Genomic DNA, 71,907 nt, shown 5'->3' with positions numbered 1-71,907 from the left:
GGTGGCTCAGAAGGTACTGCATTCAAAGTCAGCAGGGCAGGAGTAGGTGACAGCTGGATCTTGGATTTTATGTCCCTCCCAGATGTTGGCAGGCATCCTTGCTGTCTTTTCTCTGAAGCTGCATTGCCTTGGCTCAAACAGTTGCAGTACTGACAAATGCAACTGCACAGTGTGCTTGTGGATTCAGCGCTGCAAAACAGGAGAGGGCATGGCTGTGACTCGGAGACTGTCAGTGTTGAGGGCAAGAATCCTAAATACCCCATACATCTTTTAACTGTAACTCTCCACTGAGCACCATTGAGACAGATGGATGTATCTGTAAGCTCACGGTCAATAGCAGCCTGTGGATGTTGTTTGTGTTTGGCCTCATTTATTTAAATGGAAGATTGAGTTAAACTCAGTTTATAAATTATGTGACTGTATAAAAGTTATTAACACATTAATTATGTCTGAAATGTAGGTGTGTTTAGTCTTTTTTTTGCGGTGTAATTTTTTTATTACATATATTCTTCATTTACATTTCAAATGCTATCCCCAAAGTCCCCTATACCCTCCCTCCGCCCTGCTCCCCACCCAACTCACCCACTCTCCTGCTTCCTGGCCCTGGCATTCCCCTGCACTGGGGCATATGATCTTCGCAAGACCAAGGGCCTCTCCTCCTATTGCTGGCCAACTAGGCCATCCTCTGCTACCTATGTAGCTAGAGACACAGCTCTGGGGGGGGGGTACTGATTAGTTTATATTGTTGTTCTACCTATAGGGTTGCAGACCCCTTCAGCTCCTTGAGTACTTTCTCTAGCTCCTTCATTAGGGGCCCTGTGTTCCATCCAATAGCTGACTGTGAGCATCCACTTATGTATTTGCCAGGCACTGGCATAGCCTCACAAGAGAGAGCTATATCAGGGTCCTGTCAGCAAAATCTTTCTGGCATATGCTGTAGTGTCTGGGTTTGGTGGTTGTATATGGGATGGATTCCCGTGTGGGGCAATCTCTGGATGGTCCTTCCTTCCGTCTCAGCTCTGAACTTTGTCTCTGTAACTCCTTCCATGGGTATAGAGAAGACAGGACGTAGGGAGGGTGTGGCCTCTGTCTCGCGCTGGAGAGAAGCAGCTTCCACATCGTGTGAGGGATGAGGCAGAGAGTGGTGCAAGGCCTTGGGAGAGATTTCTCAAGCTGGCATTAAACTCTGGGTTTCTTGTCAACTCTCAGAGTCTGATTTTTTTTTTTTAAGTCGTTGTCAGATTCTATGGAAACACTAAGAAAAAAAAAAAAAGGATGCTAGATTAAAGGACGGGAAGATAGGTGTTAGATCTGTGATCATGTGGGCATAAAACGAGCCGCTGGAGACCATTTTCACTCAGGCTTTACATAATAGGTGTTTATTGGTGTAAACAAGGTTGGACTCTGTTAATTTAGGCTGATTAGTAACAGTTACAGCGTAAATGAATGGTGTGTAGGGTAATGTGTAGACAAGCTTTTAGCAAGCAGTTGTGAATGGCTAGCTGAGCACACAGCCTCTCATTCATTCAAAGTCTTTGGTCAATTGTACTCTCTCCCCAAAAGCATCTTACCTGAAAGGAAAGCTTTGTTTACATAGTTTGGTTATTTCTAGGACAAGTTGTATGTGTTCCAGTGTCTAAGAAACAGTTGGGTTTTAAAATGTTTGGGGCTTTGACGGTAGTTTGATGATAGAGAGTACCTGTGTCTGTAATGCTTGCAGCTTGGGCTCAGTCCTCAGCACTGGGGACCAAACTTGACCATATCTGAATGTGTGCACCACAACACAGCAGACAGTGTTTTGTTTCAGCTAGGCTTCTTGGTGTTTATTCAGTAGATACTTACTACTTATGGAGTCCTTTTGATATTCTAGTCTCTGCAAGATATTAGGCCACCGGTGAGGAGGAGGCGGCCAGAGTCGATGCCTCGGTGCATTTAATAGACAAGTGTGGAGAGCTCTCCCCCTCACTCCTGGAGACCCCAGTGTTCTGAAGAACTCGGACTCCATAAAGTTCCTGTGATGTTTTTTTTTTTTTTTTTTTTTTTTTTTGGTGGTGGTGGTGGTGGTGGGGTTCCGAGACAGGGTTTCTCTGTATAGCCCTGGCTGTCCTGGAACTCACTTTGTAGTCCAGGCTGGCCTCGAACTCAGAAATCCACCTGCCTCTGCCTCCTGAGTGCTGGGATTAAAGGCGTGCGCCACCACCGCCCGGCCCTGTGATGGTTTTTAATATGGAATTGTTTAAGCTCATAGACAAGAATGAAGTAAGGCCAGCCGAGAGAGCCTTATTGCCCTCTGTCACGGGACAAATTAGAGCCCACAAGAGACCATGCGAGGTCTGGTGAGCGTAACAAAGCCGCAGAATTTAGTAGGCCCCAGATCTTAGCACATCCGACGCCATGAAAAGCCGTTTAGAACATAAAGCAGCCGCACCTGCTGAAACGAAACAAAGACCTAATCCATCGAAGTCCATAGTTCGGGAAAGGCTCTAAATGTACTAGCCTTGCTTCTTAGCTTCTGTAGTTCAGCTTCTGGAATATGCCAGCCCAGAATATAGTCTTGTTGCTTGGAGTGGTGGCGCATGCCTTTAATCCCAACACTCGGGAGGCAGAGGCAGGCGGATTTCTGAGTTCGTGGCCAGCCTGGTCTACAAAGTGAGTTCCAGGACAGCCAGGGCTATACAGAGAAACCCTGTCTCGAAAAACCAAAAAAAAAAAAAAAAAAAAAAAAAAGAAAAAAAGTTTTTGTGCTTAAAAGCTCACCCCAAGAAAGGCCCGGGGCTATACTGGGATCCCAAACACCAGATGGCTATTAAAGACTTCCTATTGGCTTTAACCCATGCCCGAGCAGTCATCTCTGGTGCGTACCCACAACTGTGAGACCGGCAGTTAAAGCTGCTTGCAGTATAAGCCTGATGGCCCGAACTCCATCCTGCACGCCCCAAAAAGGTGGAAGAAAAGAACTGGCTTCTCTGGTTGTCCCCCTGACTGCCAGCCAGCACGCACCAAGGCACATGTACACACACCCCGCCATGCACACGCGCACACACAGTTAGGATAATGTGTCATTCTAGTAATGAAATTTAAAACGTTAAATCCAGAAAGAGGGCTGGGACAAGGGGTCACACCGCTGGGAGGGTGGCACTTATGGTGTGGAGGCAGGAGGATGAGGTGCATGCTTCAGGCAAAGGCAACAACTGTCTAAGTACAACAACAACAGAACAGATGATCATACTAGATCATACTATTGAGCAACATATGGCATTTTCAAAGGCATCTGTGGTTCCACTTCAGAAATTAGAATTTATTGCCTTCTCATTTAATTGAGAAGGCAATGAGTTTCTAGTCACTAGCTTTAATTTCCCCTGTTAAATAAGCAGATAAATTGAGTGAAACCATATAGTGATGAGGTTCAGCTACAACTAGATTCTAGTAGATTTACCAAGATTCCAAACTATACAACATATGGTGTGGGCTGCCTACTAACAATGTGGTTTGTTTCTAGCTTTTCTGGAGGGTTTTTTTTTTTTTTTAAGACAGGCACAGGCTTTCTCTGTGTAGCCCTGCCTGTCCTGGAACTCACTCTGTAGACCAGGCTGGCTTTGAACTCACAAAGATCTGATTGCCTCTGCCTTCCAAGTGCTGGGATTAAAGGTGTGTACCACCACTGTCTGGTGTCGTGCTTTCTAAGAAAACTCTGATAAAAGATGCTTTCTTACAATACTTGAAATCTGTCTGTCTGTTCATTTATTTTGAGACAAGATCTCTGTGTTTCAAGCTGTCCTCCAGCTGACTATGTAGCCAAGAATGGCTTTGAACTTTTTTTTTTAAGATTTATTTATTTATTTTATGTATAGGAGTACACCATTGCTCTCTTCAGAGACACCAGAAGAGGGCATCAGATTTCGTTACAGATGGTTGTGAGCCACCATGTGGTTGCTGGGATTTGAACTCAGAACCTCTGGAAGAGCAGTCAGTGCTCTTAACCGCTGAGCCATCTCTCCAGCCCGGCTTTGAACTTCTTACCCCTTGATTCCCTTCCAACTTCTGGGATTACAGACATGCAGCACCAGGCCTGGTTTAGGGAGAAGCTCCAGACTGTACCCAGGTTTTGTGTGCTTGAAGAAAGCTTGAGTGAGACCCCCTAACATGACACTTGAAATTTTAGGCTCCAAATATTAGACCTTCATATTCATATTTAGTAGTATTTTTAAAAGGTTTTTTTTAAAAATGCATTCATGTTTTACTTCTCTTTGGTAGATGGGTGCCATTCATCGCATACCATCTCCCCTGTAACTGTCCGCCTTCTTCAACAGAATGGGAGCTGACTGACATGGTGGTGTGGGTTACTGGAGCGTCAAGTGGCATTGGCGAGGAGCTAGCTTTCCAGTTATCTAAACTCGGGGTCTCTCTGGTGCTGTCAGCCCGAAGGGCGCAGGAGCTGGAGCGGGTGAAGAGAAGATGCCTGGGTGAGTCAATTCCCAACACCAGCCGTGCTTCCCAGCAGCGAGAATCCAAACTCAGCGCAGCTTTGGAAGTCAGGGAAGGTGGGATTGTGCGTGGTACATGTTGGCTCCAGGGCTTCGCGCGTGCGTGCGTGCGTGCGTGTGTGCGTGCGTACTGCCCTGACCTCCTCTTCTGTCACCTCTTAAGCAGCCGCTCTTGCTTGGCTATTTCTTCTTTCCAGCCACCTTTCCATTGTTTTTATACCAAGTTTTGATATTGAGGGGCTAGGAAGCCCCAAGATCGGAAGCACTGGTGGACTTGAATGATCATCTGACTCATATCTTTGCTTCGGGAGAACAGGCGCTCATGAGTGCAACTCAAGTGTAGTTAGGGATGATCCGTAGTCATTCTGCCTTATGTCAGATATTAAAGTCATGGGTGGGGTGTGCATGTGCGTGTGCGTGTGCGTGTGTGTGTTAGGATGGATAAAAGGAAAGGAAAGAAGAAAGGTTTAAAAATGAACTGGAGGCAATACCTTATTCACAAAAGAGTGACACTATTTTCATTGGCTTGAGTTCTAGTCTTGTCTCCTTCACTTAATAGAAGGGATGAGACCCCACTTCAGGGATGTTTAGCATTTAGTACTTTAATATAATCTTAAATCTCTCTCTCTCTCTCTCTCTCTCTCTCTCTCTCTCTCTCTCTCTCTCCCTCTCCCTCTCCCTCTCCCTCCCCCTCCCCCTCTCCCCCTCCCTCTCCCCTCCCCCCTCTCTCTGTGTTATCTCTATTATTCTTCCATTATTTTTTTCCCTGCTGACTACATCCTCCCAGCGATATAAGAGTCCGCGCCCCCACTCCCAGCACAGTCACAAGGCTCTCTTCATGACGCTGCTTTCTCAAGCCGCTTGTGTTTCAGTTCTATGCTTTTTTAAACATGGTCATTGGTCCTCCACCTCAGCGACTTGTAAGGCCTGCTCTAGCAGAGAGCATAAGTGTGTCAGCAATGCTGAGCTGTGAGGACCGCTGGCTCCCATTTCTCTGTGTGGTCACTGGTGCAGACCTCTCCGTGTTTTAAGTCATGTTCTTTCATGTCTTTGCCCTCAGAGACCAAGAACATGCTCCTCTCACGTTCCAGGACTTGCTTGTTTTTCTGACTGACATTGCTTATTTTATATTAAGAGGTCCAGAGTGATCCAATTCAGTTGTCCCTCTGGTGATCAGAAATAGAAAGAATCAATTATGTCTCAATATGTTCTTAGGTAGCAATCGTCTGAAGGGCTGCATGTCTTTCCTTATTTACCTTCTAGAGCTCTTGGTGTAAGGGTAGAAGTTCTATCTACCATGCACTTCTGGCCTTCTCAGCTTCTTACAGATTTATAGTACAGACCCCACCCCACCCCACCCTCTTTTCCGGTGTTTCAAGACAGGGTTTCCTTGTGTAGCCCTGGCTGTCATGAACTCACTATGTAGACCAGGCTGGCCTTGAGTCAGAAATCCACCTGCTTTGTCTCTGCCTCTGCTTCCTGGGTGCTGGGATTAAAGGCATGCTCTACTACCACCACCTGGTGTATGCTATAAACTTAAAAAAAAAAAAGATTTATTTTTAATTATGTGTATATGTGTGAGTCTGTACTTGTGAGTGCAGGTGCTCTTGGAGGCCATGTTGGATGTCTCTGGAGCTGGAATTATAGGTGGTTGTGACATGGGTGCTAGGAATTAAACTCAGGTCCTCTGAAAAAGTGGTGTATGCTCTTAACCACTGAGACCTTGCACAATGTCACCTGTCTTCCCCGGTCACTGAGAGATGCTTAGGTAGTGCCTCCTGGAGTGGGTTCACCGCCACCTTTTTGTGGGGTAGAGGTTAAATTTAACAGGGAAGCTGAGTTCAGTGAAACTGGGATGGCTTGCTTACTCTTCATGCATCTTTTTCAGAAAATGGCAATTTAAAAGAAAAAGATATACTGGTTCTGCCCCTTGACTTGACCGATACAAGTTCCCATGAGGCAGCCACCAAAGCCGTTCTGCAGGAGTTTGGTAAAGTGAGTTGCATTTTGTGTTCATGAAGGGTGGTATTGCTTCTCTGCCTCACTGCCAAAGAGATTTCCAACTGTGGATCCCCTTCAAAGGGATGGAACAGATGCAGCATGTACAGAGAGGTCAGGGCTGGGAGCTGGCTTTAGCTACGTAGTACTTTCACCCCTTCCCCAAGAAGCAAGGGTGAAGTTAATATCTGCGGATGCTTTTCTTTTTCTGATACTGGTTACTTCAAACGGAAATTCCACAGGTGAATTCTACTTCCTTTTCTTTTCCTTGCTTCCTTTTATTTTCTTTTATTTTTCTTCCTTCCTTCTTTCCTTCCTTCTTTTCCTTTCTTTGTCACTTCTCTTCTCCCACTCCCCTCCCCTCCCCTCCCCTCCCCTCTTCCTTTCTTTCTTCTTTCTTTCTTTCTTTCTTTCTTTCTTTTCCTTCTCTTCCCTCCCCTTCCCCTCCCCTCCCCTCCCCGCCCCCCTTCCTTTCTTTCTTCTTTCTTTCTTTCTTTCTTTCTTTCTTTTTTTTTTTTTTTTTTTTTTTTGTGACAGGCCATTCTGGAACTCACTCTGAAGTCCAGGCTGGCCTTGAACTCAAGAGACCCACCTGCCTCTGCCTCACAAGTGCGGAGATTAAAGATGTGGGCCGCAACATCTACTTTCCCTTTATTTTATTTTATTTTATTTTATTTTTGTAGCTGCTACTAGAACCACACCACTGTCCCAGTTACTCTTCAGGTTAATAATACAAGCAATCGTTTTCTTAGACTGTCTTTAAGAACCCATTTTCTGATTCTTAGATTGACATTTTGGTCAACAACGGTGGAAGAAGCCAGCGTTCCTTAGTTCTAGAAACCAACTTGGATGTCTTCAAGGAGCTGATAAATCTGAACTACATAGGGACAGTATCCTTGACCAAGTGTGTCCTGCCTCACATGATAGAGAGGAAACAAGGGAAGATTGTGACTGTGAACAGCATCGCGGGGATTGCCTCTGTGTCCCTTTCCAGTGGCTACTGTGCCAGCAAGCATGCTCTTCGGGTAAGGTGGCTCACATGCAGCTGAGAAAGCTGACTCGTGTGTGTGCTTGTGGCATAATAAGACTTTGAGTGGGTGTGCTGATTGGCACTGGGCCTTAAGCAGGAGACTGAGGCAAGGGAAGCTGGTATCTCTCCTTAGATAATAAAAGGACCGTTGGAGTCACATCACACCTGCGTAGAACCCATCAATCCAGGCTGTGAGCACCGGTACTGTATCACATGCTGCATCAGACCCTGGGGATGTAAGGATGAGACTGGAGTTCTTCTCTTAGGGTGACCTGCTCAGTGCTTCGCCTTTCACCTTGCTCCCACCCCACCACGGCCTCACGGCAACCCCGCCTTACCGTGCAACCCCGCCTTACGGCGCAACTCCGCCTTACCACTCCTTTCCTCTGTGCGTGTTCTAGGTCTGTGACTTCTTTTTCCTTCCCCTTTCCTCGCTCTTTGTTTTCTCTTGTTTCCTTGTTCGTGCACATCAGAGACTGATTAGTCCTGGGCCCGATTATCTTAGGGAACATGTGACTCTATTTCTTATGGTTTCTTTGAAAGAAGACATTCTGGCTAGGTCTATGACTAAGATAAAAAGCTTGATTTATGTTATATATCTGTGAGACTTAAATAGCAGAACGGAATGCGCTTTTCATTTTGGCTTGAGAGTCAATGTGAAGGAACAGTGAATTCTGTATGACAATGAGGGAACCCACGACTCGCTCGGAAGGAGAGTTCCAGTGGCGTGTTCCACCACTGGCATAGTGGCTCAGTGCTGAAGGCCACCATGCCGTCACAGAAATGGCCACTGTAGTTCAGCAGGACCCACCTCTGCCATGCAGAACCAACAGCGCACAGGGATGAAGGCTGGCATCTTGGATGCTCTCCTCAGATTTAGTAAGGTCCTGTCAATCAACCTCCTGTAAAGACAGTCCCATCTCAGACAGGCAGATGCAGTAAAAACAAAAATAGCAACAACACAAAAACACAGGTGAGCTGTCTGGCCTGCCCTCCAAGACTCTGTTTTATTCTTGGGTTGGATCCTCTGGCAAACTGTGAACAGTTACAGCAGAAGTATAACAGAAGTTATAGCAGGACTTAAGTAGAAGAAATGCTGAGACCAGGAGGCTTTTCTATCGTTCTGGAACTGTCTCTTCTACCACAGGCTGACCTTGAGCTTCAAATCCTGCCTATATCTCCCAAGAGCTGGCCTCACAGGCACTCACCACCATGTCCCAGGAAGCCTTTTAAAAAACACGTTTCCTTCTCATATTCCTAGAAGTTACAGTAAATTTTTTAAAAAAATATTTATTTATTTTATGTCTGGGCACCACATGCATGCAGTACCCATGGAAACCAGAAGAGGGCACTGGATTCCGTGGAACTGGAGTTACAGATGGCTATGAGGAATTACTTACAGGAATCGAAATGATCCAGTGACAGCTGCATCCCCAAAGCCTACCCCAGCATGGGTGACAGCTCACAGAAGCTGGGAAACCTGGAGCACATTGCACCGCCTGCAGGCAGCACTCTAGCTTGGAGAGTGTTTTTTTCCATAAGCTCAGTTGGTCTGAGCCTTTCCCAGACAGTTGTCTTGTCTCTGCTTCTGACAACTATCTCAGCTTGTCTGACAGCATCTCTCAGCAGTCCTGACATCATCATATTCATATATATATTTGAGGTGGGAGGAGCCTAGTGAGTCTGGTCAATTTCAAGGACTTCGTTTTTGTTTTTGTTTTTGTTTTTGTTTTTGTTTTTGTTTTTGAGACAGGGTTTCTCTGTGTAGCCCTGCCTGGCTGTCCTAGAACTCACTTTGTAGACCAGGCTGGCCTCAAACTCAGTAATCCGCCTGCCTCTGCCTCCCAAGTGCTGGGATTAAAGGCGCACCACCACTGCTCGACTTCAAGGACTTCCTGAAGTTATTTTGAGTTGTTTGCTTCCTGAACTTTAGGAGTTTTGCTGCAAGATGGAATGTTTCATTTTTCCTTTGAACATTCTGTTATACCCCTTTTCAAACATCCTGCATCTGAAGGGGCCCCAGTGGAGTGTTGCAGCTCTGACAGGGAAGGAGTCCCAGATGGAGGTGTTACAGCTCTGTCCTGAGTGGTATCCTGGTAGTTAGGAGTCAAGGAATACCACAGAATCACGCCACACAACAAACCTCGCACAAGAGGTTTTTCCTCCTTCCTGGGAGGAAAAAACCCAAGAGGGTAGCTGCCTCTGCTCCAGGGAGAACTGGGCAGGAGACAGTCTTTATATAAGGTTTCTTGGGTGTGTGTGTGTGGTGTGTGTGTGGGTTGGTGGTGATGGTGGTGGTGGTGGTGGTGGTGGTGATAGTGGCAGAGTTTTTCAGGGTGGAAATTTCCAGAGTGGGGATTGGTGGAATTTCAAGCCAAGCCCAGGGATTGGTGGGTTTTCAGGCTCAGGAATTTGTGGGTTTTAGTAGATTTTCAAATCTGGAAGTGGTTACCCTACATACAGCCACATACAAGCATAGATAGACAGACAGACACACACACACACAATTTAAATTAACAAAAATGAATCTTTTAAAAAATCCTAAATGGAGCTACGCTTATTGGCACAGGCCTATCTATAATCTTAAGTAAGCATTTGGGAGGCTAAAATAAGAGATTTGAACATTTAAGACTGCAAATAAGTTCAAAGCTAGTTTGGCAAACTCAGACCACTGTCTCCAGATAAAGTGTACAAAGGATGCTGGCAGGATGGCTCAGCCGGGAAAGACCTGCTGCCAAGCTTGAGGGAGCCTGCACTCACACTCTCTCTCCCACACTGTGCCCTGGCACGCCACCCCCCCAAAGAAACAAATAAGTTACTGTAAAAAGCACCAAAGATGTAAGTGTTAGAGCCCTTGCCAAATGTGTACAGGGTCATAGGTTCAGTCACCTATACTGCAACATTAAAAAAAAAAAGGAATAAATGATTGGATAAATAAATGAAGCCTGAGAGTCGTACATCAGTGTCCTACCTGTTCATTCCAGAGTGTCTATTTGGATAACCTGTTTCCTTTCTATCTTTACTTTATCCTTTCCTCTTTTTTCTTATGTTTTTGTTTTTGTGTTCCTTAGGGTTTTTTCAATGCCCTCCATAGTGAGCTCGGCCAATATCCAGGCATAACATTTTGCAACGTTTACCCGGGGCCTGTGCAGTCCGACATTGTGAAGAATGCCTTCACCGAGGAAGTAACTAAGGTAAAAAATCATCCTTTGTTAGCTCTGTGGCTTTGTCATGTGTATCAGGTACCAGTTTAGAAAATGGCAGCGTTAAGGACGGTGTTTAGTACTAGGTAGTACTTCAGGGCCTCATTTTCATACCAGCTAGCGCATTGCCAGACTTGCATTTATAAGTGGTTCACCAGCATGGATCCACCACTCTTATTAAGAAAGTCCTTGTATCTCTTTCCATTTCCTCCCCGTGATTCCATTTGCTAAACATAAGGTATGTTTTATGTTGTGTGGTGCTGGCCATTGAAGCCAGGGCCTCACCCCTTCTAAATAATCATATTACCTCTGAAATGTACATTCTTAGCCCTTCCTGTAAATCTTGGTAATTTGATATTTTTGAAAATGTGATAATGAAATAGGCATTTGTACCCTATTATGAGATAATTGTGACTAAGAGCAGAGGGCCTTCGACATTGCTGTCTGGTAAATGTCTAACTCCTTTTAGGCTCTTTGAAATATCATAGTTTAGAACCCTCCAGTGGCACCTGTGAAGACTCCCAGTTGACAGGTCCCATCCTGAAAGAGTCTGGCTGACAGGTGGCCTGTGGGTCCTTCCTAGATGATATTTGCATGAAACTGTCGGGACCTTCAGTGTAAAACTTCTTGTTGACTTTCAGTCTATGAGAAACAACATAGACCAGAGTTACAAGATGCCAACGAGCCGCTGTGTGCGGCTGATGCTCATCTCCATGGCCAATGATCTGAAGGAAGTCTGGATCTCTGACCATCCTGTGCTGTTGGGGGCATACATATGGCAGTATATGCCAACCTGGGCCGCATGGCTAAACTGCAAGTTGGGGAAGGAAAGAATCCAAAACTTTAAGAATAATTTGGTAAGAGCAATTTATCTATTTCTTCACAATATTGTATGGATCCTGAGGGAAAGCACTTTTCAATGTTCTTAAAAGATTTCTGTTGTTGTTTTTCTGACTCCACACGAATAAAGTACCAGTGAACGGAGAACAGGTTCTGTACCCATACAGCGCATCCGATGGTTTATTACATGACTTTTAATCTGGAAGAGTCAAATTTGTATAGGGAAAAATCAAATCAAAGGTTGTCAGCATCTCTTTTCATCAGTGTTTCATAACGCCCCCTCGCTGTCTGTCTCAGGATTTCACTTGCTTTAGGACTATTTTTCTAAATAAACAGAGCACCTCTTATTTCTTGACTGTTTCTTTTCTTGACTGTTTCTGGCTGATGTCTCTCTCTCTCTCTCTACACACACACACACACACACACACACACACACACACACACACACACACACACACACAGGGCAGTGGCTATGTTCCATTTTAGATTATCATTTCTTACAGAATGTTAGCAGAACTATTGTATTTTGGCAGGAATCTTGGAGTGATGGCACCTAAGCTTGGAAGTAGCCTTTTGTCAGTCAGTGATTATCTGAAATTTTATGGGCTCTTCCTTTGAAGGTTTGAGCCTTTGCATATCTTAGTCTAGAGACCGGCCTGGCAAACCAGGAAGTCTCCCATGGCTGAGAATTGCTGAAGGGTCTTTCCAGTTAGTCCCGTAGGTCAGGTAGGAAGTTGTGGTGTGTGGAGATTGACTTGATAAAGGTGCTTTTTGTGTAACAATAGAACACTTCCAGAAGGCTGCCAGGTTCCTTCCAGAGGAGGCTGCCTCCTGCTGCTTAGAAACCTGAATTCATCCCAAGTAACCCACTAACACCAAAAACTATTTCTGTCTGTCTTTCGGTGAGTTCTTGGATGAGCAATTGCTTACCTTTCCCAACAATAAACCACATTTAGGGGTTAACAAGTTGCCTTGTTTTATCTTGCAAATAGTGTATCAAAAGCTCATAAATAATTTTAGACACATCCAAATATTTCTTTTCTTTGCCTGCCTGCCTGCCTTCCTTCCTTCCTTCCTTCCTTCCTTCCTTCCTTCCTTCCTTCCTTCCTTCCTCCTCCCTTCCCCTTTCTTCCTATATATTCCTGACTACTCTTGATCTCCCTACATAAACCAAACTGGCCCCAGACTTCCAGAGCTCTGTCTGTCTCTGCCTCCCAAGTGCTGGGATTAACAGCGTGCACCACCACAATCAGCCAGATATTTAAATCCTAGAGACTCTGATCTATTTTGTGTACTTGTAGGCTATCTAGGCTATTTGTGTACTTGTAGGCTATCGGTGGGTGTGATCCAGAGAAGTAAGAAAAGCACTCACTGTTTAAGAGTAGAAAAGAATTGATGGCATTCTTGCCATGTGGAGAAAATAAAGATGCTAAGCTGGAGGGCAATATTTGCTAGTGTATGTAGATATTGGTTGTGATGTTTTACTCCCAATTAAGGTGTTTGCCAGAGGCTTACAAAGCTCCCTATTGGTTGAAGAAACATTAAACAGAGAAGCTTGTTTGTCAGACACCGGTCAAGAGAGGAAGGTCTGGTTCTGGTTCATATTACTCTTGTTTTTTTTTTTTTTTTTACAGGATCCAGACTTGCCTTATAAATTCTTGAAGGCAAAGAAGGATTGAAACAACCACCAGAGATGTCTGAGCCACTTGTTGAGAATGAAAAACAGCGTATGTACAGTAAGCTTGCACACAGAAGGAGGGCCGGTGACTACTTTCGGGTTTAATTTTTGATACAACTTTCTATTCAGTATGTAATGAATAATAAAGAAAACTTTGTCCTGTATCTTGCCTTTGTACAAGAGCATATGGTACCTTTTTGAATAAAATAACATTTAACATATTTAAGACTGCAGACTTAGAATGAGGTTAACAGAAACGTAACTAAGGGCTTGTAGTTACATAGTTGACATTGTCTCAAGTCACTTGTGCTTCTGTAAGACCAAATGAGCCTGCATTCCAGGATGTCTCACTCACAGAAACACAGAGACGGAGATGGATGCAATAAGCAAGAGGTTAATTGATCCGGCTTGTCGGGCTGTGTTGCAATCGGGCAGAGGTGACCCCGAATCTCTTAAGCACACACTTTTTATACAGTTTAAGGGTAGGCCTTGTTAATGACCTGAGTCGGTTTAAGCCCATTGTTGGCCCAAGCTGACCTTTTTATCACCCTCTGTAGAAATGGTAATTAGCCTCTCCCTTCCAGAAAGGCAGGTGTTTCAGGACCTTCCCTAAGCAGCATTGATGGGTGAGGTGAGGTCCTTGTCAACAGAAGAGGAACCTGAAACATTCCAGGTCATTATCTGTACCTGCCTTGTGGGGTCAGGGCTTTCATGTAAAGTTTGTTTTGCTGGGCCATTTTGGGAAGGGAGTGTTGTCACAATCTTCTAGTGGAAGGTCCCCCGCATGCTATTCTAGCAAGGTCTTTCAGCGGTCATCTTATGCTCTCTAAGGTCACACGTTCCCACACTTCTGAATGACTGCCAGTTACTGGCTACCTGTAGACTATATAAATGTACGTTTCACATTTCTGGAGGCCAAGGGGCCCTAGAGGAAGGCATCTGGCTCCAACATTGTGTTCTGCTGGTGTGTCCTCTGGAGAGGAGTGGTGTAGCCTGAGCAGGTGGAAGACTTGGAAGGGTAAGACAACCCCCCTTTACCAGTCCAATGTCTTGTTTGCTTCTTTTTCTTTTTCAAAACTGGTGCTTGAATCTAGAGCCTTTTGCACATGCTAGGCACACATGTTATGAAATGTAAGATGGTGTAATCATGCTGGGGGGAAGGGTAAGGGAAATCGTGCCAGGTGTCAGGCATAATAGAAAGATTTATTGAGGGGGAAGGGCGCAGGGACCTGGAAAGGGGTAGAGGCGGAGAGAGGGGGCTGCGGGGAGGACAGAAAGAGAGAAATAGAGGAAGAGAAGACCTAGATCACATGGGAACACAGAGAGAAAGAGAGTGGAAGAAGAAAAAAGAAGGGGACCTGGGGTAGCGAGCAGTCCGCTGATTCGCAACAGGAGGGCTGCGGGCAGTGATGCAAGCTGTTGGGCGGAGCCTAGCCGAATTGTCTGTAAGCCAATATTACACTCGACCACGGAGCTACTGCCTCTCATGTCCCCATCAGAGCACTGAGCTAACAGTCACCGACACAGCTGGTTTTAGATGAGGTCTATGGATCCACGGTCAGGCCCGCATGCCTACACAACAAGCCATCTCCTCGGTTCTACCACTCCTTTCTTTTTCACATTTTCTCTCCTTTCTTTTTCACATTTTCTCGTGAGACAGTGTGTCACTAATTCGTCCAAACTGGTCTTGACTTCAACCTATAATTAAGCTTGCAGTCTTCTTCTTCTTCTTCTTTTTTTTTTTTTTTTTTTTTTTTTTTTTGGTTTTTCGAGACAGGGTTTCTCTGTGTAGCCCTGGCTGTCCTGGAACTCACTCTGTAGACCAGGCTGGCCTGGAACTCAGAAATCTGCCTGCCTCTGCCTCCCAAGTGCTGGGATTAAAGGCGTGAGCTACCACGCCCAGCTCTTTTTTGCTTTTTTAAAGATTTATTTATTTATTATATGTAAGTACACTGTAGTTGTCTTTAGACACTCGAGAAGAAGGAGTCAGATCTCATTACGAATGGTTGGGAGCCACCATGTGGTTGCTGGGATTTGAACTCAGGACCTTCGGAAGAGCAGTAAGAGCTCTTAACCGCTGAGCCATCTCTCCAGCCCCGCCTGTAGTCTTCTTCCCTTAGCCTATCAAGAGGCTGGAATTAGAAGCCAGAGCCACTAGGGCCTGATCACTAAGCCCTTTTATATTTATTATTATATTATTTATACATATTATCTATTATAAATAAATAAATATATTTACATATTTATTATTATATTTATTACATACATGTATATTGTTATATACCTAATTCTACTCATGACTCAATCTGCTCTTATAGGCCAGGCCTGTTACTATACTGTTGCACTGGGATTTTCCAGCATCAGTTTTGGAGAGAACAAAAGTAATTGAAAACCACATCGATGTGAGTTATTATACACAATGAGAGGACAGAAAGCAGTTGGGACAGTTCTTACCCAGAATGCTTATGCTGTCTTAAGGAGAGCAGGTAGGTAGAGAGGACTAGCTTGAAACAGCTGATGGGATGTACAGCAGCCTGTGATACACATCGTGATTGAACACCTGAGATATGCCATTTGGTACATGGGACTCCTTGGTTACTTTGCTCCACATGGCATCCATGGAGATAGGGGATGTTTCCTGCCTGTTATACCTGCAAGAGATGCTTAAAGGACTATGTGTTACTTTTTCAAGATTTCAAAGCTATTTAGGTTCAAATAAACAGTATCGGGAGCTGTTTTGCCACTTCTCTGAAGCAGAGAGAAAGGAAGGAAGGAAGGAAGGAAGGAAGGAAGGAAGGAAGGAAAAAAAAAGTCTGCCTGCCAGGCAGAGTCAAGGCAAGGGTCTGTTGGCAGATTTTCCAGCCTGCTGAGGCATGGAACAGTAAGAGGAGGTGTACCTGAGGCTCAAGGTGAGAGGCTGAAGATTCTATTGTTCCTTCTTGGTGGAAGGAACAGAGAGGTTTTGGGGATGGGAACAAACATCTTGTGTGCATTTTAGCAAATTTGTTTCTGTTGACTTGTGACTTTGCTTCCCACTGTACTGTAGTATAAGAAGGCTATGAGAAATACACTTGTGGCTGGTATGGTATTAACTTGCATATCTCTCTCTCTCTCTCTCTCTCTCTCTCTCTCTCTCTCTCTCTCATATCTGTCTCTTGCATCTTTTTTTCTATCTTTTCTATAATCAGCCTCACTCCCCACTCAGAGGCTGTTTGACTTCATACCAGCCAGACGGGTACAAAAGAGTTCAGGAAGAACCCACTGGGAACTCCTCACTGCTGGTGCCATCAATGGCATTTTAGTTTTAGCAAAATACAGTGCAAAATAACCATGGATTTTGATAGAAAAGCAACAGAAGTAACAGCAGAAAGTCAGTTATTTACAAGTACTTTACAGTTTGTCTGGCATCAAATAGCACACACAAAATAACTGTAGAATAGTTATCCGGCATATGGGAAGCCACCCCAGGGCTATCCTTGTGCAGCAACTCTTAGAAGAGAAAAAGTTTAACTGGGGTTGTCTTACAGTTCGGAGGTCAGTCCATTATCGTCATGGCAGGAAGCATGGTGGCACACAGGCAGACAAGGTGCTAGAGTGGTAGCTGAGAATTTTACATCTGGATCCACAGGCAGCAGGAAAAGAGCTGGGCCTGGCTTGAGCATTTGAAACCTTAAAGGCCACCCTCACTGTTTGACTTCCTCCAAGGCCACACCTTCTAATAATGCCATTCCCTACAGGCCCATGGAGCCATTTTCATTCAAATCACCATGTTCTACTCCCTGGCTACCATAGGCTTGTAGCTATATCATAACCATAATGCAGAAATGCATTCAGTCTGAATTCAAAAGTCCTTCTAGTCTATCACAGTTTAACAGTTTGAAGTCTTTTCTGAGACTCACACTGTTGCAGGGTCAGCTTAGATACCACACAGCTCAAATACCAGGTCAATGCAGATGACAAAAATTTATTGTAACCAAGCCACTAATGATTGATCAGGGCTGTAGAATAGACTAGGAAGCTGAACTGTGATTCCCACCCTACCTTGTCAGAATGTTACAGAGCTTTGATGATTGAAAACGACAAATACCTGTGCCAAGTTACACTTACATTTTCCCACCAATCAGGACTTAGGGATAAGGGCTTTCCTTACATGGTTGATTTGTCAACAGATGCAGAATGTAGGTTTTACAGTCCAACCAATCAAACCCATTTGCTCTTTCCTGGTCAGGAATAGTCATTATGTCTTGGGTAACAAAAAATAAATATCAGAAGTTGATCAGGAACAGTCATTATGTTTTGGGGGAGCAAAAGATGAGTTACAGAAGCTGTTCAGCTCTTGGGGAGCCCCAGCTCCCCTTAGGGCCTGGGAACTAGAACTTAGTTTCACCCTATGATTAAAATGGAGCCTGAAAACAAAATGGCAGTATTTGGGACGATTTTATTTTGCTTGTTCCCAAACTCTTTTGCTTGATCCCAACAATGCAGTCTCTTAACTGTAATCTCCGCTAAAATCAAAATAAAAGAGCAAACCACATAGTTTCAACAAATAATGCCACAGTCTATCCATGACCATCCCTAGACATTGGGAAGGGAGCACGGTGAGGGAGTCCTGGAAGAAAGCAAGATGGAGAATCAACTGGGCAAACTCCAAACTCTGCATCTCCATGTCTGATGTCAAAGCGCTCTTCAGATCTCCAACTCCCTTCAGCTTTGTTGATGGCAACATACTTCTTTCTCTTGGGCTGGTTCTGCTCCCTTTTAGCAGCTTTCCTCCACAGGGTATCCCATGGGGCACTGGTATCTCCAATATTTTGGGACCTCCAAAGCAATCCAGGCTTTATCTTCATACCTTCAAGCAATGGCCCGTGTAGGCCTCCATGCAGGGTCATCCCTGACACATGCCTGGTCTCAGCAACTTCCCTTAGCTCTGAAGGGGTTAAGATTCCATATCCTATCTATGGTTGACTCTAAAGCCAGAACAATGTAGTTGAAGCTGCCAAGTTCTGCAGCTTATTGGGCCTGAAACATGGTCCTGCATCCAAATACATTTCTTTTCTGTCATCTTTCTGGTTTTGATGGTTTTCTTCACTGCCTAAGCTTAGATGTCCTGGAACTTGCTCTGTAGACCAGGATGACACTGAAATCAGAGATTCTCCAGTCTCTGCCTTCTGAGTGCTGGGATTAAAGGTATGTACCATCACACCTGGACCTAAGCTTTTCTTTAATTCCTTTTCACAAGTTGAAAGCTCAGTTGGGTTTGGTCTTGCTCCGAGGTTACCACTCCCTTTATTCCATTTAGTATCAGTCTTTTCTTTAATCTGTTTACACTTTCCTTATGCCCCTTTCTCCTCAGATTGTATATTTTATATTTTTCCTTGTTCAGCTTGCTCCTTTTCATTATAGGTCTGCATAAGCATGGCCATTAATAACTATAGGACACAGTCCATACTAGGCTGTTTTGAAATCTCCTCTGCAAATGTAATTAATCCAAGATCTTCAATTTAGCTTCAGGTAGATTTTTTTAAATTAATTAATTAATTTTTTTTTTTTTTGGACAAGAGTAGAAAGCAGCCATATTTTTCACCAAAATATCACAAGAACGGTCTCAAGGCCACATACTAAAAATTTTCAAGCCAGGCCCCTACGGTTCAAGTCACCCTCAGCCCCACTGTTTTCTTTGCTTCTTGTAGTATGGCCCTTTAGCCTCCACAACTGTTCAATCATTTTTCTAGTCCAAAGTCTCAAAGTGTTCCATATTCTTCCAAGTAAAAGCATGGTTCAGGCCTGTCACAACAATATCCCAGTTCCCAGTACCAAATTCTGTCTTAGTTAGGGTTTTATTGCTATGAAGAGACACCATGACCAAGGCAACTTTAATAAAGGACAACGTTTTATTGGAGCTGGCTTACAGTTTCAGAGGATCAGTCCATTATCATCATGGCCGGAAACATAGAAGCACACAGGCAGATGAGGTGTTAGAGGATCCAAGAGTTCTATATCAGGATCAGCAGGCAGGCAGCAGGAAGAGAAAGAGACCCTAGGCCTGGCTTGAGCATCTGAGACCTTAGAGCCCACCTCCAGTGACACAGTTCCTTCAACAACAAGGCCACACCTACTCTAACAAAGTCATTTTCCTTCAAACCACCACAGACTGTAAACACAAAATAAACTCTTTCTTAGGTGAGTTGCCTTGGTCACCATGTTGTATCACAGCAATAGAGAAATAACTCTGATAAAGAAGACTCCGCAAAAGCAACATTCATTCCATGCCATACTAAAAAAGGACCTCAATGGTAGCAGTGGCTTAGGAGGCATTCAAGAGGTACAAGGATCTCTGTAGGACAAAGTAGACCATTAGATGCACTGAGAAACAAGGATCTCCAAGTTTCATCATAGCAACAGCAGTCTACTTACTTCTGGACATTAACTTTTTAGCAAAGTAGCTTTTTCTGACAGTACTTTCAGACAGGATGTAGCTCCAGTCGACAGTGATGGAGCTCACTCAGACCAGTTGGTGGGCATCTCTACATCACGATTTTCTCAACATTGCCAATGATTGTGGTAAAAGAATCAGGACACTCAGGTTCTGTAGCCCAAAGTTCTTATCTAGAGTAAACAATACAGAAATAGGTCAGAGGTCTCCCAAACATCACTGCTGAGAGTCTTAAATGTTAACTTTATTTGTGTTTTTACATTTTATTTACTCTGAGGTGACTTGGGGAAGGAATGTGTCAGTGGGTATACATAGAGGAATCTGTTTCCTTTTTTTTTTTTTTTTTAAACCACGTGGATCCCAGGGATCAAACTCAGATTGTCAGGCTTAGTGTCAAGTGTCCTTCCCCAAAGCTACTTCATTGCCCTGAGTCTAAGTTTCACGCAGCATAGGGACCATAGCTGTAACACGAAGATAAACGATGCAGACTGCTTTGTTTAAATCTGTTGCAGCCATACATTGTGCTCTGGGTTTTGTCTATTATTATTATTATTGTTTTTATTATCATTTATTATTATTATTTTGGCATTGTTGGTATTCAGTGTTACAACCTAACCCTATATTCTTTTTAATCTATTATACCATAAGATTATTTCTTCAAATCATTCTTTGTGCCTCATCACATTCTTAGTGATCCTTATTCATTTTGCCTTATTTCAGATATTAAAGTCATGGGTGGTGTGAGTGTGTGTTAGGATAGATAAAAAGAAAGAAAAGAAAGGTTTTTTTAATTTAATGCTTTTGTTGTTTTTCATTATTTTTCCTTTGCTCTGTAGTCTTTTTTTTTAAGATTTATTTATTATTATATGTAAGTACACTGTAGCTGTCTTCAGATGCACCAGAAGAGGGCATCAGATCCCATCATGGGTGGTTGTGAGCCACCATATGGTTGCTGGGATTTGAAATCGGGACCTTCGGAAGAGCATTCAGTGTTCTTAACTGCTGAGCCATCTCTCCAGCCCCAGAAATAAGGTTTTAAAATGAACCGGGGGCAATATTTTCTATATTCTCACAAAAGTGACACTTTTCATTGGCTTGAATTGTCTTGTCACATTCACTTCAGGGGATGTTTAGCATTCAGTACTTTAATATAGTTTTAAATCTTTCTTTCTTTCTCTCTCTCTCTTTCTCTGTAGGTATGTGTGTGTGTTCATGCATATGTATGAGTGTGTTTTGGGGATGCAGCAAGGTCTCTCTATGTAGCCCTGGCTGTCCTGGAACTTGCCGTGTAGACCAGGCTGACCTCGAACTCATACAGATTCAACAACCTCTGCCTCCCAAGTGCTGGGATGAAAGGTGTGTGCTACCATGCTTGACTAAGAGTCTTCATGATTTATGGTATCTTAAAAGACAGACAGTAACTATTATAGATACCTGTACCTTTAAAACATATGTGCCCATTTATTTTACATAAATTTGTAAAGTCCACAATTAAAAAAGAAATCTTAAGAGCCTGTTATTCTTATGCTATATCCAGCAAATAAAACTAAATCACCACCTTTTCCTAACAAGGACAGGCTCAATCTAAGAAAAAGGTTAGTATCCCGAGCTTTTGTCCCCACCGGCAAGAACACGCTAAGGACAACCGGAATCTTCTGCGGCAAAAGCTTTATTGCTTACTTCTTCAGGAGCAAGAGGAGAAGAGGAGTGAATGGCAAAACCCCATCCCTTTTATGGAGGATTGTCCTCCGCCTCGGACGTGTCGCTCCCTGATTGGCTGCAGCCCATTGACCGAGTTGTCTTCACGGGGAAGGCAGAGCACATGGAGTGGAAAACTACCCTGGCACATGCGCAGATTATTTGTTTACTACTTAGAACACAGGATGTCGGCGCCATCTTGTAATGGTGAATGTGAGGGCGGCTCCTCACATCTCCCCCTTTTCTTTTATTTAAGAGCAATAGGCCACCCATTCTAATGAGAGTGGAGATAGAGGTCAAATCCCCAGTGTACAGGTAAAGGAGCAGTACACAAAACCTCCTCCCAGGCTCATCACCCAGAGGGGTCCTGGTCTGGTCCCGTGTCGTTTTTCCTGGGGTAAGGACACTTGGACACTCAACCTTCTTGAAAGATGACATGTCTCCCTAGAATAGGTTCATATATGCCGCAGAGCCCTTCTACTGCAATGCTTAGCCATGCAACTCTCTTGGGCTGCTGAAGCACACTCACTCTATCCCGTGCAATGAGACCAGTCTCGTGGGAAGCAAGCGTTGAGCGGCCAGCGACCTATTGCTTAAGCATAGATAACCATATATCAGGGGAAGCACCATGTTCTAGTGCTGCAAGCGCCTGGGCAATAACCACCTTGTCTCTCCTAGTTTGGGCCTTAAGCTTACAGACCAACCAGAGAAGCAACACTAATCCACAGCAAAGTGTAGCTCCAAATAATCCCACCCCCACCCATTCTTTAAAGAAGGAAAATGTTGAGGAGATAATCCTTTGGTCAGGGACAGGTCCAAGTGCGTGGAGTTGACCTGAATGATGGCAAGTCTCAATTTTTGAAGGGTCTGTTCAAATTTAGCTGTCCAATTCTGTATCTCTCAACACTGCTCTCCCTTTGTTGTTGTCGCCCTGGACATCACCAAGATGAGGGATATCAGTATTTCCTTGGTCAATCTGGATTTTTCGGGTAAGTCTTTCTGGTATCCAAAATGGGTTGTCTTCATTCTGTGGAAAAACACAAACAGCTCCCCTGGATCTTATTAAAATAGGATCCGGTCCTTTTCATTTGTTACTTAAAACATCTTTCCATTTAACCATCTCTTTGGGTCTATCTGGCTCTGAACAATGATGTTCAGCCGCAGTATGGCCATGAGCATCAAGATTTAAAAAATTGAGTGTAAAGAGTGCCATAGACACAGACACTCTTGGTACTCGGGGTAGAGCCTCCTCGACTCCCCCTTTATGTTTTATTAGATAGGATTTGAGGGTGCGATGCGCACGCTCAACAATACCCTGTCCTTGAGGGTTGTATGGAAGTCCAGTCAGGTGGGTCACGTCCATCTGACGGCAGAACTGCTGAAATTTTTGAGATGTATAAGCTGGTCCATTATCAGGCTTAAGGAGTTTGGGTTTCCCCCAAGCACTCCATGCCTCAAGGCAATGTTGAATCACATGTGAGGCCTTTTCTCCGGTTAAGGGAGGGGCAAACATGATGCCAGAGCATGTGTCAATGAACACATGGAGATATTGAAGTTTTCCAACGGAAGAAACATGTGTAACATCCATTTGCCAGACCTGTAGAGGTCGAATACCACGTGGGTTAATTCCCACATGAGGAACTGGCAAGAACTCACAGCAGCTTTGACATTGAGTAACAATGTCACGGGCTTATTTTCTGGTCAAGGAGAAACGACAGCGTAATGTTTCAGCCGTCACATGAAAATTGTTATGAAAATTTCTTGCAGCCTCTACCGGGGATGATAGGGCAGCAGCCACCACTTTAGTGGCCTTATCTGCCAAATCATTTCCCAGAGCCATGGGGCCAGGTAGGCTTGAATGGGCTCTAACATGAGTAATATAAACAGGAAATCTTCTAGTCTGGGTCCTGAAAAACCGATTCCCATATCTTTGAGGGCCCTGGGACCGAGGGCCCGATGGCCCGTTTTTTTTGACACATCAGCTGGTTGGTTATCAGGCGGGGAAAGGAGTCTGCTCTTTATATCCCTCACAGAGCGACACTGGTCGGCTCTATGATAACCCTTGCCACACTTAGAGCAAAGAGTGAGGGTCCCCACCCTTTTGTCTGGAGCTCTGCAATCTTTCTTAAGATGCCCAAGCTTCCCGCAGTTAAAACATGTCCTCCGATCATTTCTGCCCATGGAGCGTTTTGGGTATTGCAGGATGGCGGCCGCTAAGCCTGCATTGGTGAGAGGTCCCCCGAACTCCTGACAAACCCTGAGCCAGTCTTGGAAGCCTTTGTTCTTTCTTGGGGCTATCTATGGCCGCTCGGCACTCCTGTGTGGCTTGCTCATAAATGAGCTGTTCTACCAGAGGTGCGGCTTGCTCCGAATCTCCAAAAATACGCCCTGCTGCCTCTGTCATTCTGGCCACAAAATCTGAGAAGGACTCCTGTGCACCTTGAGTAATCTTGGTCAAATGCCCACTTGCCTCTCCCTTCTTAGGTAGTGCTTTCCACGCCTTAACAGCGGCAGCTGAGATCTGAGCATATGCTCCCCAATGATAATTTGTCTGGTTAGCAGCGTGTCGTCCCTGACCTGTAAGTAATTCAAAAGTCCACGTTGTTTGATCCCCTTCCATGGTGGCATTGGCCCTTGCCTGCGTCTGGCAGGAGTCCTGCCACAAGGCTTTCCACTCAAGATACATTCCCATACTGGGGGCTACAGCTTTTACTACAGTCTGCCAATCACCAGGAGTCATAGCATAATTCGCAAGCCTTTCGACTTGTGCTATAGTGAAATTAGCACTGACTCCATAGTTACAGACCGACTCGGCAAGCTCTTTAATCTGTATATACTCTACCGGAGCGTGAACACGCCCTCCCTCGGCTCCTTCAAAAACCGGAAATGCCTGTTGTATTTTCCTTTGTTCCTCCTTTGGAATGAACGAGTCTTCGCATTGCCTCTCTGCCCATTGCCTCTCTGCGCAGGGCTGACGCACTACGCAGGGCGGGGGCTCCACATAGGGCAGAGGTGCACTATGACCTTGAAGCCGACTGCCCGGAGGCCGAGCAGCAAGCTGGCCTTCACCAGCCACTTTTGGCTTTTTTCTTGACTGATTAGCTCACATTTTATCTGGCTGGTACTTTTCTCTCTCATAACAAGCTGCTTCCTCCTCCAAGTCTGTTTCCTCAGAGGGGCTAAGTTCTTCATCTGATTCAGAGCTACTAAGAGCTAGCTCCTTAAACTCATCTTTTTTCTCCTCTTTCCTTCCAATCTCTCCCCAGGTATTCTTCCTTGACATTAACTTTTCCTTGGGTTCAAGACCCATGGAAAGGCCTGTATACTTATTTGGTGCACCATGTTTCCTCTTTGCTCCTACTCTCTCTCCCCGCTTTACTTCTGATAGACTGTCTTGAATTTTGTCCAGAATTCTCCGCCCTGCCTTAACCACTTGTTGACATGTGAAAAGGAACAAAAGGGCTTCTAACACTAGAGAAAGTTCAAGGCCAGACATACCTCGTAAAGCTGTAATGTGTCCCACAGTTCTGGTTCCGCCTCGCGAATGAGGGATCTCCCTTGTGCCGGTGTGATGGTAGTTCCCGGATTTCGGCACAACTTATCCCGAGCTTTTGTCCCCACCGGCAAGAACATGCTCAGGACAACCGGAATCTTCTGCGGCAAAAGCTTTATTGCTTACTTCTTCAGGAGCAAGAGGAGAAGAGGAGTGAATAGCAAAACCCCATCCCTTTTATGGAGGATTGTCCTCTGCCTCGGATGTGTCACTCCCTGATTGGCTGCAGCCCATTGACCGAGTTGTCTTCACGGGGAAGGCAGAGCACATGGAGTGGAAAACTACCCTGGCACATGCGCAGATTATTTGTTTACTACTTAGAACACAGGATGTCGGCGCCATCTTGTAATGGTGAATGTGAGGGCGGCTCCTCACAGGTTAGGACTTACACACCTCCCTGAGGTGAATATAAATACCTTCGGACAGTTCCTGGCATGTCCACAGGAAAGAAGTCTACACTCCCTAAACTAAAACCCGAAAATGGCATCCCATGTGTCTGTTCTGAGACCTTACACCTCAACACCACTCTAAAGATCCTGTGCATTCTAATTGAGCTTAACTGTCCCAGCTGCAACCAACAAGCAAAACAAACAAAAAACTTCCACAGCTCTAAGAGATAAAATCCGTTGGCTCATTTTTCAGAAGTGCCCTGTGCCCTTTTAAGTTTACACACAGATAACCCCTAGACCTTTGCTAGAGTCTGATGCCCTGACTTCCCCTGTTCTTCCCCTCCCACCCCAAATTACCCCTCCAAGCTAGAAGCTTAGAGTAAAAAATGATTAACAGCAAAATTTACCAGCAAAGTCATGCTTCCCACAAACGTTAGAATAGCCAGGTTATAAAATGTTGATTTGAACCCACATACAGTTTTTAATGAGGGAAAAGAGATACGTAGACAACAGAGGGAGAGATAAGACCTGAATGGCATGTAAGAATGTGGTCTCCTGACAGTCCAGTGTTTTGCTCGATACACACATGCATTCAGTTGTGGGATTGTTCTCTGCTCTATCAGCAGCCTCACTTGACATTCTGGGCTGATGCCTGCCTTTGAAAAAGCCAAAAACAAACTAACAAACACCCAAACAAACAAACAAAAACAAACAAATGAAAAAAATCCCACCCCATCTCTAATGTCATACTTCAAGTCTCCAGTACCTTTATTATGAAGGGAGAATCACTATTCCCACTACAGATCTCTTCAAACACACACCAGAAGCACCACTTCCAAAGGTCAGAGTTCCACTCCCAACTTATCAGGAGCCCTCCGTTGTCTTTATGGTTTTTTTTTTTATTGGATATTTTCTTTATTTACATTTCAAATGCTATTCCCTTTCTTTGTTTCCTCTCTGAAAGTCCCCTCTCCCCTCCCCTTGCTCCCCAACCCACCCTCTCCCACTTCCTGGCCCGGTGTTCCCCTGTGCTGGTTTTGCTGTGTGTCTTGCTTTCCTTTAGGCACTGTTGATACAATGTATACCCCGTAGTTAAAACCTTGTAGGATTTTCCTTTAACTCTATATGTAACTATCAGTACATCTTGGTTATAGATGCTATTTTATAGTGTCCAAGAGATCTCCCTTAAGAGCTAAAATCACGTAAACAACTGTACTACAAGGCTTCATGGCCCTTGGCATTCTGTTATCAGCACAGGTATTAAAGTACTATGTGTAGACACCTTGACAACAGAGACCAGCCACTGTCACTCCTTCAGGTTTCAAGTCACTGTCACTCCTTCAAGGTTTCAATAGTGGTCTCTGTCAGATTCAGCCTTATGGGTTTTTTTTTTTTGTTGTTGTTGTTCTTTATTATGTATACAGTGTTTTGCCTGCATGTATGCCTGCAGGCCAGAAAAGGGCAACAGTTCTCTGTACAGAGGGCTATGAGCAACCAAGTGGTTGCTGGGAACTGAACTCAGGACCCCTGGAAGAGCAGACAGTGCTCTTAACCTCTGAGCCATCTCTCCAGCTCTCTGCCTTATGTTTTAACGATACAGTAACATTGTAGTCTCTGGCATAAAGAGGCTGTTGTGATTTTTTTTTTGGTGTTAAACTGAGAGAGAGAGAGAGAGAGAGAGAGAGAGAGAGAGAGAGAGAGAGAGAGAAAGGTTTTGTGTTTGTTTGTTTGCTTGCTTGTTTGTTTTTTTGAGTGTTTAATTTGCAAAACAAGCCTTCTGCAACCTGGCTCTCTGCCCGCTGAAGGAAAGACTCCCTGTAGGAAGGAAAGACTCCCTGTAAGAAGGAAAGACTCCCTGAGTAAGGAAAGACTCCGTGTAGTGAGGAAAGACTCCCTGAGTAAGGAAAGACTCCGTGTAGTGAGGAAAGACTCCCTGAGTAAGGAAAGACTCCCTGAGTAAGGAAAGACTCCCTGAGTAAGGAAAGACTCCCTGAGTAAGGAAAGACTCCCTGAGTAAGGAAAGACTCCCTGAGTAAGGAAAGACTCCCTGAGTAAGGAAAGACTCCGTGTAGTGAGGAAAGACTCCCTGAGTAAGGAAAGACTCCCTGAGTAAGGAAAGACTCCCTGAGTAAGGAAAGACTCCCTGAGTAAGGAAAGACTCCATGTAGTGAGGAAAGACTCCCTGAGTAAGGAAAGACTCCCTGAGCAAGGAAAGACTCCCTGAGTAAGGAAAGACTCCCTGAGCAAGGAAAGACTCCCTGAGTAAGGAAAGACTCCCTGAGCAAGGAAAGACTCCCTGAGTAAGGAAAGACTCCCTGAGTAAGGAAAGACTCCCTGAGTAAGGAAAGACTCCCTGAGTAAGGAAAGACTCCCTGAGTAAGGAAAGACTCCATGTAGTGAGGAAAGACTCCCTGAGTAAGGAAAGACTCCCTGAGTAAGGAAAGACTCCGTGTAGTGAGGAAAGACTCCCTGAGTAAGGAAAGACTCCCTGAGTAAGGAAAGACTCCGTGTAGTGAGGAAAGACTCCCTGAGTAAGGAAAGACTCCCTGAGTAAGGAAAGACTCCCTGAGTAAGGAAAGACTCCCTGAGCAAGGAAAGACTCCCTGAGTAAGGAAAGACTCCCTGAGTAAGGAAAGACTCCCTGAGTAAGGAAAGACTCCCTGAGTAAGGAAAGACTCCCTGAGTAAGGAAAGACTCCCTGTAGTGAGGAAAGACTCCCTGAGTAAGGAAAGACTCCCTGAGTAAGGAAAGACTCCCTGTAGTGAGGAAAGACTCCCTGAGTAAGGAAAGACTCCCTGAGTAAGGAAAGACTCCCTGTAGTGAGGAAAGACTCCCTGAGTAAGGAAAGACTCCCTGAGTAAGGAAAGACTCCCTGAGTAAGGAAAGACTCCCTGAGTAAGGAAAGACTCCCTGAGTAAGGAAAGACTCCCTGAGTAAGGAAAGACTCCATGTAGTGAGGAAAGACTCCCTGAGTAAGGAAAGACTCCCTGAGTAAGGAAAGACTCCGTGTAGTGAGGAAAGACTCCCTGAGTAAGGAAAGACTCCCTGAGTAAGGAAAGACTCCGTGTAGTGAGGAAAGACTCCCTGAGTAAGGAAAGACTCCCTGAGTAAGGAAAGACTCCCTGAGTAAGGAAAGACTCCGTGTAGTGAGGAAAGACTCCCTGAGTAAGGAAAGACTCGGTGTAGTAAGGAAAGACTCCCTGAGTAAGGAAAGACTCCCTGAGCAAGGAAAGACTCCCTGAGTAAGGAAAGACTCCCTGAGCAAGGAAAGACTCCCTGAGTAAGGAAAGACTCCCTGAGTAAGGAAAGACTCCCTGAGTAAGGAAAGACTCCCTGAGTAAGGAAAGACTCCCTGAGTAAGGAAAGACTCCATGTAGTGAGGAAAGACTCCCTGAGTAAGGAAAGACTCCCTGAGTAAGGAAAGACTCCGTGTAGTGAGGAAAGACTCCCTGAGTAAGGAAAGACTCCCTGAGTAAGGAAAGACTCCGTGTAGTGAGGAAAGACTCCCTGAGTAAGGAAAGACTCCCTGAGTAAGGAAAGACTCCCTGAGTAAGGAAAGACTCCGTGTAGTGAGGAAAGACTCCCTGAGTAAGGAAAGACTCCCTGAGTAAGGAAAGACACCGTGTAGTGAGGAAAGACTCCCTGAGTAAGGAAAGACTCCCTGAGTAAGGAAAGACTCCCTGAGTAAGGAAAGACTCCCTGAGTAAGGAAAGACTCCGTGTAGTGAGGAAAGACTCCCTGTAATAACTTTTTCTGTTCCGGGTTGTTGCTTTTTCCTTGACTACTTTGAGCTACTTTGTTATTAATAACATATAGTTGGCACCACAGTTAACCAGGAACACCATAGTTCCATACCTCACTATCAGTTGTACTCTGGGCTCCAGTGGGGAAATTTTCTTTGAAAGATTCATGAAAAGGCCCTTATATCGTTATCATACCCAACTCCTTCCTCCAACTACTGTAGTCTCCTTTCCACAGTCTGAGTTTTGGTTGTTCTTTTTTCCCCCTTGAGTCCAATTAGTGATGAGTAATCTCGTTGAGCTGATCTTGTACAACTCTTTTTTTTTTTTTTAAGATTTACTTAATTTTTTAAAATTTATTTTTATGAGTACACTGTAGCTGTCTTCAGACACACCCAAAGAGGGCATCAGATCCCATTACAGATGGTTGTGAGTCACCATATGGTTGCTGGGAATTGAACTCAGGACCTCTGGAAGAACAGTCAGTGCTTTTAACTGCTGAGCCATCTCTCCAGCCCCCTTGGATAACTCTTAAGTAACGAGAGTTTGTGAGTGCAATGGGCACATCATATCTAGAAGACACATTATGTTTTTTAAGGTCCTGAGGATAGGCAAAACAAAACAAAACAAAACAAAACAAAACAAAACAAAACAAAACAAAACAAAACATAACATTCATCTAGATAATAAAAGTTTCTGGTTGGGTGAGGGCTCCTGGGAGCATTGGAGTACCTACCCAGCACTGTGTTCCATTTTTTCTCTCTCAATTTCCTTTCCTTCCTTCCTTCCTTCCTTCCTTCCTTCCTTCCTTCCTTCCTTCCTTCCTTCCTTCCTTCTTTCCTTCCTTCCTTCCTTTCCTTCTCCTCCTCCTCCTCCTCCTCCTCCTCCTTCTTGTTCTTCTCTCTCTCTCTCTTTCTTTAATTCTATTAGATACTTTTTAAATTTACATTTCAAATGTTATCTCCTCTCCTAGTTTCCCTTCTGAAAATCCCCTATCCTCTCCCCTCCCCAGCACCCCCCCCCAGCTCCGCAGCCCACCCACTCCTGCTTCCTGGCCCTGGCATTCCCCTATACTGGGGCATAGAACCTTCACAGGACCAAGGGCCTCTCCTCCATTGATGACCGACTAGGCCATCTTCTGCTACATATACAGCTAGAGACACGAGTCCCACCATGCGTTTTCTTTGATTGGTGGTTTAGTCCCAGGGAGCACTGAGGTTACTGGTTAGTTCATATTGTTGTTCCTCCTATGGGGCTGCAAACCTCTTCAGCTCCTTGGGTACTTTCTCTAGCTCCTTCATTGGGGACCCTGTGCTCTGTCTAATGGATGACTGTGAGCATCCACTTCCGTATTAGTCAGGCACTGGAAGAGCCTCTCAAGAGACAACTATATCAGGCTCCTGTCATCAGAATCTTTTTGGCATCTGCAATAGTGTCTGGGTTTGGTGGTTGTTTATGGGATGGATCCCCAGGTGGGGCAGTTTCCAGATGGTCATTCCTTCAGTCTCTGCTCCCAACTTTGTCTTTGTAACTCCTTCCATGGGTATTTTGCTTCCCCTTCTAAGAAGGATTGAAGTATCCACACTTTGGTCTTCCTTCTTCTTGAGTTTCATGTGTTTTTCAAATTGTATCTTGGGTATTCTGAGCTTCTGGGCTAATATCCACTTATCAGTGAATGCATATCTCGTGTGTTCTTTTGTGATTGGGTTGCCTACTTAAGATGATATCCTCCACATCCAACCATTTGTCTAAGAATTTCATGAATTCCTTGTTTTTAATAGCTGAGTAGTACTCCACTGAGTAAATGTACCACATTTTCTGTATCCATTCCTCTGTTGAGGGACATCTGGGTTCTTTCCTGCTTCTGGCTATTATAAATAAGGCTGCTATGAACATAGTGGAGCATGTGTCCTTATTACAAGTTGGAGCATCTTCTGGGTATATGCCCAGGAGTGGTATTGCTGGATCTTCTGGTAGAACTATGTCCAATTTTCTGAGGAACCGCCAAACTGTTTTCCAGAGTGGTTGTACCAGTTTGCAATCCCATAGCAATGAAGGAGTGTTCCTCTTTCTCCACATCCTCACCAGCATCTGCTGTCACCTGAGTTTTTGATCTTAGCCATTCTGACTGGTGTGAGGTGGAATCTCAGGGTTGTTTTGATTTGCATTTCCATGATGATTAAGGATGTTGAACATTTTTTTAGGTGCTTCTCAGCCATTCAATATTCCTCAGTTGAAAATTCTTTGTTTAGCTCTGTATCCCATTTTTTCATAGGGTTATTTGGTTCTCTGGAGTCCAACTTCTTGAGTTCTTTATATATATTGGATACTAGTCCCCTATCATATTTAGGATTGGTAAAAATCTTTTCCCAATCTGTTGGTTGCAGTTTTGTCTTATTGGCAGTGTCCTTTGCCTTGTAGAAGCTTTGTAATTTTATGAGGTCCCATCTGTTGATTCTTGAGCTTACAGCACAAGCCATTGGTGTTCTGTTCAGGAATTTCCCCAATGTGCCCATATCTTCAAGGCTCTTCCCCACTTTCTCCTCTATAAGTTTACATGTCTCTGGTTTTATGTGGAGTTCCTTGATCCACTTAGACTTGAGCTTTGTACAAGGAGATAAGAATGCGTCAATTCAAATTCTTCTACATGCTAACCGTCAGTTGAGCCAGCACCATTTGTTGAAAATGATGTCTTCTTTCCACTGGATGGTTTTAGCTCCTTTGTCAAAGATCAAGTGATCAAAAGTGTGTGGGTTCATTTCTGGGTCTTCAGTTCTATCCCATTGATCTACCTGTCTGTCACTGTACCAGTACCATGCAGGTTTTTGTTTTTGTTTTTGTTTTTTTGTTTTTTTTAATCACAATTGCTTGAGGTCGGAGATAGTGATTCCACCAGAGATTCTTTTGTTGTTGAGAATAGTTTTTGCTATCCTAGGTTTTTTGTTATTCCAGATGAATTTGCAAATTGCCCTTTCTAACTCAGTGAAGAATTGAGTTGGAATTTTGATGAGAATTGCATTGTATCTGTAGATTGCTTTCGGCAAGATAGCCATTTTTACTATATTAATCCTGCCAATCCATGAGCATGGGAGATCTTTCCATCTTCTGACATCTTCTTTGATTTCTTTCTTCAGAGACTTGAAGCTCTTATCATACAGATCTTTCATGTCCTTAGTTAGAGTCACACCAAGGTATTTTATATTATTTGTGACTATTTTGAAGGGTGTTGTTTCCCTAATTTCTTTCTCAGCATGTTTATCCTTTATGTAGAGAAAGGCCACTGATTTGCTTGAATTATTTTATGTCCAGCTACTTCACTGAAGTTGTTTATCAGGTTTAGGAGTTCTCTGGTGGATTTTTTTGGGTCATTTATATATACTATCATATCATCTGCAAATAGTGATATTTTGACTTCTTCCTTTCCAAGTTGTATTCCTTTGATCTCCTTTTGTTGTCTAACTGCTCTGGCTAGGACTTCAAGTATTATATTGAATAAATAGGGAGAGAGTGGGCAGTCTTGTCCCTGATTTTAGTGGGATTGCTTCCAGCTTCTCACCATTTACTTTGATGTTGGCTACTGGTTTGCTGTAGATTGCTTTTATTATGTTTAGGTGTGGGCCTTGAATTCCTGATCTTTCCAAGTCTTTTATCATGAATGGGTGTTGGATTTTGTCAAATGCTTTCTCCACATCTAATGAGATGTTCATGTGGTTTTTGTCTTTGAGTTTGTTTTTATAGTAGATTACATTGATAGATTTCCATATACTGAACCATCCCTGCATCCCTGGGATGAAGCCTACTTGGTCAGGATGGATGATCATTTTGATGTGTTCTTGGATTTGGCTTGTGAGAATTTTATTGAGTATTTTTGCATCAATATACAAAAGAGAAATTGATCTGAAGTTCTCTTTCGTTGTTGGGTCTTTGTGTGGTTTAGGTATCAGAGTAATTGTGGCTTCATAGAGTGAATTGGGTAGAGTACCTTCTGTTTCTATTTTGTGGAATAACTTGAGGAGTATTGGAATTAGGTCCTCTTTGAAGGCCTGATAGAACTCTGCACTAAATCCTTCAGGTCCTGAGCTTTTTTTTGGTTGGGAGACTATTACTGATTGTTTCTATTTCTTTAGGGGATATGGGATTGTTTGGATCATTAATCTGATCCTGATTTAACTTTGGTACCTGGTATCTGTCTAGAATATTGTCCATTTCATCCAGGTCTTCCAGTTGTGTTGAGCATAGCCCTTTGTAGTAGGATCTGATGATGCTTTGGATTTCCTCATGTTCTGTTGTTATGTCTTCCTTTTATTTCTGATTTTGTTCATTAGGATACTGTCCCTGTACCCTCTAGGTAGTTTGGCTAAGGGTTTATCTATCTTGTTGATTTTCTCAAAGAACCAGCTCCTGATTTTGTTGATTCTTTGTATATTTCCTTTTGTTTCTATTGGATTGATTTCAACCCTGAGTTTGATTATTTCCCGCTGTCTACTCCTCTTGGGGGAATTTGCTTCCTTTTGTTCTAGGGCTTTTAGGTGTGCTGTCAAGCTACTTGTGTATGCTCTCTCCAGATTATTTTTGGAGGCACTCAGAGCTATGAATTTTCCTCTTAGGAATGCTTTCATTGTGTCCCATAAGTTTGGATATGTTGTGTCTTCATTTTCATTAACTTCTAAAAAGTCTTTAATTTCTTTCTTTATTTCTTCCTTGACCAAGGTATCATTGAGTAGAGTATTGTTCAGCTTCCACGTGTATGTGGGCTTTTTATTATTTATGTTGTTATTAAAGATCAGCCCTAGTCCGTGGCGATCTGATAGGATGCATGGGATTATTTCAACATTTTTGTATCTGTTTTGTAACTGATTATATGGTCAATTTTGGAGAAGGTACAATGGGGTGCTGAGAAAAAAGGTATATCTTTTTGTTTTAGGATAAAATGTTCTATAGATATCAGTTAAACCCATTTGTTTAATAACTTCTGTTAGTTTCACTGTGTCTCTGTTTAGTTTGTTTCCAGGATCTGTCCATTGATGAGAGTGGGGTGTTGAGGTCTCCCACTATTATTGTGTGTGGTCCAATGTGTGCTTTGAGCTTTACTAAAGTTTCTTTAACGAATGTGGATGCCCTTGCATTTGGAGCATAGATGTTCAGAATTTAGAGTTTATCTTGGTAAATTTTACCTTTGATGAGTATCAAGTGAGTATCCCTCCTTATCTTTTTTGATAACTTTAGGTTGAAAGTTGATTTTATTCGATATTAGAATGGTGCTTCAGCTTGTTTCTTGGGACCATTTGCTTGGAAAATTGTTTTCCAGCCTTTTACTCTGAGGTAGTGTCTGTCTGTGTCATTGAGGTCGGTTTCCTGTAAGCAGCAAAATGTTGGGTCCTGTTTACATAATCAGTCTGTTAGTCTATGTCTTTTTATTGGGGAATTGAGTCCATTAAGAGATATTAAGGAAAAGTGATTATTGTTTTCTGTAAATTTTTTGTTAGAGTTGGAATTTTGTTCATGTGGCTATCTTCTTTTAGGTTTGTTGAAATAATACTTTCTTGCTTTTTCTTAATTTCCCTCCTTCTTGAATTCACAACTGTTGATCACTGAGACAGTATCCCTAAGTATTTAAAGACATTTCAGTTTTTTGGGTTTGTTTGTTTTGTTTTGTTTTTTGTTCCTATTGCAACTTTTTTTTTTTTTTTTTTTTTTTTTTTTTTTTTTTTTTTTTAAAGTCCACTCAGTGTCTGTGTTCTCTTGGAACCAGCATGGCTCATTCCAAAGTACCCAGGCAGTGCAGCCCTGGACAGAGTCAGTGGACCTGGCACACCCAGAACACTCACTCCTCCCCTGCCTGCACCCCGAGAGGAGCCAGAGTCCAGGGCTGTATAATTTAGCTGTAGTTGCCTTTTTCTAGCTGCGATGGACATCGAGTTCTGGATACTGGCGTTGTGCGCCCTGCTGCTGCCAGCCTTTGGGCTGCTGAGCTTCCTGCGCTTGGATAGTGACCTGACGCTGCTGTGGGCTTCGTGGATGGGCCGGCGTCCTGGTGAGAACCTTCTGTGACCTCCAGCTTCAAGTGGGAGTTCTGATCTCTGCTGGGTAGGGTCCTCCTGGGCTGCTTCTAGTCGTCAAAGCCTCAGTGGTCCAGCCTGAGCCTTTCCTAGGGTTAAGGGTTAGGGACGAAGAGACTGGGTAAAGGGCGCAGGCATTTTTGGCTTTGTTTTGTTTTGTTTTTCGAGACAGAGTTTCTCTGTGTAGCTCTGGCTGTCCTAAGAACTCAGAAATCCACTTGGCTCTGCTTCCCAAGTGCTGGGATTAAAGGCGTGTGCCACCACCGCCTGGCTTGGAGGAATTGTTTAAGAACCTGTCCATGGCTCTGTCTGTTCTGGAATTTACTGTGTAGATCAGGCTGGCCTTGAACTCACAAAGATCTGCTTACTTCTGCCTCCTGGGTGCTGGGATCAAAGGTGTGTGTCCCCTCCTGTTTTGCTTCTCTGGGATATCTGAGCATCACTATCCCATGCATATTCCTGCCAACTCTCCTCTTTCTTCCGCAGAACAGGCACTGATTGGCATGGTGGTGTGGGTTACTGGAGCGTCAAGTGGCATTGGTGAGGAGCTAGCTTTCCAGTTATCTAAACTAGGGGTCTCTCTGGTGCTGTCAGCCCGAAGGGCGCAGGAGCTGGAGCGGGTGAAGAGAAGATGCCTGGGTGAGTCAATTCCCAACACCAGCCGTGCTTCCCAGCAGTGAGAATCCAAACTCAGCCCAGCTTTGGAAGTCAGGGAAAACGTAAGATTGTTTTGTATAGTTCGTGCTGGCTCCAGAGCTTCATGCGTGCATGCGTGCGTACATGTGCCCAGACCTCCTCGTCTGTCACTTTTTTTTTTAAATTAGGTATTTTCTTCATTTACATTTCCAGTGCTATCCCAAAAGTCCCCCATACCCTCCCCTCCCAAAACTCCCCTACCCACCCACTCCCACTTCTTGGCCCTGGCGTTCCCCTGTACTGGGGCATATAAAGTTTGCACGACCAATGGGCCTCTCTTTCCACTGATGACTGACTAGGCCATCTTCTGATACATATGCAAGCTAGAGACACGAGCTCCGGGGGGTACTGGTTAGTTCATATTGTTGTTCCACCTATAGGGTTGCAGATCCCTTTAGCTTCTTGGGTACTTTTTCTCCTCCATTGGGAGCCCTGTGATCCATCTAATAGCTGACTGTGAGCATCCACTTCTGTGTTTGTTAGGCCCCAGCATAGTCTCACCTCTTAAGCAGCAGTGTTTTCTTGCCTTTTTTTTCTTTTCAGCCACCTTTCTTCCTTCCTCCCTTCCTTTCCTTCTTCCTTCCTTCCTTCCTTTCTTTCTCTCTCTCTTTCTTTTTCAATTTTATTTATTTTTTAAATTTATTTTTACACTCCATATTTTATTCCCCGCCCCCCCATCCACCCTCCAACTGTTCCACATCCCACACCTCCTCCCCACCTTCTGTTGCCACATAGATATCCCCACTCTCCTCCCCACCTGACCTCTAAACTCCCTGGGGCCTCCAGTCTCTTGAGGGTTAGAGCATCATCTCTGAATGAACACAGAACCTGAGGTTCTCTACTGTATGTGTTGGGGGCCTCATATCAGCTGGTGTATGCTGTCTGTTTGGTTGTCCAGTGTTTGAGAGATCTCAGGGGTCCAGATTAATTGCGACTGCTGGTCCTCCTACAGGATGGCTCAACTCTTCAGCTTCTTTCAGCCTTCCCTAATTCAACAACAGGGGTCAGCTGCTTCTGTCCATTGGTTGGGTGCAAATATCTGCTAGTGACTCTTTCAGTTGCTTGTTGGGTCTTTCAGAGGGCAGTCATGATAGGTCCCTTTTTGTGAACATTCCATAGCCTCAGTCGTTGTATCAGGCCTTGGGTCCTCCCCTTGAGCTGGATCCCACTTTGGGCCCATTGCTGGACCTTCTTTTCCTCAGGCTCCTCTCCATTTCCATCCTGTAATTCTTTCAGACAGGAACAATTATGAGTCAGAGATGTGACTGTGGGATGGCAACCCCATCCCTCACTTGATGCCCTGTCTTCCTGCTGGGGTTGGGCTCTATAAGTTCCCTGTCCCTACTGTCTGGCATTTCATCTAAGGTCCCCTCCAGCCCCCCTTGAGTCCTGAGAGTCTCTCACCTCCCAGGTCTCTGGTTTCAGCTACCTTTCTACTCTCATTTTTATTTTCACAGATTCTTGCCCATTCTGTCAGCGTTGGTGGAACAAATGTTGGGTAGTGATCAAATGACTTATAAGTTGCTTGAGAAGAAGAATACATCGACTCCTATCCATAACATACAAATTTGATTATTGAAATACTCATGGAAGGGGCAACCATGCTATTTTGCCGTTTTTTGAGTTTTAACATAATCATGTTCAATAAGAAAGCTGACTCGGGTAAAAAAAAAAAGTCATTGTTTAGTTGAGTTGATTCTGAGTTTCCCCCCAGAATATATTTTTGGATGACTTCTTTTTATTTTAATCACTGACTTTTTTGCTTGAGTTGATTAACTCTCCAGCAATGAGAATTTGTTGTCCTGTTACTGCTCAACGAAGCCACACTCCTCTCTCTGGATACTGCTACCAAAGACCCCGGTACCAGTGGCCCATGCTGGTAATGAGTTTCATTCAACAGGCTGTATGTTGAATGTATTCCCTGTGTTCCCACACTGTTCCCCCTTTCTTTTCCCACTTTTCCATTAGCTTATATTCTTTTCACATCTGCTTTCATCACACACACACACACACACACACACACACACACCTTTACTTTATGTCTCTTATTAGTTATTTCTAGCTTTATTTCATTATGTTACGTTAAATTACAAGAAAACAAATTTAAGGTCTTTGGTTTTTGATAGATCACTTTAATGATCTCAAATGTTACCTGCTTTCAATATAGTATGATGGGCTCCTAATAAGCATACAGAGTCTGTAGCTAGTGTGTGGATAGTATGATGATGTAGCTAGTGTGTGGATAGTATGATGGGCTCCTAATAAGCATACAGAGTCTGTAGCTAGTGTGTGGATAGTATGATGGGCTCCTAATAAGCATAGAGTCTGTAGCTAGTGTGTGGATAGTATGATGATGTAGCTAGTGTGTGGATAGTATGATGGGCTCCTAATAAGCATACAGAGTCTGTAGCTAGTGTGTGGATAGTATGATAATGTAGCTAGTGTGTGGATAGTATGATGGGCTCCTAATAAGCATACAGAGTCTGTAGCTAGTGTGTGGAATATTCTGCAGAAGCCTGATAGTTTTATTTGATTTATTGTGAGACTTAACTGCAATTTCTTTATTGATTTTTTTTTTCTGTTTGTTTGAGTGATTGACAGTTGAGTATTATTTTATCTGCCTCTTACGTCCTGTTATATACAGTTAGGCACCCTGTGTTAACGTCATGTGCACTTACACTTGCTCTAGCCTTGCGGTGCATCCTCCTCCTATTCCAATTTTGGTTCAATACTCTTTTATGGGTTACACATATAAATAATGTTTGATCTTGATTACATTTCACTTGATATATTAACTTATGTTACTTCCCTGATGGCGTGCACGCATAGGCACCTCCCACATGCCACATGTGTCTTAAAAAGTTGGATCTTGTTTCTTAATCCAGTAAGCAGATGTGTATCTTTCTGGAGACTTAAGAGAGCACACACACTAAGGGTCATTATTGAGAGGACTAGCTTTGTTAGTTGATGAAACTTTTTTTATTTTTCTGGTTGTCCCAATCGTTTTCTGCTCTTTCCTTTTTCCTTTGTTTGCCCTAATTGTTTGCTGGAAATGACTGTTTTTTTAGTTCTCTTTTGTACATTTTTCCTCCCAAGAAGTCTATTGTGTGGCTCTCACTGATCAAGATTATATTTTACCATTCTCCGTGTAGTTTATAAGCCCCTCATGGCTTATCAAGGCTTTTCTTCATTGTGTAGATGTCACAGAAGGCTCTCCGCTCATGTCTTCTTGGGTTCTAAGCACTTTTGTTCTTGAATGTCCATTTCTTCCCTACATTTGGAACCTCTCTCTAGATTCTCTATATCATTGATTTTTTTTTTTTTTACTTCAGGTCTTGCGTCTTCCCCAACAAAGTACTTATTTACTTACTTACTTAATTTTTTGTTTGTTTTCGGCTTTTTTTTGAAGCAGGGTTTCTCTATGTAGCCTTGGCTATCCTGGAACTCGATCTGTACAATAGTCAGTGTGGCCTTGAATTCAGAGATTCAGCTGCCTCTGCCTCCCAAGTGCTGGGATTAAAGACATGGGCCACCACAGCACACATCATCCCCTAAAAATTCCTAGGATTGAGTTCTTAATCATGTTTTGGGTATTGTGGTAGTGCTTTCTTCAGGTTTTTTTCCTCTTCTTTCTTCCTTCCTTCCTTCCTTCCTTCCTTCCTTCCTTCCTTCCTTCCTTCCTTCCTTCCTCTCTCTCTCTCTCTCTCTCTCTCTCTCTCTCTCTCTCTTTCTTTCTTTCTTTCTTTCTTTCTTTCTTTCTTTCTTGATGTTTGAATGTGGCATTGAACCCAAGCCCACTGTTTTTTTTTAATCAAATCTCAGTTGCTCTATTTTACCAATGAAGACTCAGGAGCCAGATGCTGCGGTGAAAGCCTGCTAGCTCAGAGAAACAGAGAAAGCCGCTTACCTTCCTCCACAACTGACACCACCTCACACACAAAGTTCTCCTTCTCTACACCAAAAAACCCCCTTCAATCTGAATGTCCCTTCCTTCTCTCCCTGTGTGCCTCTCCATCCGTTTTCCTAACTCCCTCTTACACTTTATTATTTATTTTTTTCTTTTCTTTTCTATGTTCACTCCCTGTCAACTGATTGTTTGCTCTGCCTCTTGACCCATGGTCGACTTAAATAATCCTGTTTACAACAAACAGAAAGCTCTTGGATTAAAGGTGTGTGCTAGGGCTGAGCTGTGGCCACAACTGGAAAGATTTTTTTTTTTTTCCCCAGTGAATCTTAGTGTTCACAGTCTGATCAAATAGCCAGCAACCCCCACCTTCCCTTTCATGCCTCCAGTTTCTTCGTCCACTTGATCTAGTCTATTGAGAGCACTGCTAAATTTACATTCTTGTTGTTGTTGTTGTTGTTTGGCTTTTGTCAGCAACTCAGTTTCCTTGCTGAATTTCGCACCCGTGCTTCTGCCTTTATCATTTCTTTTTCTCTTTCTCTTTCTTTTTTTGCCTTGATCTTTTCTGTTGCTAATATTTTATAGGATGGTACAATAAAGAATAGCACACAAGCAACAGAATTAGGTAACTATAAGAAGAGGAATCCAAAGGGAACCATACATGCTTATTTATAAGGAAAGAAAATATCAAAAATGCTAAAAGTATCAAGGAAAAAAGAGAAGCAATTGCACAAGGAGGGGAAGGAGGTATAGGGATATCTCTTTCGTCTGGCATCTAAAGATTAGTCTGCTCGGTACAGGGAAGGAACTGAGTCCTGAAGTTTGAGTCTCTTATCTTTCTGACCAAGTAGTCTGTTGTTGACCACAGTCATGTGGCAAATATCCAGCAGCTTTCCTTCTTGGTGGAGCTTTTCTTCTTTTTGTACCAGGAGCATCTGATGGTCACTTGAAGCTTTGCAGTTTATGAGCAGGGGGCTGATCCCATGCCACACAGACTCCCTTGGAGTGACTATGTGTGCCCGATGTGTCTCCTGCCTGGGGTGGGGCTTGGGAAGAGGAAACAGCACCGATTGGCATCTGCTCAGGCAATCTCTGTGCTTTATAAATCACTTCATTAAAGGCTTGGCGGTGGCTCAGGGTAGAGCACTTGCCTAGCACAGGTAAGAATCTGTGTTCAATCTCTAATTCTGCAAAATAATAAAATCTGCTTCTTAGTGTCTGCTTTCTATATAATCTGGCAGCAGGGCCCTGGACTCTACCTGATCTAAATGAAACTCACTGATTCTGGAACTCTGTGAAAGAACATCTAAGGCCTGGGTGGAGATGGAGATTTAACACTGGCTAGTATGAAGTCCCGGGTTCAGTTGCCAGACCAAATTAAAATGAAGAATAACAATGACACTTTGTGGGTTTTTTTTTTTTTTGGTTTTTTCGAGACAGGGTTTCTCTGTATAGCCCTGGCTGTCCTGGAACTCACTTTGTAGACCAGGCTGGCCTTGAACTCAGAAATCCACCTGCCTCTGCCTCCCGAGTGCTGGGATTAAAGGAGTGTGCCACCACGCCCAACTTCCTTTTTTTTTTTTTTAACTAATGCTTTCTTTTCTTTTTAAATTTATTTATTTATTTTATGTATGTGTGTACACTGTAGCAGTACAGATGGTTGTGAGCCTTCATGTGATTGTGTTTGCTTAGTCCCTGCTCTATCTGGCCCAGAGATTTATTTATTATTATACATAAGTACACTGTAGCTGTCTTCAGACGCACCAGAAGAGGGCATCAGATCTCATTACAGGTGGTTGTTAGCCACCATGTGGTTTCTGGGATTTGAACTCAGGACCTTCGGAAGAGCAGTCAGTGCTCTTACCGTCTGAGCCATCTCGCCAGCCTCATGAGCATATTTCAAGACAAATGTAGCTATACTAATAAATGAGCTGTGGGTTTCTATTGTGCATTTTTTTGTTTTTGTGGTTTGTTCTGTTTTGTTTGCGGTAGAATAATCTTGGTTTTGCCAGAGTTCTTTCATGAGTCCCACTACGTCTCTCCATGCCTTTGGAAAGATGCAGGGATCGACTTAGTAAGAGCAGGAAAGAGCTTGATTGGCTTGTAGCGTGACTTTATCACTAATGTGCTGATGTGTCTTAATTCAGAGAATGGCAACATGAGAGAAAACGACATACTGGTTTTGCCTCTTGACCTGGCTGACACAAGTTCCCATGATATTGCTACCAAAGCTGTTCTCCAGGAGTTTGGGAGAGTAAGTAGCAATTTTTGTTGATAGAATATGCCTTACATCACTTTTCCCACTTTGGTTAAAATTGCCAAAGAGTTTTTTTTTTTTTTTTTTTTTTTTTTTTGGTGGGAACAGCTTATTGTGGGCACTAGAATAGCAGCAGGAAGCCAATGTGGGCAGAGAGGGCAGGATGGGACTCAACTGCATCGGGTGGTGGGAGCCTTCATCTGCCCTCCATGGGCAGCCTCCTGAACAGAGTACAAGGTGGGTATAGTGATACCAGGGGAAGGAGTTTTGGTGGCAACACAGGCCTTCTGCTCTAGACTCTGTAAGGTCTTCTTTGCCCACCCCAGAATCCAAGTGGCTTCATTCACACACAGATACACTGAGCACACAAATGTACATCCATTTGGGCTAGACATCCTTGTCAGTGTGTCTACAAGATTCAGGGCTGACTCTGGTACTCTTGAGACTCCAAGGAGATCTTCATCCCTTCGCTGGTTCCCCAAGGGAGATTATAGGACTGGCTCTGGAAGCAAGGGTAGCCAGTACCATTTCAACAGAGCAGGTATGGGTGAATTTGCTACTTAGCCCCGACGTTGAGAGAGTGTGGAGGGGAACTAGACACACCCAGGAGGAGCTGAAGGTTCCTAGGGTCCTCTGGGACCTAAGGGGAGCTGGGCTTTTCCTGAGCTGGGGGGAGGGGATATGGAGAACACATGGGGGATGGTCAGGGGCTCAGCTACAGCAGAGCCAGCAAGCTAAGCAGGAGTCCAAGGTCCAGTAGTGAGATACTGGCACGAAGTCCGAAATTGCAGAAGGGGCTTTGGCAGCAGTAGCTGTTCACGGGTGCCACACTGAGATTGATATTGATGTTCTCACGGGGCAGGTCGGAGAGCAGCCCTTGTTCAGGGTATAGCCAAGGTTGATATTCCCAAAGCCGGCAGCAGCAGATAACGTGGTACAGTAATTGTCTGTGTTCTGGCATAAAACTGATCAGAGCAGGAGAAGCACATCAGGGAATGAACTTGCTCCATGCCCAGAAGGGCTCCCCGCACCACAGGCAGGAAGACTCTCATGCTGGAAGTGGTAGACATCTGCTGAAGGCTCACAAGCCAAAAAAGCCTACTCCAGGGGAAGCGGCCTCGAAGATAATACCAAAACCTTAGGTCCTGGAGATCTTTAAAGGCTGAATGCCGCCAAAGAGATTCTTATCTGTGGCGACTCATTCAAAGACATTCACATGGGATGCAATAGTGGATCAGGTCTATCACTTCTATTTCTTGATCTCTGGGTCTTGGACTTTAGGTCATTAGTTTTTTTGTTTGTTTGTTTGTGTTTTTTTTTTTTTTTTTTGCTTTTTTTTTTTTAATCTTTTCAACTCATAATTCCTATTGTAGACAAAAGGGCCAAAAACTCACAACTATGATATTTATGAGTTTTGGTGTATTTTTGTGAATTATTACTCAAACTGAATAGGTGAATTCTATTGATTTTTCTTCTTATTTTGTTTGTGTTTTGTTTTGTTTCAAGCTAGGGTCTTACTAAGTAGCTCTAATTGTTCTGGTACATATTGTATAGACCGAATTGGCCTAGAACTCAGAGAGATCTTGCTTGCCTCTACCTCCCAAGTGCTGGGATTAAAGGCATGCATCCCTATACCTGAATTGATTGTATCTTCTTACAGTTGACTTTAGAAATGTAACATTGCTGTATTGATTCGTTGAATTAACAACATAACCACTCATCACTAGGAATTCCATTCATAGACCATGTCTTAGGGTTTCTATTCCTGCATAAAACATTATGGCCAAGAAGCAAGTTGGGGAGGAAAGGGTTTATTCGGCTTACAATTCCACACAGCTGTTTATCACCAAGGAAGTCAGGACTGGAACTCAAACAGGTCAGGAAGCAGGAGCTGATGCAGAGGCCATGGAGGGATGTTCTTTACTGGCTTGCTTCCCCTGGCTTGCTCAGCCTGCTCTCTTATAGAACCAAGACTACCAGCCCAAAGATGATCCCACCCACAAGGGGCCTTTCCCCCTTGATCACTCACTAATTGAGAAAATGCCTTATAGTTGTATCTCATGGAGGCATTTCCTCAACTGAAGCTCCTTTCTCTGTGATAACTCCAGCTGTGTCAAGTTGACACAAAACTAGCCAGGACAGACCATCTCTAAAGAATCTTCTTTCTGACTTTATTTAATTAGATTGACATTCTGGTCAACAATGGTGGAGAAACCAATTATTGCTTTGCTGTGGATGCCAACCTGGATGTCTTCAAGGTGCTAATGGAGGTGAACTACTTAGGGACAGTGTCATTGACCAAGAGTGTTCTACCTCATATGATGGAGAGAAAGCAAGGAAAGATTGTGATCATGAACAGCCTTGCGGGAATTGTACCCAGCCCTCTTTGCTGTGGGTATATTGCCAGCAAACATGCTCTTCGGGTAAGGCTGTTTCAACTCAATTCTGTTAGCATTGACTGCAATGTGCATGGGGGATTTGTCCATCAGTGGGTGAGGTTGATGGAACTAAGGGACAATGGGCCACAGAAAGAGAACAACTTTGAGGCTACAACACCAGTCAATAACCAAAAATATTAGAGATGTGCATGGTTACTATTTATTCAACAGATTTTTTTTATTGTGTACCTGCATGAGATGAATCCTGGGGAGAAAGATTATTTTTGATCTAGCAAGTATAATGTTGTCTTATGCCTTAGCCCATTGCTACATTTTCAAGACAAATTGTGAGTCTACCCTTTCTTCTCTGCTCTTATTCTTTTAAAAAAAATTTGTATTATTTAAGTGCATTTTATATATCAAACATAGTAATAATATTGAGTATTTTGAGAATCAAATAATACATAAAATTTTGTTTAACTTTTATATTCATATCCTTGCATACCCTAAAAATATCATTAATGAATATTTAATACTATCCATAATTGAGGATCCTATATCTAATGTTGAATATTAAATTGTTTCAAAACATACAAAATATTCTTTGGGAATTAAGCATAGTAAAAGAGCATAAAATATTAAAAATGATCATTAAGAAATATATTCAAAAGCCCTTATATGATACCATCTGACATAGTAAGAAAATATTAAAAAAGCATTATATATCTGTGTACATTGTCTAACAATCAGTTTACTTAAAAAGATTATCAGTGTTTCTAGGAGAGAAATTATTTTATCAGTAAGTATATTTAAAAATTTTCAAAATAGCACAAACTCTTTGAAGTTAAAGATTAAGAAAATGCTAATTTCAAGCACAGTGAGAAAAATTATCAATAACATTTCCAGACATAATTATTATTTTAAGATATAATTCATTGTTATGTCTCCCTTTTTATTTCTGATTTTATTAATTTGGATACTGTTTCTGTGCTCTCTGGTTAGTCGGGCTAAGGGTTTACCTATCTTGTTGATTTTCTCAAAGAACCAACTCCTGGTTTTGTTGATTCTTTGTATGGTTCTTTTTGTTTCTATTTAGTTGATTTCAGCCCTGAGTTGACTATTTCCTGCCATCTACTCCTCTTGTGTGTATTTGCTTCTTTTTGTTCTAGAGCTTTCAGGTATGCTGTCAAGTTGCTAGTGTAAGCTCTCTCCAGTTTCTTTTTGAAGGCACTTAGAGCTATGAGTTTCCTCTTACCACTGCTTTCATTGTGTCCCATAAGTTTTGGTATGATGTGTTTTCATTTCCATTAAATTCTAAAAAGCCTTTAATTTCTTTCTTTATTTCTTCATTGACCAAGTTATCATCGAGGAGAGCATTGTTCAGCTTCCATGTGTATGTGTGCTTTCTGTTGTTTTTGTTGTATTTAAGACCAGCCTTCGTCTGTGGTGATCTGATAGGGTGCATGAGATAGATTATTTCAATCTTCATGTGTCTGTTGAGGCCTGTTTTGTGACCAAATTATATGGTCAATTTTGGAGTAGGTACCATGAAGTGCTGAGAAGAACGTATATTCTTCTGTTTTAGGATGAAGTACTCTATAAATATCTGTTAAATCTTTTTGGTTCATAACTTCTGTTAGTTTCACGGTGTCTCTGTTTAGTTTCTGTTTCCATGATCTGTCCATTACTGAGAGTGGGGTGTTGAAGTCTCCCACTATTATTATGTGGAGTATGATGTGTGCCTGGAGATTTAATAAGTTTTTCATTTTTTATTTTTTATGAATCTGGGTGTCCTTACATTTGCAGCATAGATATTCAGAATTGAGAATTAATCTCAGTAGATTTTTTCCTTTGATCAGTGTGAAGTGTCCTTCCTTATCTCTTTGGATAACTTTAGGTTGAAAGTCAATTTTATTTGATATTAGAATGGCTTCTCCAGCTTGTTTTTTGGGACCACTTGCTTGGAAAAATTTTTTCCAACCTTTTACTCTGAGGTATTATCTGTCTTTGACACTGAGGTGAGTTTCCTGTATGCAGCAAAATGTTGGGTCCTGTTTACATAACCAGTCTGTTAGTCTATGTCTTTTTATTGGGGAACTGAGTCTATTGATATTAAGAGATATTAAGGGAAAGTGATTGTTGCTTCCTGTTATTTTTACTGTTAGAGGTGGAATTATGTCTATTTGGCTATCTTCTTTTTGGTTTGTTAAAAGAAGATTGCTTTCTTGCTATTTCTAGGGTGTAGTTTCCCTCCTTGTGTTGGAGTTTTTCATTTATTATCCTTTGAAGGGCTGAGTTTATGGAAAGATATTATGTAAATTTGGTTTTGTCATGGAATATCTTGTTTTTTCCATCTGTGGTAATTGAGAGTTTTGCTGGGTATAGTAGCCTGGGCTGGCATTTGTGTTCTCTTAGGGTCTGTATGACATCTTTCCAGAATCTTCTAGGTTTCATAGTCTTTGGTGAGAATCTGGTATAATTCTGATAGGTTTACCTTTATATGTTACTTGACCTTTCTCCCTTACTGCTTTTAATATTCTTTCTTTGTTTAGTGCATCTGATAGGGTGCATGAGACAGATTATTTCAATCTTCATGTATCTATTGAGGCCTGTTTTGTGACCAAATTATATGGTCAATTTTGATTATTATGTGACAGGAGGTATTTCTTTTCTGATCCAGTCTATTTGCAGTCCTGTAGGCTTCTTGTATGTTCATGGGCACCTTTTTCTCTAGGTTAGGGAAGTTTTCTTCTATAATTTTGTTGAAGATATTTACTAGCCCTTTAAGTTGGGAATCTTCACTCTCTTCTATGCCTATTAACCTTAGGTTTCATCTTCTCATTGTGTCCTGGATTTCCTGGCTATTTGGGTTAGGAACTTTTTGCTTTTTGCATTTTCTTTGACTGTTGTGTCAAGGTTTTCTATGGTATTCTGCACCTGAGATTCTCTCTTCTATCTCTTGTATCCTGTTTGGTGATGCTTGCATCTATGACTCTTTTATCTCTTTTCTAGGTTTTCTAACTCCAGAGTTGTCTCCCTATGTGATTTCTTTGTTGTTTCTATTTCCATTTTTAGATCTTGGATGGTTATATTCATTTCCTGCTCCTGTTTGATTGTGTTTTCCTGTAATTCTTTAAGGTATTTTTGTGTTTCCTCTAGCTATTTACCTGTGTTCTCCTGTATTTTTTAAAGGTAGTTATTTATGTCCATTTTAATGTCCTCTATCATCATCATGAGAAGTGATTTTAGATCCAAATCTTGCTTTTCTAGTGTGATGGTGTATCCAGGACTTGCTATGGTGGGAGAATTGGGTTCTGATGATGCCAAGTAACCTTGGTTTCTGTTGCTTATGTTCTTATGCTTACCTCCCGCCATCTGATTATCTCCAGTGCTATGTGCCCTCATTATATTTGACTAGACCCTGTCCTTCCTGTGATCCTGGTTGTGTCAGAGCTCCTCAGAGTTCAGCTGTCTCTGTGATCCCCTGAGATCCTGGTGTATTCAAGCTCCAGGGATCCTGTGATCCTGTGATTTTGTGATCCTGGGTGTGTTAGAGCACCTGGGAATGGAGCTTCCTCTTGGTGTTGTGGAACTGGCTTCAGAGTTTGTGCCCAAGTTCTGGTCAGGGTAGCTGCCCTTATTCTATATTTGAGAGTACCAGATAATTGGTTCTGGGCTCCATATCCCTCCTAAGAAAACATGAAGTCTTATCATTCTGGTTTCATAAAAAAAAAAAAAAAAAAGAAAGAAAGAAAATTAAGGGAAAGGCTAGGAGAAAAGCTTGGTCAGTTTTATCTTATGGGTAATGAGCATCAGAACAAAATGAATTCTTAGGTTGGCTTAAGAATGAAACTAACACTAAGAGGTGGTGGCATATGGTTTTAATCCCAGCACTTGGGAGACAGATCTTTAAGTTCAAGGCCAACCTGGTCTACATAGTAGGTTCCAGGATAGACAGGACTACACAGAGGAAAAAAAAAATCTATCTCGATAAAACAAAAAACAAAGAATGAAAAGAAAGCAATGATAAGGCTGGTGATTAAAAACCACATAAATATCAATACATCCAGGGGGAGCAACAGTGGCAACTGACCAGACCCCCAGAGCTCCCAGGGACTGGACCACTATGTGGGGAGCCACCCTCACATTTGCCATTATAAGATGGCGCTGACAGCTGTGTTCTAAGTAGTAAATAATCTGCACATGTGCAGGGGCAGTTTTCCCCGCCATGTACTCTGCCTTTCTCGTGATGACAACTGGGCTGATGGGCTGCAGCCAATCAGGGAGTGACATGTCCTAGGCGGAGGATAATTCTCCTTAAAAGGGACGGGGTTTTGCCATTCTCGCTCTTGCTCCTGAAGATGTAAGCAATAAAGCTTTTGCCGCAGAAGATTCTGGTTTGTTGCGTCTTTCCTGGCCGGTCGCGAACGCGGGTAAGACCACTAACCAAAGATTACACATGGAGTGACCTGTGGCTCTGGCTCCATATGTGACAGAGGATGGCCTTGTTGGACATCAGTGGGAGGAGCAGCCCTTGGGCCTGAGGGTGTTCCCCAGTATAGGGGAATGCCAGGGCAGGAAGGCAGGAGTGGATGGGTGGGTGGGGGAGCACCCTCAAGGAGGCAGAGGGAGGGGGGATGGAATACAGACTTTCTGAAGTGGAGACGTGGAAAGGGGAAAACAATTGAAATGTAAAAAAGAGAATATCCAATTAAGACCCCCCCCCAAAAAAAACAGAGAAAAAATCAAGAACTTCTGGTTCTCCTACCTTCAACCTCCCATGTGCTGAGATTATAGGTGTAGACTAGCACTCATAGTTTGAAAGAAGTTGTTTTTTTTTTTAAGATTTATTTATTTATTTATTATATCTAAGTACACTGTAGCTGCCCTCAGATACTCCAGAAGAGGGCATCAGATTTCATTACAGATGGTTGTGAGCCACCATGTGGTTGCTGGGATTTGAACTGGGGACCTTTGGAAGAGCAGTCGGCGCTCTTAACCACTGAGCCATATCACCAGCCCTTGAAAGAGGTTTTAATGAAATATTTTACCATTGGAATTGTAGGATGTAGTGGTTCAGGTCACCATAGTTCCATAGAAATTGAAGGTGTGGTCCAGCAGGATCCTCCTCCGCCTCACAGAGCAGACAGGTGCACAGTGATGAAGGTCGGTAGCACAGATGCTCTCCTCAGACTTAGTTTGGGCCTGTCAATCAACTCCTGTAGAGACAGTCCCATCTCAGATAGGCAGAGGCAGTTGAGTACAGACCCCATCTGTTGGCATTCAACTTATAAGACATGTAGAATGTGCTTTGTGAAAACCAGAAGCTTTGTTTCATCTGTCTTCCAAGGCTCTGTTTCATGACTGGATTTAATGGGTTGGCAAAATGTGCCCAGTTGATGAGCCTGTGAGTCACTGTAGCTGATGAGGTCTGAGATCTATACCAATCTATGGAGGTGTGTGTGAGTGTGTGTGTCTCTGTGTGTGTATGCATATACACAATACACGTATATTACATATGTACATATGTATTATGGGTGTTTTTTACTTGATTATATGTCTATAAACCAGGTGTGTGCCTGGTTCTTACAGAGGCCAAAAGGGGATGTCAGATCCCTTAAGACTGGAATTATAGGTGGTTGTGAGGCACCATGTGGGTGCTGAGAATCCAACCAGGATCTTCAGGAAGAGTGGCCAGTGCTCTTAGCCACTGAACTTTCTCTCCAGGCCTAGAGATACAAATTTAGAGGGCAACTTGATACTGTGTCCATATAATAAAATAATAATAGTGTGTTCATTCCTGGTCTAGCTTCTTTTACAAGTCCAAAAGAAGGCAATCCTATTGTGTTCATGACTACCTATGTATTAGTCACCAACCTGAACTTACTTCACAGAAATTAATTCACCAGTATAAAATGCTAATATAAATTGAAAATGAATTTATCCATGGTAGTTTTTGTAAAGTTCCATGTAACGGTGAATTAATTAGTCTGCTTTGGCTCCTGGCAAGTCTCATGTGTGTTGTACCTGCCCAAGGGCTCTGGATTCACTAATGATACACACACACACACACACACACACACACACACACACATACACACACACACACAGAGCAGCTAATTTTGATATGCCTTGCTTGACTAGCTCAATGGTTGGGCACCCTAAACCTCTCCGTAGCTAGCACACACTCCCCTCCAGTAATCCTGGCTTAATACCTTCTAAATCTCTATTTTTATCTTTGCTGCCCTGTTACTTTCTAGGCAATCCCACACAGGGCCGCATTCCTGTCCACCTACATTGCTGGATGATTTCTCTCCTGCAGCTCTTAAATCTGATCCCACTGCCTCCAAGTAATGGCGATTCTCCTCTTCTCCTCCCTCTCTCCCTTGGTCCCTTGGCCATGCAATCTAAAGGTCCTGCTGCCCATTGATACAGCAATTCTTTATTACTACTGGAACTCAGCGTGGGGCAGGGACACTCAACATCTGGAAGTGTGGCTTTTGGGTGTCAAATTAAGACAAAGCATTAGAACCAATTCCTGTCAGTTTTGTTTGTTTGTTGTTGTTTGCCTTCAGCCTACTGCTAGCTTAGCATCCATTGAGCCCCTAGGATCTGGCAAGATCTGAGAGTCCCTACTTGGGTTGCCTGTGGTTACGATCCATCACACAGGGGTCCATGCCCATGAGCTGTCCTTCACTCAAGCATTTTAGAGTACAGTTCCTCAAATCATGGGAAACCGAGATGAAATAAGACCTGTGTTTAATTTTATTTTTCTCATTTCTTTCTTCTTTTATTGCCTATTAGGGGTTTGCTAATGCACTCCGAACTGAACTTTTGGACCATCCAGGTATAACATTGTCTACTATTTGCCCAGGACCTGTGCATTCAAATATTTACCAGAATTATCTTACTAGAGAAGCCATTAAGGTAAACATTTTTAACTTGAAAATAGTTGGGATATTTTACTATTTATCCCACAGCATCGAATGATATAGATGAGTGCTTCTGTCAGAAGTAATTATGAATTAGCCACATAACCACCCTTGTTCTGAGACTTGACAACATTAGCCGGCAATGTTTGGTATCCAGTTTTTATAAGGCTAATGAAATCACTACAATATCAGTGCCAAGTTGGCCACCCTGTCCACTGTTGTACAATAACTCTGTAGCTGGTAATAAAGTCCCTTTTTATCTTCTTCTACCTCATTGCCACCAATGGGTGGGGTTTCATTTTTGTGAGATTTTCATATGGCTTTTGAAATGATAACAGTTACTAGGCACTGCGGTAAAGGACATGAGGAGCTTTGATCTTTCAGTTAGCCAGTACCATCTCCACTGGTTCCAACGATTCCAATGAGGCTTGGTGGAACATTATGGAAGCTTATAATGCCAACTAGCACTTGTAGAAACTTGTAATGAGTGCAAGGCTCCATATTGCATGGGTCCCACTGACTCCTTCCTAATATAACATTTCTGTTAAAAAAAGAAAAAGGCTTGATAAATCTTCAGCATCCTTTTCCTTTAACTTTTTAAAGGCCAGATGGCCTAAACCTCAGGAGTTTCCCAAGATGGCAACAAGCCGCTGTGTCCAGCTAATACTAGTCTCCATGGCCAATGATCTGGAGGAAGTCTGGATAGCTAATCAGCCTGCCTTGTTTCGGACATATGTGTGGCAGTATGTGCCAATCCGGGACTGGATAATTTCAAGGACGCAATGGAAGAAAAGAATTGAAATATTTAGGATTACCATGGTATGAGTGACTTACTTGTTTTCCAGTAGTAAAATGTTTATCTTGCATGAAAATATGAAGTCTTGAAATGCTTTAGGATAGTTTTTGCTAACATCCAGACCCAGCTTACAATATAAATACCAAAAAATACATAAGCAGCATCCTATCATCACATGTCACTGACAACTTCCCATAGATCACCACTGGTCTAGGTGTTCCAGAAGTTTCACATGGCAAGCAATGTTTTCTTCTATACTTACTGACTGAGAAAGTAAGTTTCAGAAAACTTTCTTCTCTGTTCCTTCCCATCATCTCCTACCTAGCCTTCCATCTTAACTCAGGAGTCACTTCTTTAAAGGGCTACTTTCCCTCCTTTCTACTTCTCCTGGGGACAGGAGACCCTCAGCCCTTGAGCATTTTGTTCCACTTTCTGAACAACCCACCACACTAAAACAATGCACACACACGCACACACACACACACACACACACACACACACACACACACACACACACATGCACACACAGGGCAGTCCTTAGTGTCTTGTCCCTAAATCACTCTGCCCAACTCAGATGTGAAGGGAACAAGGCTTACTACAACACTGAGTGGGGAATACTACCTTTCTGAAAGTTTCATACATTCACATCACAGCAAATATAATGAGGTAAGCTTAAAACCTTTCCTTATAGTTATATATAAGAAAGCCATTTCTGGGTACTGTTTTCATTGCTGAAGTTGTTTCCTCTGTATGCTTTGTGGCAAGAATTTTCTGAGATTTAGTTTTACTTATGTATTTGTATATTTTTTATGGGTGTGTATCTGCTACCTGTCTGTGGGTGCCCGTGAAGGCCAGAAGAGTGTCAGGATGCCTCCTGATGTAGGTGCTAGGATCCAAACTCTGGTCTTCTGGAAGAACAGCAAGTACTTTTTAACTGTTCAGCTATCTCTCCACTAAAAACTACAACCACTAAAGACCATTGTTACTATACAGCTGGGTATGGGGGCACATCTAGTTAATCCCAACACTTGAAGCAGAAGCAGAGACAAATGGATCGCTATGAATTTGAGGCTATCCTGTTCTACAGTGAGTTTCAAGTTCCAGGATAGCCAGGGCTACACAATAAAGAAGCCATGTCTTAAAAACAAACAAGCAAACAACAAACAAACTTAAACCAAGCAAACAGGCGAACAACAACAAAACCAGATAAATAAAAAATCACTATAAAAGAGGGTCCAAACATAGATTCTGTAATCTACCAGTAACTAAGCAGTCTTCTCTAGTCTTTAGATAACTAATTACTTCTATCCTTCTTTGTTGTAGTGAAAATGAATTGGGTAAGGGAAAGCCAAGAGAAAACTTTAAGAACATGCTTAAAGACATTAAGATTATAAAACATTTACATGGTATCCTAAAATGTAGAGGTTGAAATACCATGAGGAGGGCCTTTTGCTGTCTACCAGGTTGAAATGCAGACCAGCTTTCTTTGTGTCCAATGACTTAGCATTCTAGTTCTGGGTCTTGGTCATGTGAGATGGTTGAGGCAGACTTTGTGGAAAGCTACCTGAGTTTTGAATCAGGAGGATGGCTTAGGAAGTTCAGTGGACATAGAAGCCCTGAGAGGAAATAATTATGTACAAGAGAGATCAGTACCCTAGGTTAGAACTGAGATACCTGGGTTCAAATCCCAGGTCCATGGACTACTCGTCTATGGCCTTAAGCAGGTCACTCCTCAGATTCAAGTGGCTCAACTACACAATGGGGAGTCAGTTGATGGTAGTTGACCCATCCAGCAGGTCCAGTTATTTGAGGGTCTCAAGGGGACCTTCTCCTAAGAACCAAATGGTGGGTAGAGAGAGACGAGAACCTTGTGCAATGAACGACACACAGAAGCAGTCTGAGTAGCATCAAGGTCTCTCTGTATTAGTAAGGCTCAAGGTTTAAATGCACAAGCCAAAGGGGAAGTACTTCTCAGCAGGAAGAATGGGGCAGCAGAAATGCACCTCAGCAGGAGGGATGGGGCATCAGAAAAAGAGGAAGTACTTCTCAGCAGGAGGGATGGGGCAGTGGAAATTTTTCTTTTGGCGACTACTCAGGGAAGCAGGAACTTGGTGGTATCAGGGTACATCTTGAGGTCAGGACATCCAGTGCTGACTTAGGGCTGGAACAATCTGTGGTTGTTCTCGGAGCAGTGCATCGGTGGCCTGATTTTGACCCCCTTTTCTTCTTGGGGGTGGGGGGGGAGAGGCCCAATTCAGAGATCAGGACAATTGTGTTGTCTTAATGGCTCCCAACAGGTAGTAACCAGTCATAGAGCTATTATGGGCATTAAGTAAGAATACAGGGGCAGAGGAACCTCCTAAACATAGCCTGGAGTTTGGTCAAGGCTGCTGTCCTTTTATTCTCCATTTCAAGTTGAGTTTGGGAGTAGCAAGGGTAGATGCTTGGGTTGTTTCCCTGTTGTGACTCTTACAAACCGTAACATGAAGATGGAAATGCATATTGCTTCTTTATCCTGGTTTCAGTTCCTCACAGTGTGTACCCTGGTGTGATTTATGCTGGAGATTTTATTCTCCAAAGCTTTGTCTCCATGCTGAACCTCCATTAAGAAGTAGGGCCCAGAGGTACCACCCTCGGGAGGGATGAATGGACTTCTCACAGGACTCTGGGAGTTCTAGAGCAAGTAAGTTGTCATAAAGCATAGCTACCCAATATGATTGGCTTACTTTTCTATTTCTCTCCAGGATGACCCAGAAGGTGATCATGACAAGAGGCCGAGTAAATGAGGCTCCACAGTCCTGCACTTTTGGCTATCAAATGGGTAAGATGAAAAGTCAATTTTCTTACAACCACAACTCTACTTGCTAAACATCACGTCACATCATTCCCAGTGTGAAGGGTCCGGAGGAGTTAACACACTGTTCCTATAACCTCGATACCAGTTAACATTTTCAGTGTTTCATGATAAGACACAGAGAGAAGACATGGCAGAGATGGTCCCTCAAAGGGAAAGAGGGAGCATGCTACTTCCAGGTGCACACTTTTTCAGAACGGTTCACATTGTGTAGCCCTGACTGTCCTGGAACTCATTCTGTAGACCAGGCTGACCTAGAACTCAGAAATCTGCCTGCCTCTGCCTCCCAAGTGCTGGGATTAAAGGCGTGTGCCACCACTGCCTGGCGACTCTTTTTTTTTTTTTTTTTTTTTTTTTTTTTTTTTTGGTTTTTCGACACAGGGTTTCTCTGTATAGCCCTGGCTGTCCTGGAACTCACTCTGTAGACCAGGCTGGCCTCGAACTCAGAAATCCGCCTGCCTCTGCCTCCCGAGTGCTGGGATTAAAGGCGTGTGCCACCACGCCCGGTCCACCTAGCAACTCTTATGTTGGGATAAAGTAAAAGTATCTTATGTATAATGTATATATCAAATAATATGATTTGAATATCATTATGATTTGATTTTGATTATTGAATAATTTGATATAAGTGATTCTTTTGTCTTTCCCTTTTTCCTTTTCTTTATTCCTCCTTTTCTTTTCCTTCTTCTCTTCTCTTCTCTTCTCTTCTCTTCTCTTCTCTTCTCTTTTCTTTCTTCCTCCCTCTCTCCCTTCTTTTTGTCTTTCCTTCTCTCCCCCTTCTCCCGAGAGGGTCTTACTGTGCAACCCTCGCCTGAAACTAGCCTCTAACTCACACTGAACCTCCTGCCTCTGCCTCTACCACTTGAGTGCTAAGATTAAAGACACACAACACATACAGTTTTAAGTACAAGAAAATAGAAAATTTCAGATTATAAGACTCGCTACCAAATGGAGAAGAGACCGAGGGAAAGGAAGTCCAGCAATCAGCCTAACTTGGGATCCATCTCAAGGGGAGGCTTCAATGCCTGGCATTATTACTGATGCTGTGGTGTGCTTACAGACAGAAGCTTAGCATGACTGTCCTCTGAGAGGCCTAACAAGAAGCTGACTGAGACAGATGCAGATACTTACACTCAACTAGTGGACTGAAGTTGGGGACCACTATGGTTTCAAAAGAAAGTTGGCCTCTTAGTCAGAATCCACCTGCCACAGCCTCCAGAATGTTGGAATTTTAGGCATCTGATTCTCTGCTGTCCTTCATTTTAATCTTTGATTTAACTCTTTCAATGTGAGTTGAATTGCCATGAATATTGAAAAAATGGATAATTATACTACATAATTGAATAAAATAGCATTTAATTATTATTATTTCTTTTTGTGTGTGTCTGTTTATGTTTGTAGACCCATGGTCAATCTCAGTTGTCATGCCTCAGATACCACTCACCTTGAGTTTTGGTTTGTTTGTGTTGCTTGACCCTTCCCTCCACTCTGCCCAGTGTTCCCCCAGATCCATTCCTCCTCTATTTTCTTTTTAAAAAAAGAGCAGGCCTCTTAGCGGTATCAACTGAACATGGCATAAGAGTTTACAGTAATTTACAATCTGAGGGTTTGTGCCTAGTTTTACTGCATCAACTCAGCCACAAAACCTTTGACCTTCAATCTGTCCTGTCTGCAAGATATGCTGGGGTAATAGTGTCACAGAACTTATGGGAGTGGCTAACTATCTTAATCAGGATTTGTATCCCTGCACAAAACATCATGACCAAGAAGCAAGTTGGGGAGGAAAGAGTTTATTCAGCTTACACTTCCACATTGCTGTTCATCACCAAAGGAAGTCAGGACAGGAACTCACACAGGTCAGGAACTTGGAGGCAAGAGCTGATACAGAGGCCATGGAGGGGTGCTGCGTACTGGATTGCTTTTCCTGGCTTGCTCAGTTTTGTTTTGTTTTGTTTTTTCTTATAGAACCCAAGACTACCAGCCCAAGGATGGCACCACCCACAATGGGCTCTCCCACCCTTGATCAGTAATTGAGAAAATGCCTTACAGCTGGATCTCATGGAGGCATTTCCTCAAGGGGCTCCTTTCTCTGTGATAACTCCAGCCTGTGTCAAGATGACACACAAAACCAGCCAGTACACCAAGCAACGAGAGGTCCAATGCCACACCTGACACAGCCCGGATGACCGAAAACCAGAGGCTGGACAGTCCCGAGACCCAGAATAGAACCAGATGTGACTGGAGAAAAGAAACTCAATGAAATGATTCCTAATGATATTCTACATATACTTGGATACCAGAGCTTAGCCCAATTGTCATCAGACAGGTGTCATTTAGCAACTGATGAGCACAAATGCAAAGGCCTAGAACCAAACAGTAGGCAGAGCCAGGGGAACCCTTCAGAAGAGAGGGAGGAAGGATTGTAGGAGCCAGAGGTGTTGAGGACATAGGAAAACCCACAGAATCAAATAAGCAGGGCTCAGAGGAGCTCACAGAAACTGAAGCAATAATCACAGAACCTATACGGGTCTAACCTAGATCCTCTGCATAAATGTTATAGTTGTATAGCTTGGTGTTTTTGTGGGACTCCTAACATTGGGAGTGGAGGCATCTCTGACTCTTGCCTGCTATTGGGACCCCTTTCTTCCTGCTGGGTCCACTCTGTGGTGCCTATAGCATATCAAAGCTCATGCTGGCCTCCGGGCTCCCCCAGTATTACAGGTACACATTTCAGAGTCCTGGCTGGCATCCTAGCTTCCCCCCCCCCAAACTTCCTCCCAATCACAGGCTTTCCGTATCCCAGCTGCTCAGTTTCCTTAGAACCCTGCTTCTTTGATATGTACCCTCTTTCTCTGTCTCCCTCTTTCCTGCCTCCTACTTGGCTGTGTCTGGTCTGCTAGGCATGTTCAGTCATCTACTTCCTTCTCTCTCTGCTCTGGACTCAGCCTCTAGCTGTTCTTTCTCTCAGGTCAACAAAACACCTTCTCCCTTCCCCATACCACAGAGCAGTCATGTCGTCAGTTTATATAAAAACCTGTTTAACAGCTATAAAATATTAGTTATTTTTAAATGAATTAAAATCTAGTTTAATGTTAAAATCTGTTCGTTCTTAGACTTTTACTGTGTAAGGAATGAGCTTTTTAGCATCCCTTCTGTACATAAAGCAGTCACGTGTGAGTACATATATAGATTATATAACATCTGTACAATTAAAGCTTTGTAGGGGTAAATCTTAACACTAAAAGTGCCTCTAACACGGAGTCTTAGTGGGGAAAACTATCTCCAAAGACTCACAGTTGAATGATAGATGGAGAAAAACTATGAAAGAAATGGGCGTTCCCCTCAAAAGCGAGCACTAGAAGTTTGAAACAAAAATTACTCTCCTTTATGTGTGTGTTTGTGTGTTATATGTCAAGTTAAAAAACTAGTCTGCATATTCATGTGAAACTTAAAAATACAAAAGTATGAACCGGGCGTGGTGGCGCACACCTTTAGTCCCAGCACTCGGGAGGCAAAGGCAGGTGGATTTCTAGTTCGAGGCCAGCCTGGTCTATAAAGTGAGTTCCAGGACAGCCAGGGCTATACAGAGAAACCCTGTCTTGAAAAAACAACAACAAAAAACCCAAAAGTATATGTGTTGCGGTAAATCTCCAACCCAAATAGGCCATGGCAATGAAAACACAACTCAGTTAATATAAATACATGCTGTGCACTTAGATTGGGCAGATCTACCACTATACTACCATCTTCCACATCTTATGAGACCTCTTAGAACTTGCACTTTCTCTAGGCCATGGGCTTCTGCTCCACTTTTCTCCTTCCTTCTTCTTTCTCCTTCTCTTTCTCCTCCCCCCCTCCTCCTTCTCCTTCCTCCTCTGCATCATCTTCCTTTTCCATTTCTCCTTCTCTCTCCCCACCTTCCACTCCACCTTCCCTTTTATCTGCCCAAACATCAGCTCTCCTCTATTTTACAATTAAGGTGGGAAGCAGGTTTACTGGAAATCACCTGAGTGCTGTCTCATTCCTTGTTTGCAGCCACTCGAAGGAGAATGGAATTAACATCAATATCATTAGCCCCAGGGCTATCCACAGCATATATGTATTGGTTTTAAAGTGCCTTCCTCCTCCCAGTATGATTCTCTGGAGGCCACCACTGTGCTATCCCCTTCTGTGCCTTCTAGAGAAATTCCCCACAGTTTCAAGCATCTATGTTACATAGGGCAATTGAGGCATGTCTGATTTTCCCTACTGTTCTTGGGTTCATCAAAGTCCCGAGTCTGTAAACAACAAAGAGCAGCCACCTCAGTGGCAGCCAGATGAGCATGGCAGACAGAGATGACTTAGGGAGGATATGTCACCTGTCTTCAAGTCTATGAGGCACTGCCATGTGGATAACAGGTTGGTTTATTCTCGCTAATGCCAACAGGTGGAACTACTGTCTGCTGCTTCCAAAACTAAAGGGATATCACAGGACCCTAGAAAATCTAGAGATCACTACTTTCCACATCTGCAGAAGAAGGTGGTAGAGGGTAACCAAGGCTTGAGCAGAGAATCTCCAAGGGCACTAACTATCGGTCTCCTTTCAAATCTAAGACTCTGCTTTGAGAAGCTTTTTTGAGGAAGCTATTGCTACTAGCCCCACTGAGACTGGTAAACAGAAGTCAATGCTGAAGAAAAAGTCGAATCTGCTTCAGGGTAGGAAGACAGGTACCACATCTGTAGCTATCCCAAAGCAAACAGGAGCATGGAGACTTTTGTCACTGACTTACTAGTTGCTAATTGATATAAACACGAGGAAATCTTTACGAGCTGGAGGCTTGTTAGGGAATAATTCCAACACTAGTCACCTTAGTTTCCAGGACTTGTAAAATGTTGGGATAATGAGTCAGGAATAAATAATAAATTAATTCAGGTTTCTGAATTTCACTCTGCAGTTGCTGTAAAGGCCTCTCTTCGTCATGTTTTGACACAGAAGCATACTATAGGAAAGGCATCTTTGTACCTTTGTACCAAGGTCCTTTAGAGATTGGATTTGGGATATTTCCATCCTTAGTTCAGTTATTTACATGTTTCCCCCCTCTAAGGACAAGTTCGGTTTCTCCAAGTCTAAAGAACAGTAGAGTTTTCAAATACTGGACCTTTTTAGCATTTAAAGTGTAGCTCAGTGGTTGAGTACTTGATCAGTATACATGGAGGCCTGAGTTTGATTTGTATCAAGAAAAACTGATCTTATTTGAATGTGTGCACTATAGAGCTCTAGTCTGTACCTATCCTGAAGATATCTCTCAGCTTCACCAGAACCCCTGGGTGTTTATGGTAAGTCTTTTCTACGTACCGGTCTCTTTTCTAGTGACATAGAGGCCACAGCATGCCCAAGACAGAAAGATTCCATCCTGATGGAATTTACAGTGTACTGCAGTAAATTAATCTCTATAAAACTTTCAGTTTTTTCCTGTAGATCTAAAATATGAATACCCGTGTCACGAGAGTTCTATGAGGATATTAACAAGGTAAATGATAAGTCCATAGAAGGTGATGAAGAAAACTTTAGACAGAACTTCACTGTTTCTGGCTGGAGAAACTCGGGGTTACAACTGTTGACTGTCCTATGCTTTGTTTCAAAGGAAAGATTAAATATTCTCAGCGATAACTACAACGAGCATTTCCTGAGTAGAGAGTAGGCATTAGGTACAGCTCTGAGAGTGACCCGTCCAGCAGGTCCAGTTATTCGAGGGTCTCGAGGGGACCTTCTAAGAACCAAATGGGGGGAGAGAGGGACGGAGACCAAGTGCAAGAACTACACAGGGAAGCAGGAACTTGGTGGTATCAGGGTACATCTTGTGGTCAGGGCATCTGGCGCTGACTTAGGGCTGGAACATTCTGTGGTTGTTCTCAGAGCAGTGCATCGGTGGCCCACTTTTGACCCCCTTTTCTTCTCAGGGGGAGAGGCCCAATTCAGAGATCAGGACAATAGTGTTGTCTTAAGAGCTCCCAACATCTCCCCTGTTTTAATATAGGCATATTGGATAATAAATTTGTAGCCACGTTTTTAACAACCGCCTAAACGTCTGTTTGCTCACCGGGTGATTCTCTAAAACCACGAAGGACACAGGGACAAGTCATCTATGAGACTTGAATTAACGGTTCCAGTCTATTGGGTATAACCTGGGCTAGCCAAGGGATTTAGGAGCGAAACAAGCTCTGTGGGTAGAGGTAGAGGTCTGATCCCCAGTGTGCAATGTTAGGGGCCGTGTACAGGATTGACTCTTAGGCCCACAGATTTTTACCCAGAGTAACTCTGACCTGCTCCCGTGCCATTTTTCCTGGGGGAAGGACCCTAGGGCACTCAACCTTCATGCAATCAGACATGCCTCTCAGAGACTAACAGCTTCCAGACTAATCCCTGTGCAGTGCTTAGCCTTACAACTCTCACGGGCGACAGCTTCAAGTTCTAATTTTTCGATGTGTCTAGCCTGGGATGACTTGTTCAGTTTCCAAAGTGGCGAGAATGTATATTACCATGTCGGAAGCACAGACTATGGCAATCTATAAATGATTCATGGCATGAGACTGATGCCGAATTTAGGGAGAGGGGAATGATCTTACTTAAGCATTTTATGGAAATTGAGTCTCTCTCCCCGAGATGAGGGTGATGAAGCGGTATCCACGTCTGACTCTTCTCCAGTAACCTGCTTGTTATCGCCAACGGCCAGCTGATGGTAATGAACTGAAACAGATGCGCTTGAAAGAGATGAATCAATTTGAGATTTAACAAATCGGGTCAATTTCTGAAATGCCCAAGGACCGAAGGAAATCAATAATAGGAGTCCCAATAGGGGCCCCAAAAGAGAGAGCAACAAGGTCGAAAGCCAGGGGGAGGTTGAAAACCAATTTTGATACCATGACTCTTGTTGTTCTCTCTCTCTTTTTCTTTTTTCTAAACTGGCAGTAACCTTGGCAATGCTATCTTTAACTAATCCAGTTTTATCAACATATACGCAGCATTCTTCCTTAAGTGCAGCGCATAAGCCTCCTTGTTGTAGAAAGAGCAAATATAATCCCCTTCTATTTTGAAGGGCAACTTCTGAAAGGGAAACCAAGGAATCAGTAAGATCATCTAGGCCCCTTTTTATATTCTCTATGTCTTGGCTGATAGCCTCATTGAGCAGGTGGTAATTGCGCGTATTCTGTTGAGATGACATAAGGGCTGCAATTCCGGTCCAGTCCCGGCAGCACCCAGGCTAAGAAGGACTGCAAGAGTCACCGCCGAGACAGGCTCCCTTTTATGGCGGGATGGCAAGGAGGCACCTTGGTCCCAAAACTTTAATAAGTCATCTGATGCATGAATACTAAAATTTGGAAAAAGCTGAACCAAGACACAATAATCTCTATTATTTATAAATTCTTGTATAATAATGTACCGTGTAAGGCCGGTGGAACATGCCAAAAATGTATCATTTGGGGCAAGAAGATAAGAATACCTAATTTATTTACTCTAAACATATTATTGCAAATATCTAGCAAGGGCTGTGCCAGAAGCATACTTGGGCCCAACACACAACTTCCTACCCCAGAGAGTTCTGTCAAAGTAAGCTGAACTGACTCGAAGGGAAGCTGCCTAGCATCTGACAGCAGGGTAAAATTTCCAAATAAGGCTATGCCCTCATAAAAGGGCGGGGAAGCAGAAAAGCACATCCAACAATCTTCAAATTCTGACGCATTATCTCTTTGTGTCTTATCCAACAAGGCTAAAGCAGAAGCATTCAATATAGACCACAGTAAATCAGTGGAGGGGGGGAACTTTTGTGGGGTAGCAGGCATGGTTGAGACTAGGGTGCTCTGTCTTTGTGTAGGGCATTCTCTAGCAAAATGTCCAGGTTGGTTGCATCTATAGCAAGTTTTTTCTCCTTTATTTAGTTGTAGAGCAGCCCCAATGGCCAGGTTAATAGACTTAGAAACTTGTTGAGAAAACACATCTACCTCATTACAAAGCTTGATCATACCATTTATATCTAAACTCTTGGTTTTACCTCTCAGGGCAGCCCTACATGCTGAATTGGCGTTTTCAAGAGCAAGTTGTGGGACCAACAGACCCTCACTTTCCTCAGGTCCCAAAATTCTCTCAGCTGCTTCCTGCAATCTGGCAATGAACTGCGCATAGGACTCTTGGGGCCCTTGTATAATCTTGGTTACGGGTGTAGTTAGCGCCCCTGCAGCAGGGACAGTGCACCAAGTTCCCAGGGCCGCCTGTGCCATCTGGGCGAGGACACCAGGGGAGAGCCCTAATTGTTTTTTGTCTGCAGCGAAATTGCCTTTACCGCAGATTTTATTGGCAGTCCAGGAGGTTGTCTTACTAGTAGATTCTTTCTATTATTTCTAATATTTCTATTATTTGCAGCCAAATTTTCTCCTCTGTCCACAAACTCTGACTTCCAAGTTAAATATTGGCCTCTAGTGAGGACAGACTGAACAACTTTATTCCATTCATTGGGTATCAAGTAGCCTTCTCCTGCTAAACCTTCTAATATAGATACTGTGAACGGGGCATTAACCCCATAATTTTTGACTGCTGAATGAAGATCTTTTACATGTCTCAGTTTTAGCTTTTTGTAGACTGGTTGGCTGTTGGTGTCCAACTCTTCTTCGGGGGACATGCCACCCTCATCGGAATCAGAGTTTGCTTGATCCCCCTCCTCATCACTCTCTGGTTCCCCCTGATCTTTTTCGGAGGAGCCATTGGGGGGGGGGGGGGGAAGTCCTTATGACCTGGAGCAGCCTGATGGGCTTGAGCTTGAGTGAGGACAGGAAAAGCCAATTTTTTATTCCCTTGTTTCTGAGAGGGACCTTTGCGGCCAGTTTGAGGATTTTTTTGAGATGGGACTTTGAAGGTTCCCTATGAGGGCTCTTTGTAGACTCTGAGTCTCTAGACTGAGGTCTTGTAGCTCCTTTTGAAGCCCTAGAACATCTTTAAGATTGGTGATCTGAGTCTGAAGTTCTCTTTTAGTTTGAAGTAATCACTGAACTGATGAAGGGGCCAGTGATACAGGTCAAGGATTAGGCTGAGAATTAGGGGGAATTGGGGGAAAATTAGGAGGAGGGTGGAAATTGAAGGGCTTGATGGTAAGATAGGCACTGGGCCCAGGACCATAGTGGTCTTGTTCATATTTAAAGGCTTTCTCATCCAATTCTGCCTCCGAGGCAGGATCGAGGGGTTCATCTGACAACTCCTTATACAAAATGGGGTAAATCCTTTTTGGTCTAACAGGGGGTCGAGCAGTAACCCATTTTCTAGAATCTAATGTAATTTGGGGAGAAAGAGGAGAAGGCAGGGAGTCCTTAGGGACCGGGGCATCGATAATTGATGACAGCCGAGACTGGCGATTCACAGGTGGCTTATTTTTGCTTTTGCGAGATGGCGATCGGGAGTTTTCTAAAAAATCTTCAGTAAGGGCTAGGAGGTGAGCGCCCTCTCCACCCTTTTCTGCCTGCCCTCTCTCCTTAAGAGACCCCTTCATCTCTTGAATAAAAACTGTCTTTTTGGACAGAACCTTCCCCATGGTGAATGGGACAACAACTTTATGCCCAGGCTTACCTCTCGACGTCTGCGGCACTCGAGCGAAGTGGCAGGGAACCATCTCACAGTACCTCTTGCGCTACCTCTTGAATCTGTTGTCTGGAGGGTGGTCGTACCTCGTGCCCCACGTTGGGTGCCACTTAACCTGTCCAGCAGGTCCAGTTATTCGAGGGTGTCAAGGGGACCTTCTCCTAAAAACCAAATTGGGGGGGGGGGGAAGAGGGATGGAGACCAAGTGCAAGAACGACACAGAAGCAGTCTGAGTAGCATCAAGGTCTCTCTGTATTCAGCAAGGCTCAAGGCTTCAATGCACAATCAAAAGGGGAAGTATAGGTACTTCTCAGCAGGAGGGGTGGGGCAGTGGAAATTTTCTTTTGGCAGCTACACAGGGAAGCAGGAACTTGGTGGTATCAAGGTGCATCTTGTGGTCAGGACATCTGGAGCTGACTTAGGGCTGGAACATTCTGTGGTTGTTCTTGGAGCAGTGCGTTGGTGGCCCTCTTTTAACCCCCTTTTCTTCTCATGGGGAGAGGCCCAATTCAGAGATCAGGACAATAGTGTTGTCTTAATAGCTCCCAAAATGAGAGTTTTCCATAAGTTACCTCATTTCTCCCATCAATCTTGAGGATACCTCACCTATTACATCCTTTCAGGTTGTGAGAAATGAAAGCACTGTGTTCTCTCCTGGATACTGCATATTTCCATCCTGGCTCTCTTAACAAAACAGAATTTAACAACTATGTATTAAGACTAGGTTTCAACTTTCAGCTTTTATAATCTAGACGTGAAGTTTGTTCTACTGTTGTTTCTATTGCTGTGATGAAACCCTCTGACCAAAGGGAGCCTGTGGGAGGGAAGAATTTATTTGAGCTTATAATTACAAGTTCACCATTGAGGGAAGCCAGGGCAGGGAATGAAACTGAGATGTAGAGGAATGCTGTTTCCTACTGGCCTACTTGCCCTTGCTCATGTTCAGTCAACTCTTTTATATAACCCAGGTCTACTTGCCTAGGGGATGCTACTGCCCACAGTGGGCTGGGACCAGCCACATTAATCAGCAAGAAAATGTTCCATAGACACACCCATGGCAAGTTTAATCAAGCTGATGCCTCAGTTGTTTTTTTTTGTTTGTTTGTTTTTGTTTTTTTGTTTTTTTCTTTTTTCCCTATAAACCTGGGCTGTGGTTAGTTTACATTAGAAGCTAATAGGACAGCTTTGAAGCCTGTTTTGTGAGGTACTGTATTAGTAAGACCTGCTTGTTTTCCTAGTTCAATTCACTTGGACTATTTTCCCCCATTTGTTCATGATAAGACCATAGCTATCTTTAATGTAGAAGTATGTTTCTTTTTTCTTTTTTAAGATTTATTTATTTATTATATGTAAGTACACTGTAGCTGTCTTCAGACATTCCAGAAGAGGGTGCCAGATCTCATTACGGATGGTTGTGAGCCATCATGTGGTTGCCAGGAATTGAACTCAGGACCTTCGGAAGAGCAGTCAGTGCTCTTAACCGCTGAGCCATCTCTCCAGCCCCGAGAAGTGTGTTTCTTAAGAGTCATGGGTAATAAAAAAAAAAAAGGATTTTCTTTTCTGATCCAATCTTCTAGTGGATATCTTTTGATTGGGAAATTGGGTCCACTGATATGAACTTATTATTGAAAGGTATATTAATTCCTATGATGTTGTAGGTTTTTATAGAGTTTGATGTTTTCTTAGTTCTTATTTGCTTAGCAATTGTCTGTTGGATGTGTTTATCCTTCTCTATAGTCTGAACACCTTTTTCCAGTGTCCTCTATAGAGGGGGCTTAGCGGCAATCTACTGCTTTGAGCCTGGCAAGGTTTTTTTTCTTCTCCAGTTGTGATAGTTTTTCTAGGTATGATAGTTTGAGTCAGTAGCTGTGGTCTCATAGAGCTTGAAGTCTACTCTTATGTTCTCTTCTGGCTTTGAGAGTTCCCATTGAAAAAGAAGCTGCTATTCTGATGGGCCACCTGCAGATGTGACTCTGTTCTTTTTGTCACTTACATTTTCCTTTTTGTTTAGTTATTACTCCTACTTTGTGTATATTTATATGCATGTCTAAGTTTGTATGTGCTGTCTATGGTTTGTATGTGGTGTATGTGCACATATATGTGTGTGTGTGTGTGTGTGTGTGTGTGTGTGTGTGTGTGTGTAAGCCAGAGGAGGATGTCCAGCCTCCTGCTCTGTCATTCTCATTTCATTCCCTTCAGAAAGGCGCTCACACTGATTCAGAAGCTGGGTTGGCAACTAGTATACCTTATCAATGCTCCTGCCTCCACCCACTACCACAGTGTTGGAGCTACAGGTACATATGGCCATGTCTAGCCTTTTATGCAAGTGCTAGAGATTTGAACTTAGGGCTTTATTCTTGTACATCTCTATAGTTCAGGTATGGAGACACTTGGTGATGATTCATGGATAGGGTGAGTGAGGTGTGTCCAAGTGGGAGACAGAGTCTTCTCTGTGAAGCTAGAAGTATGCTGGAATAGAAGGGTGGTCACATATGCTCTGATCTCACAATCCAGGATGCTTGGTATAGATAAGTGTGTGTGCTGAAGTCCAGGGGGAGAGGCCATCTCCTCTAACATGAGTTAGAGTGAACTCTGTGTGGCAGGCTGTGGGCTGTGTTTGTGGGCTGTAGTGTGTTAATGAATCTTCTGATTTCACTAACTAGGTGCTCAAGCTGCTGTGGTATTATGGGGTCAGGGACAGATGGTTACAAGGGTTCTGATCTTGGGAACCAGAGTGTGCACAGTGATAGGGGGAGCCGGAGAGAGCTTAGGCACAACTTTATCAGCAGGAGTATAGAATGTGGGAGGAAGTAGTGGGTGTGAGACATGGCTGAAGTGAACACTAGGGACTGGGGTCCTTTTCTCTAACCTCAGTAGTGTGCTTCAGGTATATCACACATGAGCACTAGGGCAGAGGGTTTGCACGCTGGTTGGTGTGACTCACTGGGGTTAATGTGGGTTGATGGGAGTGTGTGCTGGGGAGGGGTATGGGGAATTGAATGGGTGTCTTGTAGTCTTTGTTTTCACAGCCAGGGTGTGTGCAGTGTGACAATGGGAAGTATACCCTGTGACCCTGTGACTGGGCCAGAGTGTCTGTGGCACAGGGGAAGTATATATGGGGTAAGAGTATGTGGGTGTGTTATATATGATTTGGTTTTATGTGGGTGTGTTATATATGATTTGGTTTTACAAGGGGCGGCGGGCAGTTCCTAGTGTGGCAAAAGTGTGCCTGGGGCTGAAATGGAGTGTGTTGTTGGCATGGCTTCCACAACTGATATGTTTTCCTGTGGGGTGCTTACAATCTCTATGGCTGGCAGCAGAAGACTCTGAGGAGAGGCAGGAGTGAGAGTCAGTTCAGTAAGACGTTAGTTAGGCGGTACTTCTAGAATCTGTCGCCGGGTGGTTTAGTTTAGCCACGTTTAAGCACAGCATAATTTTGGAAAAAAGTTTCCTGATGATAATAACTCAATCCCGACTAAACCACAAAGTTTAAGATATGTTTACACTGAAATTCTTTACAAAGTACATATGGTTTCTTCTGTAAAGATGGGTTCTGTTGACTTAGAAGCAATGCTTAAGACAAAGGAAAATGACCGAGGTAAACGCAATGCCTTGTGGGAGTCAGGATTGGCCTGGCTCTATGATACCAGAGAGGTCACTTAGGCTGTTGTGAAGTGCAAGTGGCATCTCTCTTAGGTTTTAGTAACTGACAGGTAATGCTCAAGACTTAGGGGGTAAAAAATCAGAGATAAACATAATAATACAGGGAATTCAGGTGAATCATGGCCTACAGAGAGAAAAAAAAATCACCGAGTTGTAAATTACATCCTTTCTTTGAAGAGACAAAACTGTGTGTCTAACTTCCCTGGCTTTTCCAGTGCTTGTCTGTGTGCACAAGGGTCTCTAGCCCTTTACCTTTCCCCTTAGAGAACAGCAATTTAAAAGGAAAAGATATACCTGACAAAAGATCCCATGATATGGTTGGTTAACAGGTCATTTTTCAGGAGTTTGGTAGAGTAAGCAACATTTTATATCAATAGATCATTGTATTGCTTAGTCTGTTTGAACTAACTGGGAGGGTCTCATCTGTCCTGTCTCCCTCAAAGGAAAGGCAGTGCATATAGTAAGGTCAGCTCTATGACTTGAGTCTTTGCCATTAAGTAATTAGTATTTTTCATACCATTATAAGTATCAAATTCCTCGATGTAAAACAAAAGCTCCTAAATTTTGTTGCTACTGTGACATTTGTACTTCTCAAAAAGAGTTACTAAAAATATAACTTTCATAGATAAATTCTGATTTTCTGTCTCTGTCTCTCTGTCTGTCTGTCTTTCTTTTTTCTCCCTGGGTGTGTTTGAATGTCAGAGGTCAGTGCCCACTGCCTTCCTTATTTATCCACTGCTCTCAATTATTTGAGGCAGGGTCTCTCATTGACCCTGGACCAGCTAGCTAGCAAGATCCTGGGACTTTTCCCGTGCTCTACTCCATCCCAAGTCTGGGGTTACAAACACATCTTTCTGCACCCAACTTTTAAGTGGGTGTTGGAGAGCTGAACATAGGTCTTCATTGCTTGTACATAAACTACTTTACCCACTGAACCATCTCCCCAACTCCATCATATATTTTTATTATTAACTTATATAAATTAATATTAGTCTATGACGTTAACAATATGATTATCCTTTACTAAGATTCTACCGATCCTTTCATGGAACATCTCCATAGAGCCCCTTTCTGATTTTATTTAACTGGATTGCTGTGCTGGTCAATAATGGGGAAGGATTCCAGTTTTTCTTGCCTTTGGATAACAACCTGGATGTCTTTAAAGATCTGATAGAGCTAAACTACTAAGAGGCAGCGTCCTTGACCAACAGAGTTCTATATCACATGATGGAGAAGAAACAAGGGAAGTTTGTTACTGTGGGATTGGGTCTCTGTCCCTTGCCAGTGGATACTGTGTCAGCAAACATGCTCTTCAGGTAAGACAGCCCAAACTCATGAATGGGAGAGGTATCCTGTTTTGGTTTTGTCTCATCGCTGTGTATTGTAATGCTAAGTGTGGGCCCCCAAGACCTGGAGTCTGCAGGCTGACCTAAGTGATCCTGCCCTCAACTTATTTCTGATTGGTAAGTAAAGATGCCAACAACCAGTAGCTGGGCAGAAGAGATATAGGCGGGGTTTAGGTTTCCCTGGCTTGGGGTTGAAGGTGAACAACAAGGAGAAGAAGATGCAGAAGGAGGAAGGAGAAGCCCTCATGGGTTAGCTGAGTCATAAAAAAATGTGGCAACCAGGGCTGGTCAATTGGAGTTAAGACCAGCCCAGAAGGAACATAGCAAGGAGTAAGTAATAATCTGGGGTTATTGATAGGAAAGTAGATACTAATAACATAGAGGGTGTTTGCTCAGCTCTTGTGCTGTTTAAGGTTTTTGTAAATATAAAGGTTGTATGTGTCTTTTATCTGGGAACTTAAAGAAACCCTGGGCAGGGATTGATAATTTTTACAACAGTATCCCTGCCATACCTCTACAGAGAATCCATGTCCCATCCCTAATGTTTTCTACATACACTTCAGAATGAAAACTTTGCCTTATTTCTATGACTTAGTTTCCCTGGCCATAAGCAGGTATTTCTTACCTGATGTTTAGTCTTACCTGATATTTAATAACTCCTGTTACTCTACTGGAAAATACAGTGACTATATGCTCTGATTATAGGATGAAGAAAATCTAGTCAAAGACAAGACCACAAGAAAAGCTTGATTTGGGTCATCTATCCATCTATCCATCCATCCATCTTATAAAGTTGTAAACATTAGAATGGAATGAATTTTCCCAGTTTTCTTTTTAATCTTGCAGCTTTCTGCATTGCTCTATTTTTCTGTCTCTTATTAAGGGTGATTTCATATTTTGTATGTTTTCCAATCTGATTGATTACCTTTGCCTTTAGTTAGTTAATTTACTCTTGATGTCTACTTATCTTGTTTTGTGTTATTTTTATCTTCTTTCTTGCCCAACTGTTTTCCACCTGGATCCTCCCCCACATTTGTAGTTACACACTCATTCATGTTAGTTTGCCTTCTACCAATCTTTGTGACTCTGCAGATAATGTTGTAATCATTATTTTATACTACAACCTCTGTGGATAAATTTGAACTTTGTGGGAGGAACTCTGGCACCAACTATACTGTTGTCATACACATTGACATTTTGACCTAGGCAAGGCAATTAATGTTTGTTATTATTACTTCTTTTATCTGAGATAGAAGGGTGGAAGGTATCCCCCCTTTTTCTTAGTAAAAGCCTGTTGAACTTACTGTGATTGAAAGTGACTTTATCTTCACTTTTGAGTTGTTTGGAGGAATGACGAAGCACAATAATTCCATGCTTGCGGTGTTGTTTGTTGTCATTTGCTTTTTTTTTTTTTTTTCTTGTTGAGAAGTTAACCATTGTTTTAGTGAAATTACCATTCCTTGGAAAGTAATGTTTTTTAGGCCTTTCTGGCTATTTTTGTGATACTCCCACCCCCACCTCTTGCCTGCTGCATGTCTTTATGTTTATAGCACACTAGGCTGTACCTTTACTATTATTTCTCATGTTTACTTATGGGTTTTGATGCTCCTTAAAAATTTGGACCTGGGTGTATAGGTTTGTGGTAGAACACCCATTGCACAAAGCCATGGAGTCAATCCCCAGGAGTCCAGAATAACGCCATTCACTGAATGCTGACACTTCGCTAGTGTAGTTTTCATCTGGTGACTTGCCAGATGAAACCGATTCTTCTTTGTAGTTTCTACTTCTTTGCTAACATTCTCAATCCTGTTTTCTTTTTTTTTTTTTTTTCAATGTTACATTCTTTTATTCTCCAAGTTGAAAAACAAACACACGCAAGTGAAATTACTAACCATTTGAATTTGCAATTCAGATACAAATACATACAATAGACACTTCTGACTTCCAATTCCCAGGGTATGGGGGTTAGCTCACACATCTGGTAACTGTTGACAAGTGGCATTCACTAGTTGCACGAATCATACCTTTTTTCCCCCCTTTTTAAAATTTAGGTATTTTCTTCTATTACATTTCCAATGCTATCCCAAAAGTCCCCCCATATCCCCCCCCCCACTCCACCTCCCCCGACTCCCACTTCTTGGCTCTGGCGTTCCCCTGTATTAAGGCATATAAAGTTTGCAAGACCGATGGGCCTCTTTTCCAATGATGGCAGACTAGGCCATCTTCTGATACATATGCAGCTAGAAACACGAGCTGGGGGGGGGGGGGTACTGGTTAGTTCATATTGTTGTTCTACCTATAGGGTTGCAGACCCCTTTAGCTCCTTGGGTACTTTCTCTAGCTCTTCCATTGGGGGCCCTGTGTTCCATCCA

The 71,907-nt window shown here is 43.1% G+C and overlaps 1 protein-coding gene and 2 pseudogenes across 1 annotated transcript in view; 2 read left to right on the top strand and 1 right to left on the bottom strand.

The window, feature by feature from the left end:
* Dhrs7 (dehydrogenase/reductase (SDR family) member 7) overlaps positions 1-13,454 on the top strand; it is a 14,476-nt gene extending 1,022 nt beyond the window's left edge. The window contains exons 2-7 of the mRNA NM_025522.5: positions 4,311-4,463; positions 6,373-6,479; positions 7,268-7,507; positions 10,584-10,706; positions 11,357-11,572; positions 13,190-13,454. Of these exons, the coding sequence (NP_079798.2) occupies positions 4,311-4,463; positions 6,373-6,479; positions 7,268-7,507; positions 10,584-10,706; positions 11,357-11,572; positions 13,190-13,234 (884 nt within the window). The 3' untranslated portion in view covers positions 13,235-13,454. The remainder of the gene's footprint in view (positions 1-4,310; positions 4,464-6,372; positions 6,480-7,267; positions 7,508-10,583; positions 10,707-11,356; positions 11,573-13,189) is intronic.
* Gm4756 (predicted gene 4756) lies at positions 34,786-43,688 on the top strand (annotated as a pseudogene).
* Positions 42,060-43,070, bottom strand: Ly6e-ps1 (lymphocyte antigen 6 complex, locus E, pseudogene 1; annotated as a pseudogene).

Source organism: Mus musculus, chromosome 12 (assembly GCF_000001635.26).
Source record: "Mus musculus strain C57BL/6J chromosome 12, GRCm38.p6 C57BL/6J".
NCBI lineage: Eukaryota > Metazoa > Chordata > Mammalia > Rodentia > Muridae > Mus > Mus musculus.
Note: the sequence above shows the minus strand (reverse complement) of the source record. Positions and strands in the feature narration are given on the sequence as shown.